Source organism: Taudactylus pleione, unplaced genomic scaffold (genome assembly GCF_031769625.1).
Source record: "Taudactylus pleione unplaced genomic scaffold, aTauple2 ptg000018l, whole genome shotgun sequence".
Taxonomy (NCBI): domain Eukaryota; kingdom Metazoa; phylum Chordata; class Amphibia; order Anura; family Myobatrachidae; genus Taudactylus; species Taudactylus pleione.
The window spans coordinates 20,714,395-20,786,483 of record NW_028284420.1 but is presented as its reverse complement, the minus strand read 5'-3'; the positions used below and the strand labels follow the sequence as shown (position 1 = coordinate 20,786,483).

Genomic DNA, 72,089 nt, shown 5'->3' with positions numbered 1-72,089 from the left:
ATGACCCTTTTTATCTACTTACAGTATTTATTGCTTCCATGCTCCATAGTGTGTTCTTGAGGAGATGGGGACGGGACTATTTATATAATCCTACAAGAGGCTGAGGCCTGGCCAAATTAAGATTAATATTTTAAAACCTAATATTTTGCTCTAAGGTCTTTTGATATTTTACTTTTGTTTATTATTATTTATCCAGTTGTTTGAATTACTTAATTACTCTGCTAATTTGGTTTTCATATATAGAAGTATAATGCTACGCATTTTATATGGAGGAAACGCCATTCCTTTAAAATGTGGGATAGCTGGGCAGAACCTAGTTTAGAGTCATCAGCTTATTGCTCTCATCAGATACATGGGTTTCTGTTATCCTGAATTTCTGGATGGAGGGGGCGGGGTTAGGTAGTTAGTGTATGGTAGTTAGGGTAGCTTAGTGTGTTTGGGGGGTATTTAGGGATCCAAGTATGCCTGAGTTGGGGTTAGGTTATACAGGGTGGGGGGTACAGGGAAGGGGTTGTTTTAATAATTATTTTTATTTTTTAGGGATATAGGTTTTATTTTGATATTTGGGTAAATGTGGGTGTTTTATTATTTTGACTTACTCTGTACTTTGATATGCAATTTTATGTTTAAGCTAGTTGCGGCAGGTTGTATGTATCACTTTATTTTGAATACTGTATTCCTCTTATCTCTGGATTTATGTGCTCGAATGGCGCCTTCGAGTCCCTTTTGTTCTAAATATATATGATAAGGAGTATTCCATATATCCTGTTATTCTATACAATAATATACTATTATGTGCAATATTACACACTTGCTTATTGTATGCTATATTTATTTTCCATATTTAATCCTGCTTAATTGCTGTATATTCTGTTTTTGTTTTGTATGTATGTTAAAAAATTTCAATAAAAAATTATTGAATTAAAAAAATATATATATAAAGAAGAAGGGTCTTGACCAGCAACAACTATTATTCATTACCCAGTTCAGCAATCAACACAAGGATTTAAAATGAATAGTACGTAAAAACTGGCACATCTTATTAAAAGAGGATGTCCTGAAAAGATTACTTAAAAACAGGCCCACATTTGTGTATAGAAGAGCACCTAGTATTAAACAAAAGCTTGTGAAAAGCCATTTATCACCAAAAAAAGAATCCCAAATAACCAGCCAAAATTGGTTAAACAACAAAAAAATGGGTTTCGTTTTCTGTAACCATTGCAGAGCATACAAGACCACCAGCAAGAAATCCACCACCCCCATTCAGAACTTCATAACTCACACTACCCAAAAGGAATACAAGATAAAAGAAAAACTCAGTTGTGAATCCAAGGGAGTAATTTATCTGCTATCATGTCCATGCGGACTCCAATATGTTGGACGCATCAACTCAATACATGACTTGGAGAACACATGAGAAATATTAAAAATGGACTTAGAACACATAGCATCTATGAACATTTCAGCTCACACCACAATAAAGACTCTGCTTTACTCTCGTTTCAAGTTTTTCTCTTTTCCGGCATAAAGGAATACATTAATCAAACTACACATCTCATAAGCTAACATATACAACTCTTTCCTATCCAGACCTGTGTTCTAAGAATAGAACACTAGTGGTTAATGGGAGGAACATTCCATAACAAGGCTCAATTGAGACATCCATTAAGGCAACCCCACGTCACAAGCAGCACAACAATTGTCCCTGATGAAGCCCGACCGAGAAAAACACGTAGGGAACACCCACCAAACTCATCCACTCATTGCCGAATCCGGAAGAAGCTCCAGACACCGCAACAGCAAGGAGGGTCAGCTCTGTGGTTACAAGCTCTGCCTGACAAATCCGACCATGCTATGTGCGCTGCCCGGACCTCCGGCAGACACCATTGCCCTTGCGAGCAACAGACACGGAGCGCTGACTAGTGCATCCACAACGGGAGGACGTCCTCGTAGCCGAGATCACCACCTGCCTGGAACTAACCCAAAACACTTGCCTGCACTCACGAGCAGGACAAGGTAGGAGGTGTGCGCATTACAAACAGAACTATGTTACCTTAGGTCACATTTTTTCTCTTTGTGCACTAAGCAGACACTTGTTTTTAGATTTGACAAGAACAATTTAAACAGACTGATTGCTACTACAGACACATGGCTGTATTTCTGTGTCCAAAGGAACATTCTGCTACAAATGTATCAATCAGCACAGGATGTGCAGCCAATCCTTTCTATCTCACTGATTGATTACAGGACATCTGATTCATCTATACCTCTTATTGTATATCTTGTATTCTTGTATTCCTACATATCAATTATTTTACATGTTATCAGCTCTCAGCTGTATATCAACTTCTTTTAAATGTATCTAAATCTTATGTAATTGTTCTTTTATTGTAATATAACAAACTGCTTCTTTAATTTTTATTTTTTTATTATTATTATTTTTTATTTATTCCATAGTTATACTTATCATCTCTAAATTATATATCCATTGCTATTGTTCTTCACCACACAGAGATACATTAAACTATTTTCTACATATTAAATATACATGCTTTTTTACTTTAAATTACATTTAACTCATATGTATGATATTTTAAAGTACATCAACCATCTGACTCATACCACCCACATAGTATTCCACACACCCTTATTGACCCATAAGACCTATCTAGATAAATTCTATTTTTACCTGCCATCCACTACATATTCCAGCTCAATTTTTCTGTTCTGCCTTGGACCTCTGATCTAGTTCTTGATTAATGAAAACATTCTTTCTATGGGGTCATACAGTTTATGAAACTGCCATCCTGTCGCAATGTTTCATGGATGTGCTATATTATTTTAAACTGCCATATGTTTGTTCCGCTGCTCTGTTGCTTAGTTTAGCCAGCCAAATTGTATGATTTTAGCTATATTTATCAATTTTAAAAAAATCCAGATCAATAACCAAAACCAAAATATTTGAGGGAGGTTTTGGCAAAACCAAAACACGATGATGAATTAGAACCTAAACCAAAACACGGGGTTCATAGACATCTCTAGTAGATATTAAAATCAAGATCTGGAACACTCAGAAAAATATGATAGAACTGCTGGTACCCTGGTCAGTTGGGCAAAGTAGAACCGGCATATCATTGTTAAGGACCTGCAGAAAGGTTTACCTGACAAGAGAGCCATAGTACAGCATTGATTACAAAATAATATTCCTATATAAAAGTAGTCAGATGGAATTATTTCCTATGACCTCATCAAATATTTTAGCATGCAATTTATCCAAACTTATACTTATACAAGACAGAATTTCTATGGAATAAAGGGGGAGATGTACTATCATTTCCCTTATCTCTGAACTTAGAGACATCCTGTATCACCGCTTATTCGAGCGATGCAAAGATGTTTTAACACTGAAATGTAATTAAAAGTCACTGGATAGGTAAGTCATTTCTCTGACGATCTCTGTCCTATATGTATTGCATCAGCCTAGTCTGGGGACTGCATAGCTCATGCATGAGATCTCATCAAACCACAAGATCTGAGAGTGGATGGTGCATGCACAAGGATGTCTGGCAGCGGTGGACATGTATGTAACCATAGTGCCATCTATAAAAATGTAAACTTTTAGACACTTGGTAAGTGCCCACAGGGGTGGCTCAAGGCATAAGCTGACAGAACCGTCACCTGATGCACCATAGCCTGGAAAAGCGCAGTCCTGCACCCCCAGTCACCAGCTGAACATCTGGCCCAGACCATGCTGGCAGTGGACATGTTCCTTCTCCCCCAACTGGTAATTTTTAGGAAGATTATTGCCCCCTGCCCCCTCATCTCTTTATTATGATTGTCAGATCACTTGTGGCTAAAATTTCTGAGGAAGATATGGATTGAGGGGTCTTGGGATGATGAGACAGCTATGGAGGGGGGAGGCAGAGATATAGAGTTGAGGCAGTGAGTGAGCTAAGGAGGGTGTAAGTAGCGAAAAGTGGAGGGACAGTAAGATATATGGAGGAGGTATTAAGAGATATGGAGGGTGGGGGCTATCAGAGAACCTTTGCATGCTAGTGCTTTATTTTGTTGGCAGATGAAAATTAAGATTAAGAGGACCAATTTTTCCCTCAACTGCCTCCGTGTTGTCGAGGTTCCTCGGCAGGGCCGGATTTACCATTATGCATCCTAGGCATCTGCCTAGGGCCCGAAGAGTCCCAAGGGCCCCACGACCGGGCCCCCGATCCGGCCCTGGAGAGGACCTGCTGCACTGGTTGAACTGCTGCTAGACACACAGGCAGCAGCACAGCTCCATTTTATGCTCCTCACGTCAATCAGCTCCGCCCCCATGATGTGTGCACTGCAGTGCTGCAGTCACTGCGAATACACCCAGGCTCCTCCGTTCCCCTTCCCCTGCAATGTAGCCAGCCCCCTACCCGCAGCATGTGCTGCTCATCTAACAAACGCTGCTGTAGCCAGCCAAACCCCCCCTCCAAGTCACAACGATAGTTGCAGCAGCTGCCGCCCCCCGCAGTGCAGCCTCCTACAGTGTAGCAAGCTCCGTCCCCAGCAGCATGCGCATCTACGCAGCCCCGTCCAACCAACCTCCCCCGCAGCTATAGCCAGTGCCCTCCTCCCCTGTAGTCACATTGATAGCAGCCGAAGTTCCACCCTGACAAGACCCCCCCTCTGCAGCGTAGCCAGCAGCATGCGCAGATCTAGGCAGCCCCCCCGCAGTCACAGTGAGTGCAGCCCTCTCCCCCCCCTAGTCACAGTGCAGCTCCCCTCTCCGCAGTGTGCATTGCTGCCAGCCTCTACTGGGAACCGCCGGAAACTTTCACTCCCCTGACTGACATGGGGTGATTGCACTGGACACTGGTGTTCAGCCTATGAATACAGCATGCCACTCTAGACTGGGTTAGTTTAACCTAATTTTTTTATAGAGTTAAATAACACACCTGTTCTTTACTGTATGTGTGTAAAACTATTATATATATATATATGTCACTAGCTATTGTGTGTTTATTTTCTTGTCTGTTCCTCCACCTTCTCTTGTCTCCTACTTTCCTTCTGTCTTACAATATTCTTCCCCTTTTCCTGCCATCCCCTCTGTTCCTCCCCATTTCCTCCCGTCCCCTCTGTTCCTCCCAATTTTTTACCGTTCCCTCTGTCCGTCCCCATTTCTTCCCATCTCGCTCTGTCCGTCCCCCTTTCTTCCCTTCTTGCCCTATATTTCCCCCTTTCCTCCTGTCTCCGTTTGTCCCCCTAATACATTACAATATATAATGCGATCTAGTAACAACTACTGTAATAACTGTGCATATATTACAGTAGGTGTCGCTGGAGCAAGATACACAAATATATATATTAAGATGTGTGTATATAATATAATGTGTGTATCTTCCTCCAGCAAAACCTATTGTAATATATGCACAGGATTGTTTAAGGGAGGGGGGCCCAAACCGGTGTCTTGCCTAGGGCCCCGTGAGGTCTAAATCCGGCTCTGTTCCTCAGCCACTGGGTCCTTCCCCCATATCTGATAGACTTGTCCTATTCTACAAACATTTTGGACAGAGGTTTGTTCCCTCCTGGACACTAATTTACCTTTACTTCCCAAGCATTTTTTACTCCTACTGACCTGATTTGTCGCACCATTAAATCAAGCTTGCCAGACACATCCTCATGGTGGCTATCTGGCTCATCACTGCTAACTGGAAATCTCTGAACCCCCTCCATGGCTTTCTCATTCAGAAGGTATGGTTCATGTATGAGATGGAGAAGATGACCAGCTTTCTGAAGGGCTCATTTGGCCAGTTCCTCAAAACTTGGGAGCTTCAACATAACCATGTCCTGGCTCTCCCCTTGTAGTGTGTCTCCGCCCTCTCTCAAGGTTGAAGGTTATTTCCTGTCCTCATTTTTTCCTCCACTATGTAGAGATATCTGAGGTTTCCCTCTCCATTTACAAGATATTGAAAAACCTGGCATCTGCTGCATTGTGAAAACAAACCAATGACCCGGCGCTAATAAACCATAAATAAATAAAAATCAATTGTGTATTTAATTCATCATCCTGCCACTTTTTTGATTGTGGAAACAAAGTGACTGGTAGCTGCATGTCTAAAATCTAGGGATTGTGATTACCTGGTACAAAGCAAAATACGAAAAACCAGAAAAGACTGCGCTAATTTGAAAATAAACTACTGGACTGTGAGATGGAAGAAAGACAACAACAGTCAGGCCTTCTTGTTTATCAAAAAATCATTTTATATTAAACACATTCAATAAAGTTGACCATATATCACATTTAAGAAGTAACAAAATCAATAACAGTAACCGCGGTTATATAAATAACTCAATACTAAAAACTTAATCTAGATACTTTGTAAAAGCCTTCTTGGAACAGAGGGCCTGATTCAGACCTGCTCACGAGCACTGAGCGCTCGCAAGTGGGTCGATGTTGCCCAAGTGCTCATGTGCACGACGGAGGCGGCTCCATCGTGCGCATGCGCGAGACCCGAATAACGATGGCCAAGCCGTCGTTATGGGTCTCGCACCAAAGGGGGCGTGCTGTCGATGGTGATTGACAGCACGCCCCCTTTGGTGAGTGTGCCGGGGGCATGGCTGCCCAGACGGAGGCGTTCCCATGGGAACACCTACTGTCTGGGGCCGGCCCCACTGACATCACTAGTGATGTCAGTAGGAGTGCTTTTGGCTCTGATAGAGCAAAAAGCACTCCAGGGCTTGCGGCAGCGAGACCCTACCGCAGGGTCTCGTCGCAAGCACGATGGTCGCGATGGTCTTGACCATCGCGACCATCATTTTGGCCGCTCGCTATAGCTGTGGGTGGTCACCCACAGCTATGCGAGCGGCCAGGAGGCCGCTCCAAAAAGGAGCAGGGATGGCCCTGATTCAGAGCGAGCGCTCTGGGGGTAGGGGGGGTAAGGTGCGCTCTTCCTGCTAGTACTGGTGATGACTTGTGTGTGTTTGTGAGTGGTGTTAATTAGAATGTTTCTTCTGGTGGTGGTGATGTTTTGGGAGTGAGGAGGGTGTGATTGAGTATGGAGTGTAGTTTGGAGTAATGTGAAAAGGGGAATGGAATAGGATCAAAATGAGGCCAGCGAGACACAGTAATTTTGGGCAAATCTTTTATTGAATAGTCACAATGCTGCTCTGTTAAGATCCCGGGCAGGTGGGTGGGGTTCAGTGATGAGTGGTGATGAGACTGGGGAGGTAGGTGGACCCTTTTAGGGGGCTCCTTCCCGTGCGGTTCAGTGACCTTGCACGTCACCCCTGCTGGACCTATGGTCAACAGTCTAGGAAGTCTCGGGGGGTGGGGGATTTGCAGAGTGGGTTGGAACACTTGTGCGGTGTCCTGCGTGTTGGTGTGAGTCTTGGCAGTACTTACCTACCGGTAGGTTTTTTGTTGTGGTGATGTAGGTCGACGTTGCGGCCGTTGCAGATTGGTTGGAAGCTGCAGGTTTGTTGGTGAGCTGGATCAGCGTGTTGCTGGTGTGCTGCAAGTGCACGGCTGTTCTGATTGGTCTGCGGAGGTCAGCGACCGTAGTATGCAGCTGAAATTGGCTCTTGGTCGTGCCGCTGGTGGTGCGGAGCCAGAGGTGTGGATGGGTGAGCTGCTGGGAGGCTGGGTTGCAGCGTGTGTGCTGGGACCACCCCTGGGGGGTGGTCTGCCCGGGATACTGATTCCAAAAAAGCCAGGGAGGAGGGGGGATGTGGAAAGTGTGACCGGGATGGAACTGGTCACTGGCGATGTTGGCTGGGCGGACTTGCGGCCGGATGTGCGGGATGCTCTTATCACTGACGGTCCCTCATGGAAATGGGGATCGACGGTGGAGACACCCCTGGCCAAGAGTGAGTTGCTGAGCACGCCTGGGAGCAGGGGGGGAGAGGGGCTGGTCCAGGGTGGAGCCGGTCACTGGAGGTGTGAGCGGTGTGGACCAGCAGGCGGGTGGGCTGAGAGCTTTCTGCACTGGTGGTCCCTGGTGGGGATGGGGATCTTTAGTGGAGGTCAGCCTGGATCGGTGTCGGGTTTGATGTGAGGGTCTCCAACGCGTTTCGGCACAGGTACCTTCTTCAAGGAGGTGAGCGTCCGGCTCTGAATCAGGGCCAGAAATCGGTATATTTCCAATAGACTGGTATGAAATCCATAGGAATGTGTCCAGATGTAAGAAGGACAGAAAATCTGTGTGAAATGGAATGCCAAAAATTTCACATATTGGCCCTGATTCAGAGCCGTTCGTTAAAGGCAGTACGCTCGTTGCGTTCCGATGTTGAGTAACCGCGCATGCGCCGGTGTTACACTGCGCATGTGCGTACGGCAGATTGCGAGTTTTTTTTTGTCTCGTTCGTCAAATAGCGTACAGGAAGTGACATGTCAAATGTGATTGACAGAACAGGCCGTTTTTGGGCGTTGACGGGGGTGGAGATGGAAAAACGCAGGCGTGGCGAGGCGTTTTTTGGGCGTACATACATTAACAAATGCGAACGTCAAATGTGTTCGTACCAACTCATACGTCACTGGATGATCCTCTTTCCCTTCAAAATGCTCGCATAGCTTAGGGGCTGGACAACTCGACCACAGTGGCGATGGCCTTCTCCTCCGTCCCGGCACTCCACGATGTTGTATCGATTAATCACGGCTTGTCAGAAACTCAATTAGTGTTGGATTGAAAAACGGCTTGGTATGTGTTTTGAAAGCAGTTTTTTTGGATAGCACAAAACCGAACGCAGGTGGAAATCATAGCTGCTAATGTCTGGATTACACAATCAATTAGCGTACATTTGTGGGGGTGTATTTTGGCAGCAATGTGTTCGTTTTTGGACTATTGTAACAATAATGTCATCATGTTTAGGTTTGGTCCCTCATTTTGTGTTTGCAAGGTGTTTATTCCTCCTTAGGTAATGTTTTAAACGTTCCTTAACGAGCACTTTTTTTTCAATGTGTCATTTTTAATTTTGAACGTTGTTGGCTTGTGGGCCCGGATTAAAAGTAACCCATTTTTTCAATAATGTTAGAATACAAAGTCGTACATGTGTGGTAAATTTATTGGTATCCACCCAAAAAAAAATACACATATTGAGCTCAAACAATAATTTTTGGGTAAACGTAAATGCAAAAATTAAAAACAATTCACAAGAAAGGAGAGGGAAGTTTTGGCCAGAAAGGAATATGAGGCAAGCACAGAAGGAGTGTGGGAAAAGTAGCCAATGGTGTCACCGTTTCTTCGCCCGTTTGGCTGGGGGAGGGAGGGCGCCAGACCGGGTCCGGGATGTCATCGGGCTGGCCTGTCCAGAGGCAGATGTTGTGGCCTCTGGACTAGGCACAGGGCTAGGCACATTTGGAGGATTGGCTGATGTTGTGCCAGAGGTGGAGGATCCTGATGTTCCGGCAGGAAGGGAGGTCGGCTCCACCATGTGTTGGCGAACGAGCTGCTCCAGGGCAGTGGCGATGCGGATGTTGGCCCTGGTATTTTCCGCCAGGGCCTGACCAATGGTCACGTTGGCCGCAGCATTTTGCTCCAGGGCCTCAGCCACCCGTACCAGACTGGCGTCCATCCTCTGCAGAATCTCCGTATGGAAATCCGATTTAAAATTGAGTTCTGTGAGGAGGGACACTGCCTGCGAGGGGGATTGCCCTGGACTGGCTTCTGCAGGGTCCTCAGCCGGATGTACTGGTTCCTCCCCTGCAGAGCCAGCAGAAATTCTGTGGCCAAGGCTCCCCTCTGGAGCAGACTCATCCGCCTGTGTCTCTGTTGGAAAAATGAGAAAAGACTCACATTAGAATCTACATATTGGCACAATAACATTTCACAGTTGGTGACATCACAACATTTACCTGGGACAACATGAGGAGCCGCAAAGTCTGGCATGTCCGTATCCATGTTGGACACGCCAAACACCTCAACAGGCTGCACACACCCCTGTGCCAGCTCTTCTAAATCATTAAACTCCAATGACACAGGGGTGGGACCTCCACCTGTCCCCCTTGCATGTCTAGCCCTGTCGGCCATTTTTTGTTTCAGGCGATATTTGAAGTCTTGCCATCTGTGGGTTAAATTGGAAACATTACTTTTAATTTGTTTTGGTTTTTGGTTTTATAGTGGTCAAGTGTTTACTTACCGCCGTTTGACATCCCGGGCTAGACGGACATAATCACCCCCCCTATTTACATCCACGGCTACCTCTTCCCACATTCTCCACTTCTGGCTTGCACTCATATTCCTGTCTGCCTGTGGCAGGATGTCCACACATTTCGGAATCAAAACCTCCATCTCCTTTCTTGTGAATTGTGGCTGCCTTTTCTTTTTGGCAGGTTTGCCCGGAATACTGGGCCCAGCAGCCTCTTCCATGTCATCCTCCTCACCTATTTGGGTAAATTTGCAGAATTCTCAACTTCACAATGTGCACAATATTATGTTTATAATAAATCATTGAGTCAAAATGCATGAAATACTTACCGCCTAACTGTTGTCCATTGTTTCCCTGGTCTGTAGCCATGTGTGATGTTCAAACTAGAAATACACCAGAATTGTGTTTTTGTCTCGTGACGTATTTATACATGCGTCCTTATTTTGCGGCCGCATCATTGATTGTGCGTTCCTCTGATCCTTCCTTATTTTGTGCGGGAAACGAAACACTATTTATGGCTTGGGGCGTCTCGACTCGAGGTGGCGTTTATTGAATGTTGGAGGTTACGTTGGTTGGAGTTGATTGTTGGCTGGTGTCGGAGATTGCGTTTCTTGTGGGTTTTTTTTGTTTTTGTTTTTTTCTTTGTTTTCCGTTCGTTTTTGGTCCATTTTGAATTGCTTGGTCGTTTCCAGTTTTGGTAAGTTTGTGGAAGTCTAACTTTGGGTCAATTTGTCTCTCATTCTGGTGTCGATTTTTCTAATACGTTTTTCCCGTCATTTCATCTCTCTTAGGTTTTATTTTGGCTCTGCCCCAGACATTTTGGTCCGGTTTCTTATATATTATCTCTTGGTAAGTTCATTTGTTAAACTGTTTAGGAAATGTTCTTGTTTGTCTGTACGCAACTTTGGTTGGCCTTCCACATGTTACGTTGTTTTTAGCAAATTAGAACTCTGTTTTTTTTACATTATTTATGCGGCGTTATTGTGCCATGTATTTGCGAACTAATTAGCGCATTTTTACTACTTCCTATTGTGCCTTGTATTTGAGAACTAATTAGCGCATTTTTACTACTTCCTATTGTGCCGTGTATTTGCGAACTAATTAGCGCATTTTGACTACTTCCTATTGTGCCTTGTATTTGCGAACTAATTAGTGCATTTTTACTACTTCCTATTGTGCCTTGTATTTGCGAACTAATTAGCGCATTTTTACTACTTCCTATTGTGCCTTGTATTTGCGAACTAATTAGCGCATTTTTACTACTTCCTATTGTGCCTTGTATTTGCGAACTAATTAGCGCATTTTTACTACTTCCTATTGTGCCTTGTATTTGCGAACTAATTAGCGCATTTTTACTACTTCCTATTGTGCCTTGTATTTGCGAAATAATTAGCGCTTTGTGAAATGTGTATTCATCCTTTAAAAATGTTTTTTTTTTGGTGGAGCATTGGTTGCTGACATTTGGCCTCAATTTGACGTAGTGTGCGCAACGTCGTTTTGCTCTTTGCCCAAATGTGTGTGTGTCCCCTTTTATGTTTTGTCTTGCTTAAATTTGTGATAATGACATGGCCAGCATAAAATGATGTATATTTTTGATGTTATTATTTGCAGTTACAACATATCATGACAATACATGTAAGCATCAATGGATGGTATTTTCAAGCAAAGTTACATGTATTTTTAATGGGTGGGGTAAAAAGGCTGACATTCCAATGTTGTCATTTCAGGTTGATATGGGTCGGATTGTTCTGGCCCTGCTCCCGGAAGCCGACCAACCTCAATCTCGTCCCAGGCGTAGGCATCGTAGGCGTGCAAGGCCCCAGATATTTCGAACACGTGTCACCCTTTTTGGATGCCAGATGATGAGGTTTTAAGATGATACCGTCTTCCTCCAAAAATCATCATAGACACTCTCTCATTAATAGAGAGTGATCTTGAGCGGCAAATTGACAGTCCTACAGCAATTCCACCACTTACGCAATTTATGGCGGTGTTACATTTCTGTGCCTCAGGATCGTTCCAAACAACGGTGGGAATAGTGGCGGGCATCTCACAATCCTCCTTTTCCCGGATCCTGAGGGCAGTGATGGAGGCACTTTTCAAGCACCTCCATCATTTTATTCAAATGCCTTTGGATATGGGTGCCCTTAGTGTGGCCAAGGCCAATTTTTACCAAATAGCTGGCTTCCCACACATCATAGGGGTTGTGGATGGTACTCACATACCACTTCAGCCTCCAGCATGGCTGGAGGCAATATTTAGAAACCGTAAACACTATCACTCCCTCAATGTAATGGTGGTATGTGATGCCTCCCTCCAGATCCTGTCCCTGAATGCAAAATTACCAGGAAGTGCACATGACTCCTTCGTCATCCGGCAATCAGGGATATGGCACAAATTAAACAACCTACAAGCTGGTGATGCGTGGCTTCTGGGTAAGTGGAGACCTTTAGTACATAACAATGTTAAACTTCATACAGAGTGAGCCTGATGTTGACTTTTCGTTTTCACAGGAGACAGTGGCTACCCTTGCACGCCCTGGCTGCTCACTCCTTATTTGGCTCCCACACCAGGGCCACAAAGTGAGTATAATTCCACACTTACAGCCACCAGGCAAGTGGTGGAGCGCTGTATCGGCCTTTTAAAAGGCCGATTCAGATGCCTCCACCGCTCTGGTGGCGAACTCATGTATTTGCCGGATATGGTTTCGAAAATTGTGGTCCTGTGTGGGATATTTCACAACATCGCCATAACGAGTGGGGTCCCAATGCAGCCAGAGGATGCCTTACCTGAGGATGGCCCCCCCGAGGTTGGTCGGAGGTCAGTATGTGGGGGGGCCATACGCGATGATGTGGTGGCCAGATTTTTTAGGTAATTATTTGTAAAAAAACAGTGTTGATACCTAATGTGGTTGGGTTTGTTTGAGAACATCTAATTTTTGGCTAATTTTTTGCTCCATCTTCTGTTTTTTTACATAATCTTTGGCACTCCAACGATGACTACTTCCTGCTACCCTTACAAAACCTGTATGTGGATATTTTGGGGATATATTCTGGAACCCTTATTGCAACGCCATATATGTGGAATCATGTTGGCATGGTCCTTCGTTAACCAGTTCTTGATTTTTTGGATGTGATGTGGTTTTTTTGTTATGTGTTGTATTTGAGATTATCACTGTGTGTTTTGTTTGTGAGTGACCACTTTGATTTTTCAGTTATGTTGATAATAAATGTTTTGAGAGTGAAATGTTGTCCCTTTTTGGGAACGTTACCACCAAGTGTAACCAGGTTCACACACGTCACATTTGACTAAGGGGTAATCCAGTACTGACGCCATTTGAGAAAATATGTTTTCTTTATTCAGGGTCCAAACCAACACCAAAAGGAAGCCTGTACAATCCTTTTGCTTCGTAATATTGCCCTAAGCTGCTTGCACACCAACTAGGAACCTGTAAAATGTAGAAATATCTAATTGTGACTACACCAAAAAAGGGAAATCAGATTGGTACTGTTAGGTGTTTCTTGTGGCTGTTGGACATAAAAATACAACACACACTCTTATTGTCCAAAATTTGAAATCATTGCAGGAACACTCTACTTATGTCAGGGTAAACAATATGTGGTTTTGAAAAAACGAATGAGCCAGAACGTAACTTCAAACAAAACAATTTATTTACAGAATGGGCCAAAAATCAAAAACTACTCCCTAAGGAGGACCGACATACGGTCAAGGACCACCAGCACCCCGATGATATTGGAGTGCATCTGGGCCACACAGGCGGATAAATTGGCCCGAAGCCTCTGTTCCTCTGTGGGTGAGAAAAGTGTGGGGATTAATACAACAATAGTGAAACCACATTACAAAATATTTAAAAAAAAAACTCCACAAAAATCAATTTTCAATAACTGCATTAAAACTCATCAAACTAAAATGGTGTAGGGCAAAAATACAAGGCCTATGTCCAAATTCCGACAGGTGTGCTATGTGTATGTTGAAAACAGCAGTAACAGGTTACGGCAATCGCCCAAAACCCAAAAATTTTGGAAAAAAAACACAAAAAAACCCCATGATTACATACAGTTTGTGATGATAAATAAACACAAAAAAAAACATACCGGAAGACCCAACGCCAGCTACAGAAGGCCCTCCATCGTCCTCCTCGGAGGTGGGTCCATTCCCCAAAGATCGGGGCGGGGTAATGACCGACTCTGGGGAGGGGGTCATTCTAAGAGGGGTGGTTGGAGGAGAGGGGGAATTGGGACGGAGGGGAAGGAGGCCAGAAAAATCTGGCTGAGGGTGTAGGAAGGCTGGGGAGGAGTGGGGAATAGGGGAAGGAGTGGAGTTGGAGTGTTGGCTGGGGGTTGGGGAGAGTGGCCGGGATCGTCGTCGGGCCGGACGCTGACGGCGTAGTCTTCGCTGGGCCCCTTAAAGATGGGAAACAAATTGGGGTTAGTTCCCACAAAAACAATTTCAAATGCACCCCCAAAAACCAAAAATAAAAAAATATGAGGAGAATGAATACATATGAAATACAGGGAAAACATGGCCATGCAGATATGAGGAGAATGAATACATATGAATTACAGGGAAAACATGACCATGCAGATATGAGAATGAATACATATGAATTACAGGGAAAACATGGCCATGCAGATATGAGGAGAATGAATACATATGAATTACAGGGAAAACATGGCCATGCAGATATGAGGAGAATTAATAAATATGAAATACAGGGAAAACATGGCCATGCAGATATGAGGAGAATGAATACATATGAATTACAGGGAAAACATGGCCATGCAGATATGAGGAGAATTAATACATATGAATTACAGGGAAAACATGGCCATGCAGATATGAGGAGAATGAATACATATGAATTACAGGGAAAACATGGCCATGCAGATATGAGGAGAATTAATAAATATGAAATACAGGGAAAACATGGCCATGCAGATATGAGAATGAATAAATATGAAATACAGGGAAAACATGGCCATGCAGTTAGGGCCACAAAGACAAACATGAAAACCACAATCCATAAAACTTACTTTCTGCGATCTGCATGCGAAAGCATGCCAGCAAGCGGGGCGTCCGCCGTTGCAGGTCCGACCACCTGCGCTCCAGCTGCCAGATATGGCGGCGTGAGCCGAAGGAGCGCAGGCGGGCCCGAACCTCCGCTTCTCGCGGTTGGTGATGGGTGGAGGCTGGCTGGTGATCCGCCTATCCATCACCTCCGTAAGTACCAGCAGCTCGCTCCTGGTGAATGCGGAGGCTCTCATGATGGCAATGGAGTTTTTCCTAAAAATAATTTTTGATAAAGTGCTCCCAAATTTTATGATTGGCTAATGTATTTAGGAAATTAACAGGAGCAATTCTATTGGTTAGTGTACGAGTCATGTGTTAGACAGGGCCAGAAATCTGTGGAGACTTTTGATAGGCTTGATGCAGTGACATTCGTAAGCAAATTTACATAAAGAAATGAACTCCAGGAAATATGCGGGTATAAAAACAAATAGAACAATTATTTAATAGGGGCTAACATGAATTTTGACAATTAGAAGCGAATGTTTAAGCCGTACGTATTCTGCGGGTAAACACAAACACGGACATAAATAAAGTTTATTGCATTGTGTTAAAAAAACAAACAAACAATTAAGCTAATTGATATATTGATTGGCATGTTACGATTGAGGGAGGTAGGCAGAATAAACGAGCAGTTAATCGAAATGTGACAGTCGAACTTCCGGGTAGTACTAGTGCGTGCGTTCCCTTCAAACCACTTCGGGGATGTACGCTCGCTATTTGGCACGCTCGTTAGTTAGAGGAGGGGTCGCCTGAGTTTGGGGAGGATGTTTTGATGCGAACGAAAATACGAGCGTGTGCCTGAATTTAAATATTTTTTTACGTTCGCCCAACGTACGAACGGCCACTTGCGTCCGGGTCTGAATGAGGGCCATAGTTCCTATGTAGCAGTATTAGCGAGCTGGCAGGGATTCTTATCCCAAGTCTTGCATAGTTACCACACTAGGTCCGTCTGTATTATCCGGAAAAGTATAAGCGGTGTCCTTAGCCGGGGTACGCTGCACCAGCAGTTTCTCCATCTCCCGTTCCTGGACATGTGGTTTTATCAGCTGTCCAGAAACGGGAGATGGAGAGACTGTTGATGCAGCGTACCCCGGCTAAGGAAACTGCTTATACTTTTCCGGATAATACAGATGGACCTAGTGTGGTAATTATGCAAGAGTTGGGATAAGAATCCCTGCCAGCGTATTTTTAAATTCTTCAGTGGTATAAATACTGATTGTTAGATAATCATTTACTGGTAAACACATGTGTGCTCAGTGCTTGCATAAGGAAAAGATGCATATTAAAAGACCAGTGGTGGTTGCAAGGTGGGGGCTGCAGCCCTTACCAAAACTGCCAGAGGGGGTGCCATTTAAACAATAAAAATAAAATTAAGTCTGCTCCAAACGCGGCTGCTGGGTATCATCAGAGCCGGCCCTAGGCATAGACAAACTAAGCAAATGCCTAGGGACACCCAAGCCCGCCTAGGGCTGGCAGAGGTTTGGGGCTGGCACGGCCGGGGCACCTGCTGCTGGCTGGGCAGAGACTATGGCAACTGCTATTGTCATTGTGCAGCATCCATGATCGGAGCTCAGCTGATAGCTCTGATTGGGCCTGGCAGCAGCAAACAGTGAGCGGGCAGCGGCTGTTTGCGGGGACGGGGCACCTGAACGACGGCTAGTGGTTATCGCGGGTGCTGTGCTGGGATAAGGGTGATGAGTGCTGTGCTGGGAGAGGGGTGCATGCTGGGACAGAGGTGCTGGGTGAGGGATACTGTACTGGTAGAAGGGTGCTGTGCTGGGTTATGTGTGCTGTGATCTGTGCTGGGTGATATGTGCTGGGAGCGCAGCACAATGGGGAAGAGGCCACACCACAGTGAGACCACGCTCCGTCTGTGAGGCTACACACTTTTTCAGGATCCTATGGGGGGGGAAATTCTTGCCAAGGGCACTAGTTTGGCTAGGGCCGGCTCTGGGTATCGATCATTAAACTCACCAGGGAAGGATCAACTGGGTCTCTATGTAATTGACTGGTGCCACAAAATAGGAGAAAAAGAAAGACTCTTTGTTAGGGTACTCTTCAATTGTTAGACATAAGCAGAAATAAAAATGTGTCAGCTTGATCCCATTGCCTAGTTTTGACCAATGATAGCTAGCTGACACAGGAGTCTGGGGGTGGGCTAATCTTGCATTCCTAGCAATCACACATAGACCCAGATGATCACCGGTGAGGTTAACAATTCCCAGCAGCAGCGTTCGAAGCCAATTTTATTGATTAAACAGCACCCCCTCTGGCAGTTTGGACTGTGATGCAGCCCCCACCTTGCAAACGCCACTGAAAAAGTTAACATTAAAACAATGTTGACATCATAACTGTTGACATTGTAGTGTTGACAATGTAAATGTTGACAATCCATGTTAGTGGTAGGTTTAGAGATAGGTTACGTCTAGGATTAGACTGCGATTAGGTTTGAAATAAGATAAAAACGCCATGTCAACATGCCGACATTCACCATGTTAACATTCTGCCAATGTGAACATTATGTCCATGTTAACAATCTGAATGTTAACAGTTCATACCACACCCAATTCTCCTCATTCTACCTTGCCTGTATGTTGAGGACCTGTGAAGCAGCAGCCGTGCCTCTTCATTTGTCGATACACAGCAGTCAGAGGATGTCACAGATGGGCGGAAAGTAGGAATCTTACTTAATTTGTAATTCATATATTGTCAGGATGTAGCCTGGGACTGGGCGCTACTCACCTCCGCACCGTTGTCCTTGAGCATAGGTGTTCAGTCGCGGAGGTGGAGGTGAGTGGTGGCTGAGTATTCTCCCAGGGGACTGCTAGGGCTTCCGTGCGTACATTCTGGTTCCCGTGGTGGCGGGCATGGGCGCAGCCATGTTGGTCCATACAATCTTACTAGTCTCTCCCAATGGTAGTCCTGTGGTCACTCAGCTGATCTTCTAATCCAATGACCAACTACCTAAGGGTATTTACTGTAGTCTGAATCCAGGAACAGGTAGTTGCTGTTCAACTTCGCTTTCCCAGTGACTATGATGCCAGTATTTGTTCCAGGCTCTAGGTTACTTTCATAGTGTATCCCACAACTAGTCTGCATCTGGCTCTTTAGTACTATTGGAGCCAGCTCGTGTCTCCATCACCTTTGCCATCCTGAGCATATCCACGTCTGGATTCCTAGTGTCATACTTTTTTTTAACCTTTTGCTTCCGTTAATCCTCTCATGTTTACCCAGCTCTGTCTCATCTCCTGTACCATTTCCAAGCACTAGTTTCAGTAGCTTTCCCTGCGTCTGAATTCATGAAGCACCTTCCATTATCCACATGACTTTATCTACAGTGTATCAAGTTCACATCTGAGTTCCTTGCACAGTTACTTGTATTACATAACTGGATCTACAGTGTATCAAGTTCATTGACCTACGTCTGAGTTCCCTGATCAGTCACTTGTATTCCGTGACTGGATCTACAGTGTATCAAGTTCACTAACCTGCATCTGTGATGCATGCAGTTACTTGTATTCCGTGACTGGATCTACAGTGTATCAAGTTCACTAACCTGCGTCTGAGTTCCCTGCACAGTTGCTTGTATTCCGTGACTGGATCTAGTGTATCAAGTTCACTAACCTGCGTCTGAGTTCCCTGAACGGTACTTGTATTCCGTGACTGGAACTACAGTGTATCAAGTTCACAAACTTGCATCTGTGATGCATGCACAGTTACTTGTATTCCGTGACTGGATCTAGTGTATCAAGTTCACTAACCTGCGTCTGAGTTCCCTGCACATTTACTTGTATTCTGTGACTAGATCTACAGTGTATCAAGTTCAGTAACCTGCATCTTAGTTACCTGCACAGTTATCTCCATTCCGCGACTGGATCTACAGAGTGTCTTTACACTACCCTGCCCTGGTTCACTGGACAACCAGTGTCTCTCTGTGTATGGATTACTGAGCTTCCTTTAAACTACCCTGCATCCTGATCTTCTGAGTTGCCCAAAGCATCCAGTATCTGACCTTCCATTTTTCCTCGTCACTTTCAAATAGTCTGTGCCTGGATCTCCTGTGTCACTTGCTGGTGTATCCTGCCTCTGAATCCTGCACCATTTCATAGAGCATACCAGTGCATCATTCCATTCATTGTATTAGTGTCATTTCCTAGTCTCCTCGTCACTCTCAGGTACCTAACCATGGGGCCGCGACCTGCTCTCTCGGTGTGTCGAAACTCAAATCCCAATAGGAGGGGTCACTGGTAAGTGGGTTAGACTCCGCGCCTCTGATTAGGTCTAGGCAACACCTAGGTTTGACCTTTATTGAGGACACTAGTACTGTCACTCCTCTAGCTGTCTCCTATCCATCCTAACCCCCGGCTCCCTGTACACCACAGATGAATTCCTTGTACCGGATCGTGACATATATTTTCACTAATAGGTTTTCTTCAAGATTTTTATTTGCTCCCTAATGTGTATAGCTGACTAGAATAATTTATATTATTAGGCCTCTTCTGTTTCTATCATGCCTGCCATAATATTATTTTACTTCTGGGCTAGGTAGGCTCACTCCAACTTTTAGACTGTAAGCCCTGACGAGCCTGGCCCTGCACTATCTTGGTTCCCACTGTATGTTCCCACTCACAGTCAGCTATTCTGCTCCTTTCTGTTCGACCATACCAGGCACTGAGTCACTGAGTACTAATGTAATGTAACCGTGTCTCATATTTTGTATCATTATCATTATTAGGATTTTTGCCCCTGTACTGTCTGTTTGAACCTTTTTAAAAATGTATGATTTGTTCTATTGCAATTGTCTATGTACAGCGCTATGGACACTTGGTGGCACCATATAATTCAAATATTATAGTAATCTGTTATTGTGTATCCCTGGGGCATAGCTGAATGGCACGGCGTGGTATAATAAGTCGACATTCAGAATGTCAACAGTCAGATTCTGCTGTAAACATTTTGAAATTTCACATGGGACCCAGATGGCACATGAACGCCCCTCTGCTGATAGCTACCCACAAGCCACACCTAGATCTCCCTAAATCTCCTACTCTGTCTCTAGAGGCTAGCGGGTACAGAGGTGTAAGGGTCAGAAAACACCAGCAGCAGCACTAATTCAAGTGAAGTGTGCGGCAGTGCCTGTCGGTGCACAATAAAAGGTACAGCCTGCAGTGGGGAGGAGAGAGAGAAGGAATGAGGAAGACAGAATAGGGGAAGACGTGGGAAAGAGAAGAGGAATAGGGGGTGAGCAAGAGAATAAGGGGGGATGTAAGAGAAACAAAATGAATAGGGGAGAGATAAAAAGAATAGTGGGAGGGGGAGAGAGATAAAGAAAACCTGCAATGGTGGGCACAATAGCTGGGACCAAGAGAATGACTGGTCCAAAGTACTAGTGATGATAATGATAATAATGGGATCATCTTTCTATCTTTATGTCACTGTTAATCTAATGTGCATGCAGAGCAGATAATGACATTAATAAAGTATATTTCGTTTGTATCACCATATTTGGGGAAGTGTGCATTATTAAAGGGCTTCTCATTTTTTCCTGAAATGCTTCCAACAGGTCACAACAAGAGGATTTCCTTGTGAGAAATGGATGAGAAACATTGACTTTGCAAATTCAAGACTACAGCTGCCGTACAAAAATAGTATTGTACACAGACAGTAACAAAAAGATAACTGTCCATGGTTCTGAAATAAGAACAATAGTTTTCCTGATGTGTAAATGCATAATAGTGCTTTATTAATATAATAGCAATACACACAATAACAAGGGATTATCTTGAAAATGAGTCCACTCTCATTACTACTTGTTAGCGTTACATAATTCAGCTGTTCATGAAAAAAATAGTATGTAAGCTCTTTAAGGATAAATATTGCCCACAAAGGGCCTCATTTAGGACTGCTGTGCAGTATGTCAGTGTTTTGTTGGGCATCAAAACGTGTCTATTTCTAGAATGTGCATATCTTATACCTAAGGTTCCTTATGCCTGGACAGACCTGAACGGAAGTAGGAAAATTGTAATTTAGGTACAGTAACTACATGTAGCGTGACACCAGGAGAAGTGGGTTAATCTAGGATGCACCCCAAAATATGCTTCTATGGAAACATCAGTTAGCGAAAGCCTATTGTAAAGATGCACAGATAATAATGACACTTACAGCACAATCAAGTTACTTCTGATTGGCTGTTTGCAGATGTGAGAGTTGAATTGATTATTGTTGCATCTAGATATGGCACAAGCCTATATGGATTTTTTATTTGTCATTTCTATTTGGACTATTTTCAGTAAAGACAATTCCCACTAGATTGTTTAAAGGGGTAAGCAACAGAGGTGTTGGTGTTTTTATTTAACAATGAAATTGTGACTTTTGCTTTAATTTCTAACACTGTTTAGACACTTTTATCTCTTGTGTACTATATATTACATCATGAAGATTTTGCCTTGATGTCTATCACTATATATATATATATATATATATATATATATATATATATATAGGTTGAGTCTCCCATATCCAAATATTCCGAAATACGGAATATTCCGAAATACGGAATCATTTTGGCATGACTGAGATAATGAAACCTTTGATTTTTGACGGTTCAATGTACACAAACTTTGTCTAAGGCACAAATTATTAAAAATATTGTATAAAATTACCTTCAGGCTGTGTGTGTAAGGTGTATATGAAACATAAATGAATTTCATGTATGTACACAAACTTTGCTTGAGCCACAAAATTATTGAAAATATTGTATAAAATTACCTACAGGCTGTGTGTATAAGGTGTATATAACACATACATACATTCTGTGTGTATATTTGGGTCCCATTCCCAAGATATTTCATTATGTTATGCAAATATTCCAAAATACGGAATATTCCGATATCCAAAATACCCCATGTCCCAAGCATTTTGGATATGGGAGACTCAACCTGTATATACATATATATATATATATATGTATATATATATATATATATATAAAAATAAAGTAGCGAGGTCACTCACCATAATTAAGCAAAATTAAGTCCAGTTTATTCACATACCACCAGTGTCATATAGCTGTAAAGTCCAACGTTTCGGTCCCCATATGAGACCTTTGTCAAGGTGCATCCATAACACAATGTTATTCAAGCCATAAGAAAAGTGTAACAACAATTACCACAGAAGACACCATATATAGCACACATAGGGCCTCATTCAGAGGCGGTCGCAGTATGCAAGCGGTCGCTCAGAAACTGGGCGACCGCTTGCATCCTGACCGCCCGCCTCTGTTTCGGTCGTTAGGCTGTGGGTTTACACCCACAGCTCTAACGACCGCTAGGGTAATGGTCGTGATGGTCAGAGACCATCGCGACCATCGGGGCTTACGACGAGACCCTAGGGTAGGGTCTCACTTGTCGTAAGCCCCGGAGAGCTTCCGGCTCTGTCAGAGCCGGAAGCTCTCCACTGACATCACTAGTGATGTCAGTGGGGCCTCCCCCAAATGGTAGGCGTTCCCATGGGAATGCCTCTGTTTGGGCTGCCACCCCCCCGGCCCGCCTTCCAAACGGGGCAAGCTGTCAATCAACATCGTCAGCTCGCCCCCTTTGGAAAGAGACCCGCTACGACCGGTGCTGTTGTTTGTAGCGGGTCTCACGCATGCGCACGAAGGAGCCGGATCCCTCGTGCACATGCGCACTTGACAAACATCGAGGCGGGCGTGCGGTTGAAGACCGTACGGCCGCCTCTGAATGAAGGCCATAATGCTTACCAGGTGGAAGGCCAATCGATCACTGTGAGACTGCACATGCTGTGCTGACACGCACACCCACGTGGCCACGCCCCCTAGCACAAACCTGTTCCAAGCCTCATGTTGGAGAACCAATCATATGGCAGCAAACCTCTGTGACATCATACTACAAAGTCACATGGAAAAGGGCTGTGCTAAACAGCACCTGGATATGAACATCACTGCAAGCTAAACCACAACAGTAACTTGCTAGGCAACATAGCGCGATGCGCAGTGTGGGGCATCGGTTCCCTGTCATCAAATAAAATTAGCCATAATAATGCCCCTCTGTTAGTTCATTTAATAAAGACTCACATAATCGATATGGCACTCCCTGTAGATAAGCAAAATATAAAAACACATACATAGTCACATACAAACAAATATTAAAAACATTTTTTGTTATATATCAGCAATCCCTAAAAAATGTATAGAAATACATTAAATAAGATTTGTTCGTTCAGGCCACGAGGTGTTACTGTGTCAAGTTCATATATCCATTTCGCTTCACTCCGCTTAAGTGCCAGTTCCCTGTCACCGCCTCTTGTTAGTGGAGGCTGCCAGTGAATGACCATACACCGTAAACTGGCCAGTGTATGTCCTTGTGCCAAGAAATGTTTTGCCACCAGTTTGTTGGTGGTTCCCATAGTTAATGCTTGTCGCACTGAGCTTCTATGGTTAGCCATCCGTTCACGGAAGGATCTTGTTGTAAGACCAATATAGACCAGGGAACAAGGACACATAAGCATATAAATCACAAACTCACTGGTACATGTGAGTCTGTGCTTAATTTTTATCGTCCTGCCAGTATGTGGATGCTTGAATGAATTTCCAGTAATCATACTGCGACATGTGATACAATTAATGCAATGAAAACAGCCTGTGCGCATATCCTTCATGTTGGAAGGCTCATTCCATAAGGTAGGCCTCGTCAATAATTGTTCAAGACTCGCACCCTTCCTTAATGATAAAAGGGGAGTCTTATCCTTAAATGGCAACGTAGTGTCAGTTCTTATAATTGGCCAATGTTTGTGAATTGCCTTCTGTACACTGGTGGTGTGTGTCGTACAAACTAGAGAAGATGATACGATTCTTCAATTTCTCAGAATTGGTACGTTTGTTAGACAACTGTCGAAATTTTTTCTTTGCTTTAGCCAAGCAGGATTTGATAATTTTATGTAAGTACCTTCGTTGTAAGAACCATAGTTCCATTTCATGCAACTGGACTACAGCCACTTCTTCCTCACTGTTGTTCCGCAACACTCTCAAGAATTTGCTTAATTATGGTGAGTGCCCTTGCTACTTTATTTTTCTACAAATGTATGGACCCTGGATGCTCCATGTGGTTACATTGAGGTGCACCCCTTTGGGCTGACATTGGCTGCAGTGAGTGCGGGCTATACTGGACTTATATTTAAGAATTGCTCAGTGTTTGGACATTTCTTTGGCCCTTGCACCCTATTTTTGGAGAAACAGCTGTTGTATCAACATTGATACCAACGAAAAAGCTATTTTTTTATATGATTGATATTTGGATCCATCTGTTGCTTTTCAGCCTGGTTTATATATCAGCAATCCAGTATATGTTTTTCTAATTTTGTATGTGTTACTTGTGGGAGGATTTTGTGTCTGTTCAGTGTGTTGTCTGTGTTAGTGGATGTTTTTGAGCATATTTGCTATATATCATGTCCCAAACTTCCTCCAGGGTATTTGATGAGGAGATCCTGAATGAGGCTGAAAATCGCTTCATCAGTTTAACTGATGATGATGCTGAGAGGGGCCTATATATAAAAAACATTAAATTAATCAGAAATACACTGAATACATTGTTAATGTGGTAAATGACTATACTAGCTGCAAACGTCTGTTTTTTAAAGGAATAGGTGGGAAGTGTTGTTGGGCCAGTTGATCGTCTGCCTATTATAGAGGTGCCGATAGTGGGAGAGCACCTGGAACAGGCTCAACAGGCACAGCAGAGGGTATACAACCGCAATGCTCGGTTACGCAGCTTTGCTCCGGGGGACAGAGTGTTAGCGTTGGTTCCCACTGTGGAAAATAAACTTTTGGCTAAATGGCAAGGGCCCTTTGAAATCTTAGAAAGAGTGGGACAGGTCAATTACAAAGTTTACCAGCCGGGGGAAAGAAAGCCGGAACCGAAATACCATATAAATCTGTTAAAGCCCTGGAAAGATAGAACGGTACTGTCGGCCGTCCGAGCCCCTCCAGTAAATCCAGGGCCCTTAGTTCCCGAAGTGACAGTGGCAAAAACCCTGTCGGCAATTCAACAACGAGAGGTCAAGGAGTTTCTGGTCAGAAATAGGGTGCTGTTCTCTGACGTACCTGGGAAAACCTCGGTCGTTAAACATGACATCATCACTGACCCAGGGGTTAAAGTTAATCTAAAACCCTATAGGTTACCAGAAGCACCAAGAGAATCGGTGTCGAAAGAAATAAAAAATATGCTAGAGTTAGGGGTTATTGAAGTATCACATAGTGAATGGTCAAGTCCCATTGTGTTGATTCCAAAGCCCGACGGGAGTGTGCATTTCTGCAATGACTTCCGAAAGTTGAACAGTGTTTCAAAATTCGATGCCTACCCGATGCCACAGTGGAGAAGGAGGCGTTGGCCATAAAGTGGGCGTTAGAGGCTCTCAGGTACTACTTGGTTGGAAGAAAGTTCAAATTGATCACTGACCATGCCCCTTTGAAGTGGATGTCCGAAAATAAGGGCAGTAGTGCGAGAATTACGAGATGGTTCTTGGCGTTACAAACTTTTAAATTTTCAGTGGAACACAGGCCAGGGGGCCTGTTGTTTAATGCAGACGCGTTGTCACGCGTTCATTGTTTGGGGGCTTCAGTTGTTCCGCCCCATAGGTCGAAACAAAGGGGGGGGATATGTGATAGGATCACTGGTAAAGTGGTCTGGTCTGTGGCAGGTACATTTGTCCCAGATTCCTGTCATTATGTGTTTTAAATCCCCAGGAGAAAGTCTGCAGTGTAGCAGGCTTGAGTCTCGGCTTTTTGAAAAGCCGGTTTGGGACCTGGGGGTTGTGGGTGAGAGGAGAGGGAGGGCTCCACCCACGGCCACTCCAGGTTTTGGTTCTCGCAGCCTGGTAACAGGCTTGTTAGGGTTTCCACCTGAGAGTGGCCAATATAAGCCTAGTGTGTTTAGGGCTGAGTGTCTCACCTGGGAGAGCAGGCAGGGAGTTTGCTCAGAGACACATGAAAACCTATTTGTAAGTGCTGTGCTGTGCCTTTGTTGCTGGCGAGGGCATTAGGCCCTGCCAGGTTCTTGTAGTGAGGGAAGTCACTCGTGAAGTTAGTGCCCCGACAGGGCTAGGATTTATGTTTGTTTTCTTTATGTTATTTCTGACATTGTACAATAAAGACTGGCGCCGACCAGCTTGTACTCAAATCCAGTCTGGCGTACTGTTTCCCAGCTGCTGTGTGTGTAAGGAAGGAGTTCTCTACCCAGGAGAGGGACCCCCTAACCTGACTGTGTCACAATATATATATATAATAATATATATATATATATATATATATATATATATGCATGACACAGCAAAACTGTTTTTTTTTGGGTGTATATGTTGAAAAACGTTACTCAACAGACAGACGTATGTAAGCTTTTTTGTGTGACAGGAACCTAACGTGTATGTTTGAAGAGGAATATGCACATGTAAGTAAGGCCCAAAGAGTAGAGGCCGCCATTTTGGTTATTCATGAGAATGCAGCCTATTGATGCTCAGAGAACTACTGACATTAACAAGTCATGAGGACCAAAGTATAAAATATTTTGTGAATGCAATCACTTGCCATTTTACATTGTGCTAGCTGTAGTACATGGCATTGCTCAGGAAAGTCCATGACAAATGTCGTCAGAATGAAATTGATAGGGGATTTTGTATGCGGACAGCTGAGCGATGTTTAAAGTAATATTATGAAGAACAAAGACAATAGTAGTGAAGTTCACTGCTGGCCAGTTTTGGAGACATTTAATGTTTTTCTTTCTAGTGTTAATATAAACAGATTGCCACCGCTTGAAACTTGTGTGCAAGAAACACAAAGCTGTCCATGAGAAAAGCAAGATGTCTCCAAGTGTATACCTGCCACACTCAGAATTTGGCCCTTTGATATGTTGATGGACATGGCAATCGCTAGCTTCAGGGGGAATTGAAGACGCCTAAATTGAAATGGCGGATCCGTAGGTATTATGGGAATCCTGGGTTTGAGTACATTTTCTCCTTTGCCAATCCTGTCAAAATGGTAGCTCTGATATTTTTTGCGAGACTTGTAATACGTATTCTCATACCATTACATAGTTTGCACTCCTCCATCTTCCCGACTGTTATAAGAGGATGAGTGCTGTATTCAATGAAAGGATCATAGTGAAATGCTACCTTTAGCATAGAAACCCAATTAGCCCTCTTAAAATTAGCATATGTTACATGTTGCTGTTGAAGCCTTGCATCATTCTGTTTCGGATGCTTGAAATGAGTTTTGATAGTCAGCAGCAGCCTGTCGTCACATAATAGTCTGCTCTTGGGTCTCAGATGCTCGAAGCTTAATTTGTCGCTGAGCTTGCCTGTGCACTCTCATTTGTGTTTGCACAGAAATGTCTCCACTGCAAGCACTTTTTGCTGCACTAGCCTTAAATGATATTTTTTACATATTGCTCTTATGCTTGACCGGCATTATTATTGTGAGTTTGTGTGAAAATTATTGAAACAACAATGGAAGCAAACTATACTGGAACATGCACAACACCCTCTGCTGGGCAAAGATAGTAATGCTATATTCTTGTAAATCTACCGTATATTCTTTTTTTTCCAGTGCTTTTCAGTGGGAGTTATAGGAAAACATTTAGCCTATGTTCTAATCCAGCCTCTAAACTATTCTGCTGCCAATTTTCAATTCAATTGATTGAAAGGTTTGGTAGTAATTGAGCAACAAACATATACAGATCATTTATATATATTAGGCCGGAGCTTAACTAGGTATTTGAAGGCACCATAGCAAAAGTTTTTAAGGCCCCATATGTACCACCCAATGGTAAAACAATGTATATAACACATGTAACTTTGACAAAAAAGATGGACCCCTCTCAGCTCTGGGCCCCATAGCAGCTGCACCCCTTGCACCTACGGGTAGTTACACCCATGTTAGTAGGAATTTCTGATTGAGGGGCACTTTAAATAAGTCTATTCTCCTTAATGGGGGTGGCTTATTTACACTGATCTAACATTGCAAAATTATACAGCTATGATGTCACAAAAGGTGTGGTCATTTTGAATGGATTATGTGGAAAATTATCACTGTATTTCACCCACTTCAGATACCAGTATCTTATTTACCTTAGAGTATCAAGATACCCTCTTTAGCAGTGCACAGTTTACATTTTAGACCAATAATATACATAAAATGTGCTTCCTATTGTAAATGATATGTATATGAGAAGTTGCCTGTGACAAGAGAATGAGGCTCTAAGTCATATGCTTTCATATAGGTCAGAGAAATCCAAAGTAACTTCTAATATCTGTAATAATTCACTGTAGGTGAGGGGGGGGCACTTTAATTCTTATAATACACAAGTTTTCCTAATGAACACTTAAGTGATGACATCAGAATTTAGATATTGTATGCAGCAATGAGAACTCAATGGGGGCGATTTGAATAGTGACGGGAAGGAGTTCCCAGAGCTATTCGATGACTACATTGTGCCCTGCACTTAATCGGGAGAAGCCGATTACCGCGCCTTAAGCCGGGTGTTTAGTCTCGGTAACCTGCATTCTCCAACTTAAGTGCTGGCTGCGATGCTGTTAGCACACACGCCCTAGTTTAGACTGATTTCTGCTAGCACCTCAAGAGGGTGCAAGCAGAAATCCACTAGTCGGAGTTTACAGCTCGGTCAATTGAATAGCTTGGGGGATCCCTTCCTGGAGCTATTCAATATCGCACTGAATTGAATTACCCCAAATGTTTATACAGAAATTATTTTATGTTCATAAATAACTTGCAATTCAAATGCAATTATAGCACATGGGTAAGCAGTATAATATAAAATGTAACTTCGCAAAAGGGGTGGTAGGGAGCTAGGATATTATGACATCACACTTTAGCACAATGTGCCTCTTCAGATTTCTCCGAGGGAGAACCATTGCAAAACCAAATCAATTTGTTGTGCAGATCCTGTGTGCTTTATCAAAGTGTATTTGAGGTATAATCCCCGAAAATACCTCAAATACTAAGTATCCCCCCTGTATGTATTAAGGAGGGACCGCAGCTGTGATCCCTCCATTGCCGCTGGCAGACACATCCCCCATAGGTTTCTATGGGGGATGCGATGCTGCCAAATTTACCAATATCTGGAATGCGATGCATTCCAGATATTGGCCCCCGCAGCTAACGCCATCTGAAGATGGCGTTAGCTGCTGTAGCCTATGGGCTACATCGTGCACTATTAGCCACCGGAGCGGTCCTCCAGAACCCTCTCCGGCTATGGCAGATGTGCATGTGCAGTCCACGGGATTGAGCATGTGCAGCACCCCCTGCACTCGTCGGCAGCTCTCCGGAGACGTCGCAGGGACGGGCTCCTTTCGGAGCCCATGTCCCTGCATTTCCAGGCTGATACATCCGGCCAAAAAGATCACTTTTTGCAATGCGATCATGGGCGTTACTGGCATGCCCTGTTCGTTTTGCAAAAGCAATCCTTGATAAATGGCTGCCTACTAATATATAAATGAGGGCCAGTCTACCAAACCTGTCCCGCCGCCCAAGTTTAGGACATCACTGTGTCCCTTGGCAGACTACACTCTATATACTTTGTTACAAGATCCCAGTTCTATGACGTCAACGTGTCCCCGCCTGATTTCACTTTATATTCTTCGTTACAAGAGCATTCTCAATATCCTCTTGCGAATAACAAGACACGCCTGCAGGTGTAAGATGGCACAAGCTGAGCCTGAGTGCTGTTTAGTGACGTCAGCGGCATATTTATAGCAGGTTCCATTACATGCAATGATTACATGACAGGGACATAGGAGGGTTTAATACTTGCTATTAAAAAAAAGCTTAAATACTAAAATAAATACTGACGCATTGCTGCAAATAGAGCTACTAACACAAACGCATACGCTCAATAGGGCAGATAACCGTAGAGTATCTAATAATCTAGCAGCCACTGCTGCAGCAGTGTCTCCGAACTGTCTCCAGCCTGTATGTCTCTCTGTGATCCCTTCCGTTCCCTAACATGATGCTGCTGTGTAGCCCCCACCTTCTCCTCCCCAAATTATGTCATACATCGCTCTCTCCCTCATTTATACCATCTTCCTCTCTCTCCCTCCTCTCCTGAGCACCACTCGCTCCTTCCTCCTCTCACTGCCCCCCTAACTCTCTCTCTCACTCCTCCTCTCTCTCCCTCCCTCCCAGCTCCGGTACCGCATTGCTGTGCTGCAGGGGTGACTGCATTGCGCTGGGGCCGTCAATAGGTGGACCACCTCCCGGAGAAATAAAACTGGCTGATCGGGAGCCGGCAGCCCCTGCTGTCTGAGAGCTCAGCCACAGGTAAGAGCTTCCCTCCCTTTGCCCCCCAGAACTATCACCTCCCTCTCCCCTTGGGTTCTGCCATGTTGCCCACTCCTATTACCCTGCACCTCAGCCTTTGCATGTCCCCGAATATTAGCAAGCCCCCCTCTCTCTGCTAGTCCATGATAAGTTTCTGAAGCCCCCTCTATTGCCCAGCCTCTGCCTCACACCTTGCTGGCAGCTCACTTTGCACCCTCTTGCCAGTCACAGTCCTGCATCACCCTCCTGGCTGCTACTCAGCAGTCCCCACTGGACTGGTCTTCTCTCTATGCGTCCCCTAAACCTGGGAGGGGGCGGTGGGAGACAGGATGGATGGAGAGGTGGCCCGGAATAGCTGTTTACCTGCACCGGGGACGTGGGACAGCTCCTTTCTGCGAGGAAAGGAAAATTGTATCTGTGGCGTAGTGTAAAATCCATCAAAGGCTGGAGAGGAGGAGAAGATGAGAGGGCGGGCAGCAGCAGCAGCACACATAGCAATCTACTGTATGTGCAGGACAGGCTGATGATCTATACTTACTATATATTATATGTGTGGCATGGAGATTATATATATATATATATATATATATATATATATACACATATATCTCGACATACAAACCATGGGCAGGGTAATGTTTAATCTTTGTACTGGAGAACCGAATATAACTGTTCTGGGTGCGCCAGGACGTATTGTGATACATACTATTGGACAGTGATAGATATGTCATAAATGAAGACAGCTGTTAGGTGCCTATAAACTGGCTAACCATACACAGAATCAGGACTCTGATAACTCAGGACAAAAGGGAGACAACGCTGAATATATTATTATACAGTTATATAATATTTAATGAATGAATGCATGACCAGACATAGCAGTGCATGTACTTTTTCAGACTAGTACATCTGGTTAAAGTGATTTATGCAGAAAAGTGACATACAAACCACTGGATATTCATTACAGTGTGTTATTAGCTAAAAAGCCAACAGGAGACAGACTATTGCTAGACATAACTGATATGGCTGGTGCCATACAGAAATGCTGATGGGCAGAATGTCTGAAACATATAGATCAATCTGACTGTGTTTGCATGCTGCTCTTCAGGCACTTATATGAACAACATATGCTTGTTTATGTAAGAAAATATATTGGTTAGTCTGTCTTTCAGAATAGTGATAATTACAAGATCAGTACACATAGGAATGCAGATTTTAATACAAATTTGAACACCCTCTTGTTAAGTCCACATATCTCGGTTTATTGTCCCTGATGATCCAATCTGCTACCATATACAATACGTCTGTCTGCCATACCCTCCTATCTACCACCCATCTGCTGTTAAGCTGCCCTTGTGTACTATTTGGGTGAGGGGCATTGATGTGTAATATTAAAGTTTGAGATCTGGATCATTGGGGATTGAGTGATGCCTCGCTATGCCAGTTGGGGCAATGGCTGCATAGAAGATAGTCTGATACATAAGTATTAGTTGTAGATTGTAAAATGTTTACATGAGACCAGACGTGTGGTTATGTCTCATGGGTGCAATAAGACTTGCCCTGATATAGTCCCATGGCTTACATTCCCTCAAGTGAATCAGTGTGCAGAATTAACATAAACAGGTTCTAGGATGGGAGCAAATTGATCTCCATAACCTCACATGTTTTAGTTGTTACCGTGATATAACTTACCAAAATACAATTACATTGTAATATTATGCCACAAATTAGAACACTCTCCACTAAGCCAAATAATAGATTCACCCTTTCCTTTTGCCAGTGTTGCCCATTTTCATTGGATTAAGGTGTAATATGAGGTCATTATGACATTTTGGTGTATTTTACTGTTGCTGGCTCAGTTATTGCTTTTCCTTATGTAACATATTTTCATAATGAATGTGATCCAAATAGGTGTAGCCTTTTTATAGGGGACACACAGACAAATAGATCTTATGAGACCGCTGTTTGGTTCATGACCCAAACAAGAAGTAAAATAATTAACAAAGTACACTTTTCTGTTGCCATCATAGGGCCAAAAACATTTGATTCAATCAGTGACATTTTTGTTATCTATATGGACATCACACTTATATGAGTTGTTGGTCTTTCTGGAATTTTATTTAGTTCATATTGGGCTACTGAAGTATTGGGATTCCAGCTGCCAACGAATTAAATTTGTTTCACAAATAATTAACATTTTATAATTAAATACAATGGTATTTGCATAAGAAAGCAGGATATTGTAGAACTTATTACTTTAGGTTATTTAGCTGCTATCTTTTTCAACTGTTTCACTTGTCTACACACTGGTGGCTGCCATTTTGTTGGCTAAAACAATATGCATGGAAATATAAATTGTCCATTTACTTGGCACAAGGAATGTTACTGAGAGATTAAGCACATATTTAGGCATTAGACACTAGAGGAATGATGTGCTAGGTCCTACTAATAACAGGCTGCATTTACCTAAATACTGGTTCAGCCCATAAAATGGCAGCCTCCCCTGTATGTACTGTATGTCAGGTTTAATAAACACCAATTTTCTGTTCATTTTATTTAACACATGGCATGACTGCAGGTGCAAGTCCAGGTGTTTTAACTGTTTGTTTTTCCACAGAAATTCTCACCTGCTGCTAAGCATCACCCCAGGAGGATGGGGAAGGAGAAGATCCACATCAATATTGTGGTCATTGGCCATGTGGATTCTGGCAAATCCACCACCACTGGCCACCTTATTTACAAGTGTGGAGGTATCGACAAGAGAACAATAGAGAAGTTTGAAAAGGAAGCAGCTGAGGTGAGAATGCATGAACAATATGCTGTGATTTTATATCCCAGAGTTGGTGTCTTATCGTCCGACTGCTGTAAATTTCACCAGGCTGCTCTATATCTAGATTATAGCTATAATTAATCATAACATTGTCCTGCTAGTGAGTATCCCAGTTCCCAACAGTCAAGCACATTAACCGTAGAGGCCATGGAAAACCATTCAGATATTACACTAGAACCTTTAAATACCAAACCACAATTGTACAATCTCTCATCATAAAGTTATTATCATGCATCAATCTGGATAGTTAGATAATACTACTTACAAAGATTTAATAAGCCTTGGAGAAAGATAAAGTAGAAAGAGATAAAGTACCAACCAGTCAGCTTCTAACTGTTATTTTTCAAACACAGGGCCCCATTTAATAACAAAGCTAAACGCCAGCAGCATTTTACGTTTAGTATCACTGTGATACAAATGAAAATGCCACTGGTATTTATCAATTCTTACCCCTGCGGCGAGGTCCAGTGAAGTCCTCCTCGTCTGCGAGGTCCTCTGCATTAGGCTGACAGCTATGGGCTCCTGTGTAATGCGCATGCGTGATGGTCTGTCTGCACATGTGTATGACACATTCACTCGGCGGGGACCCGGCAGTGCCTGGAAGGCTTTGCTGAAGCTGGAAGGGCAGCGCCGGGTCACCTTTGCCATCAGATGGCTAAAACTATGCTGTGCAAAACAGTGGTAATTGTAGATTACCGTCGTCTGTTGAATACAGAAAGGATGACATAACCCCTTTAGCGAACGTTATAAAGGGGTTATGCATCGTTAATAAATGGGGCCCACAGCCTGTAAAGTGACAGCTAGGAGCTGATTGGTTGGTACTTCATCTCACTCCTCTTTATCTCTCTCCAAGGCTTAGTACATGTCCCCCATAGAATCCTATCAGAGTCATCACCATGTCTCTAGAACCTTCTATATCTCTAAAGCTTACACATATTACGAAAGTTTATAAATAAATTAGAATGCTTAATAACTACAACACAGTCCCAGTATATTGCCACATGTTTAGAGCCTTTATCCAAAAATCTAATTAAGAAATCTAAGGGCCTGATTCAGACCCACTCGCGAGCGGCTGTCCGCTCGCAAGTGGGTCGATGTTATGGACTGAGCATGCACACGACGGAGGGAGCTCCGTCGTGCGCATGCGCCAGACGCGACGAGCAAAGGAAAGTCCTTCACTCGTTGTGTCCGATCAAAGGGGGCGTGCTGTCAATGTTGATTGACAGCACGCCCCCTTTGGTAGGCGTTCCGGGGGCGTGCCTCCCTGACGGGGGCGTTCCCACGGGAACGCCTCCCGTCAAAAGCCGGCCCACTGACATCACTAGTGATGTCAGTGGGAGTGATTTTGGCTCTGATAGAGCCAAAATCACTCCGGAGCTTGCGGTTGAAAACCTCAACCGCAGGCTCCGGCTCGCAATTTCGATGGTCGCGATGGTCACGACCATCGCGGCCATCAAAATGCACGCTCGTATAGCCTGTGGGTGGTGACCCACAGCTATACGAGCGTCCAGGAGGACGCTCCATTTTCATGGAGCCCGGCCCTCATTCAGAGCGTGCGCTCTGCTCAGAGCATACGGCTCTGAATGAGGGCCTAAATTCCTTGTGGAGCCATCACCATACATTTAGAATGTTTATGACAGTTAAAAATCTGTAAAATCTTCGTATACATAGACACATACATTGCATAACTTTAGAAAGATAAAATAGCAATCAATAAATCTAAACTATTCTAAACTATTATACTATACTTTCATTTATTACATCCTTCTTATGACTTATTCCAGTCTGTGATACTCCAGATGATAATACTTATAGCTTTAAAGTGATTAGCATTGCTGACTCACTGTGCTGAGGCCCTGGGTTTTATATTTGTCATATAACCAGGAGACTATTGGTGTGTAGTTTGTATGTTCTCACAGTGTTTCAGTGGTATCCTACAGGTGCTCCAGCTTTCTCTAGCAGTCTAAAAACATACTGGTTAATGGTAGAGTATGTGTTTAGTGAGGTAGAGAATTTGGATTGTAACAATTCTTATATAAAGTAATGTGACAGGTACTTAGGTGAATTATTAGGAAAGTAACATGTAAAGTGCTACATATTAGGTTGTTGCAATATAAAGATTTATTATAATATAGGCCCTCATTCAGAGCCGTTCGCTATTTGCGGTCGTTCGTTCAAAAACAAGGGGTGGCTATTCAAATGATCCGTTCGCACATTGCGGTCTGTTCACACCTCTAAGTCTGAACGAGCGAGCAAAACATACGCTCGTTTATTTGATAAAAACGCCCCCTGGCCGCTCGCACCATACGTCATGTCCGCTATTTATTAGATTAATCGAGTACATCGTACAGCGTATGAACTGCTCGCTATTCTTGTGGTTGGTTTTTTCAACCGCTATTTTGCGAGCAGTTCTGAGTTAAAAAAAACCAAGTGACGTGGTCAATGACGCTGCTGTATTAATTATGCACTCCCTTAAAACGCCCGTTTTGACCTTTAAGCACGCCTGCGTTCGAATTCCACTCCCCCGTTTTCAAGCACCTTCCCCTGTTACCACCCACATACGCCTCATTCTGTCACTCAAAATAGCAGGCACTCGCTATATAGCGTACAAACGATTTTCGGCCGCACTGACTGGTTCGCGCATGCGTACTAAAAACCATACGCATGCGCAGATGTGCGAACATCGCTCGGAACGAGCGTACTGCCGCTAGCGAGCGGCTCTGAATGAGGGCCATAGTTAGCAGACAGATACATACCTACTTACTATCTTCAAACATAAGGCGCATATCCACTACACGATTCGCTCCATGAGCGATATTGTGTAGTGTGTCCCCGCCAGTGATGTGCCCAGTGTCCTTAACGACACTGAGCACACACACTGAACGATATATCGTTCAGTGCCGGCACCCTCCCTTATCTCCAAACCTGCACAACCTGACGATATCGTCAGGTTGGACAGCAGGTTCAGGCGATGAGCAACGTAGTCAACGACCAGCGGGAGCGCGCATTGCTGGTCGTTGACGGCATATACACTGGACGATATAATGAACGATAACGATATCGTAATCGTTCATTATATTGTCTAGTGGATACGCGGCAATACTGATCTGTCCAATCTACCCCTCATTTGGTGATGTGCTTAAATATACAAACTCCGCCCCTTTTAGACTAAGGTAATGGGGACAGTCTAACAATATATATATATATATATATATATATATATATATATATAACTGAAAAAGTACTGACATATTATAATATGGCTCTACCAGTGGAGTATCTATAATGGATGCAGGACGTGTGGTTCACACAGCACCATAGAACCAAGGGGCACCGTGCCGCACATCCTGTGCCCACTGTATTCCAGGCAACGGATCCCCCCCTATATATTTTGCCAGTGGCACCATGTTTCGGGTAATATTTTCTGAAAGATTGTGCTGACGCAGGTGAGAGCAAAAAATTGCACTTTGACAGAGCCTTTGCTATCTTCTGTGCGTGCTCCATCTTTTTGAAAATGTTGGCAGTAGAGGGTCTGTGGTGGGGGGGTGACTGATGCATGGATGTGGTCCCCCAGGTATTAATACGCCTCTGGGCTGTACTGTGTACTCGTAAATGTTCTAATAATATGTTTTTATATTGTGCACATTTAAACGGTTTCCTCCCTACTTTTCCTTATATAAAGAATGATGGAAATTATGAAACTGTGCCACTGTCTGTAAAAAATGCAAGCCTGCAGCATAGCAATCTTTCAGTATTATAATTCTGATAAAGCAGCTAGCTGGAGAATGGTGCATTGAGCTGACTCTGCTACCTGATAAAGTCAGGCATTGTTTGATTTATTTTGTGTATGACTCAGCACCGGCCCTCGAGAGTCTCCATTAAAACCCAGATGGCGACGTCTCATTGGGAGCATTATGTTCTAGATATCTAGCCCTGTGATGATGATCAGGAGCAGCTGAGAGTAGAGGCCGCAAAGAACGCTGCCATTGCCAGGGTTTAATTATAGCTGAACTGAGCTGGCAGGCTCCATTTTCTGTGTGCATGCAGAGGGCACGCTGTCCTATCAGCAGCACAGCTGGGAAATGGAGACTTATCAGTGCAGACATTTTGCATGGCTATTAGTGACCTTAACCTATTGTCGGCTGAAGATGTGCTGCTCACTAATCAGACCTCACTAGAGAAGAAAGAATACAATCATATCCAGTAAACCGGTTATGTCAGGAATGAAAAGCACAAAATATTATTATTATTGAATAATTGTTTAGTGGCAGTAGTCTGGTGCTTTAATATACTAGATGGGTCATATTCACACAAACCCGCACTAGTGACTTGGAAGAGCTTTTCAAATCAAAATGTAAAAGATTTAGGATTTTTGATTCCCAGAATTGTATATTATATGTTCTGAGATAGTACTGGGGGGGGGAGATGTATGAAGGGGCTATAGGTGGCAAAATGGTAATTGCACACGTTATGTAGTAATGCAGGGAAGCGAGCAGTATGACGGGTGCTATGCGTCCTTCTCATATATTATGTGCAGGCAGATGTATGAACGGTCAGTGGCACTTCGATAGCTACAGCTGCCATTGCCTGATGCACAGCACTGCCCCTGGCTGTCGGTTCTGACAGTCAGGGATTGTGAATTAAAAAAACAACAAAGTTTTTTTTTCAATGAGTGCCGCTAGGGGCATGCGCAGAGCACCGATCACAAGCCGAAAGAGGGAGGGTGCGATTCACCGGAGAGGTGAGTTAACACTCTCCCTCTTCGGCAAAAGATTTGTTGATGCATGTGGCCATTATCAGGACCCGCTTCACCGCGATCCGGAGGTGAAGTGGGTCCACACAAATAACAGCCATTAGCGTCCAGCAATACATCTCCCCCTGGGTTTGATTCCCACCAGAATACTATCTGTTCTAGTGTCAGCCTACAATCCAACAACATACTGGTAGGTTAATCAATTGAAAGCGCCGCTAGGTAATATGTTGGCACTTTATAAATAATAGAAATGCACATTATGGATCTCATCTAAAGTTTTTAACCCACAACAACTGGGGAACTTTATTACTACATATTCTGCCTATTTTAAATCTGTCCACCCTGCAGCACAACATGATTTTAACCAGTTTGTCTGAACGATCCTTTTTGTCCAATTTCCAGTGTTCGGGAGCAAATACCGATTGTTGTTTGCTCCCAGACATTACCAGATTTTTGTTCCAACCAGCCATATCTCCTTGCTGGTGCATAGGTGTATTCATTACTGACTGACATATTTTAAAAGATTCACAGGTGATTCTAATTATTTCACTTGTGATTCTGTGAGGAGACCTGGAAAACATGCACTGTTAGTGTGTCCCGATGACTGGAATTCAGAAGCACTGCTCTAGATGGTGGGACTGTAATAGAGAAGATAATGTAAGTAGAGACTCTTATGTCATTTCCATTCTTTATTTGTGCAGCACAAACATTTTCCAGAACACTGTACAAGTAATCAAGCACATGTTCCAGACCCTGTGAAGTTTATAATGTAATTTCCCTTCCACAGGTACAGGAACATATCATTTTAACAAAAATCCAGTTAACCTACCAGTATGTCTTTACACTGTGGTGCCTATTTATCAGTAGGTTCCTGTGCTTGGCTGTAAGGCTGATTTAAAATAACTGTTGTAGGTACAAGACCTTTGTATTGTTATTGTTATTGTATTTTAACATTTATTACTCCTGGCAGATGGGGAAAGGCTCCTTTAAGTATGCCTGGGTTCTAGACAAGCTGAAGGCAGAAAGGGAGCGAGGAATCACAATCGATATCTCTCTTTGGAAGTTTGAAACCACCAAATATTACATCACTATCATCGATGCCCCTGGACATCGTGACTTTATCAAGAACATGATCACCGGAACATCTCAGGTTAGTGGAGACCAGGAATTTTTTGGGACAAGACAGAAACCAGAAGCCAGTTATAAACAGAGCATTAAGATCTTGATGTTACCTAGCTATTGATAATTACCATATAATTCCTGATCTCTTAAATAAGTAATCCTCTACCCAACCTCGGTCCTCAAGGCACACTAACAGTCCAGATTTTAGTGATATCCATGCTTGAGCACAGATTATTAAATCAAAATAACTGCGGTACTAATTAATACACCTGTACTCAAGTATGGCTATCCTGGACTGTTAGAGTGCCTTGAGGACCGTGGTTGGAAACCCCTGCTCTATCTGCATAGAATCCCTCACAATAATTAGTTCCACCCTAAATTGCAGTCAAGAAGGCGTATCATTGGCACTCCCAGGTCTTCCTTAAACAAGATCCCTTGAAAGGTGCATTGATGTAAATTTTTCAAATATGGAAGGTATTGTCCATTAGAATCTGGATTTCAGCCACAGTTGTCCATCAAGGAATAGTAGATATTTCAATTTTTTTAGTATATGGAATGACTTATGTGTTTGTGGTCACCAACTCATCCTCCAAGGAATATGTGCATATTCTTTTAACGCCTAGGTCCCTCAAGCTCCAGCTAACTATTATATGGTTGCACTAATTACTGAGGGGTCCTCTGAAGGGACTGCTCCAGTTGGACCATAATTTTTTTGACTTACTTTCAAATTTCTATATTAATACTTTTGTATTCCTATTGTATTTTAAGTTCCTCATGCATTGGAGTATTGTTAAATTTTGGTAAGAAACAAGTCAGTGTGGTTGATTTAATAACATTGCATATAACATTTATAGCAGGTGCAAAGTTTGTACTCTGTCATAGGAACCAGTCAGAAAGTTCTCTGAAAGCTAAGGATTTAGGGGGAGATGTATCAAATCTTGGAGATAAAGTGGAGAGAGATAAAGCACCAACCAATTAGCGTCTAACTGTAATTTTTTTAAACACTGTATGTAAAATGGCAGTTAGAAACTGATTGCTTGGTACTTTACCTCTCTCCAAGGTTTGATACATCTCCCCCTTTAATGCTGTAGTCACAGTTTGCACCTAAGTGCAAGGTTAGTAGTGTTTCCAAAATAATGAGTCCATACTATGCCTTTTCCTTCCAGGCAGACTGTGCGGTGTTAATAGTGGCGGCAGGGGTTGGTGAGTTTGAAGCTGGAATCTCCAAAAATGGGCAGACCCGTGAGCATGCCCTGCTGGCTTATACCCTTGGAGTTAAACAACTTATCGTGGGCATCAATAAAATGGACTCCACTGAGCCACCATACAGCGAAAAGCGCTATGATGAAATTGTAAAAGAGGTCAGCGCCTACATCAAGAAGATTGGTTACAATCCAGCCACTGTTCCTTTCGTACCTATCTCTGGCTGGCATGGAGACAATATGTTGGAGCCATCTCCTAACGTAAGTGACATATAGGTTGTAGTTTTCTAGTCATATGCTGAAGAGTTACGTATACTGTACAATCGTCATTTGTGATACTGAAGTCTGCTTAGAAGTGTTTCAGGTTTTTTGTTTTTAGATTATATCGTATTGGTGTGTATCCCTGCTGGTTAAATAAGTTAGTGAAATTTGTTTGACTCTACAATAAGCGGAAATGGGGGATGGTGGGTTATTATGGCAATGGACCGGTATGGTATGCCATTATTTTTGGAGATAAAGGGTTGCAATGGCAAAAGATAACAGCAGAAATTATAGCATTATATAGTGTGATAAATTGGTTCTAGTAGTGCAGTGGTTCTCAAACTCTGGCCCTGATTCAGAGCCGGACGCTCTGACAGAGCGCTCGCTCTGAATCAGGGCCGGGCTTTTTTTTTAGAACGGCCTCCTGGCCGCTCGCATAGTTGTGGGTAACCAGCCACAGCTATAGCGAGCGGCCAGGAAGATGGTCGCGCTGGTCAAAACCAGCGCGACCATCGGGCTTGCGACGAGACCCTTGTGGTAGGGTCTCGTTGCCGCAAGCCCCAGAGAGATTTCGGCTCTAACAGCCGAAATCTCTCCCACTGACATCACTTGTGATGTCAGTGGGGCCGCCCCCAAACGGAGGTGTTCACATGGGAACACCTCCGTTTGGGCAGCCACTCCCCCAGCCCGCCCACCAAAGGGGGCGTGCTGTCACTCATCATCGACAACACGCCCCCTTTGGTACGAGACCCGAAGCAACGGTTTGCCCGTCGCTATCCGGGTCTCGTGCATGCGCACGACGGAGCCGACTCCGTCATGCGCATGCGCACTGGGCCACCATCGACCTGCTTGCGAGCGCATTGCGCTCTCGAGCGGGTCTGAATCAGGCCCACTGTCCTCAGAACCCCACACAGATCGCATTTTCCAGGTCACCCAGCAGGTGCACAGGTGTATTCATTATTCACTGACACATTTTAAAAGATCCACAGGTGGAGCTACTTATTTCACTTGTGATTCTGTAAGGAGACCTGGAAAACGTGCACTGTTTGGGGTCCTGAGGACCGAGTTTGAGAACCTGTGTAGTAGTGTAATGGTGGGTACACACTATACAGATATATCTGCAGATGATGGTTGTTCGTACACACTGAACAACCATCATCTGTGTCTTTCCGCAGGTCCCAGCGACCAGGGGGTGTGTCTCAGTGGGCGGGGGCATGTCCCGCCCCCCTCCTCGCAGCTGCCTCCTGTACACACCTGCTAATAGACAGATATGTCTGCAGACATAGTTGTCCATCAGCTGTGCAGCGCAGCCAGTGCGATATGTCAGTGAACGCCGACGTTCACCAATATATCGCGGGTACACACTGCCCGACGGGCAGCAGATACATTGGGCGATCAATTGATCGGCCAATGCATCTGTCAGTGTATACCCAGTTTTACTCATGTTTTTATCAGTAGGGGCATTCTAAAAGATAAAAATACTATGGTTAAGAAGTACCATGTTATCTCACGATTTCAGTATATTGTGCATGCACCAAAGAAAAAGGAGATTACTAGTGCATATGGCAGGGACGTTTTAAGAGAGGAGGGGGCACATGTGCAGACTCAGATCGGGCCCCCTCATCTCTTTAGCAGTGCCACTGCTTTGGCGGCCAGGATGCAGCAGTAGATTCTGCTTAGTGCCAGAATCTACTGAGCATGCGTGGGTCTCCAGGAAAATGCAACCTGCACAGTTTTCCTGGGGACAGCAGTACTGCACATGCGCGAGTCACCGGAAAAATGGCCACCGGGAGTATCATGAGTGTCGTGGGCGTGTAAGCTGACTTCCTCGCTCGATCGTAGTGCACGGACGGAGATGGGACGTTTCAGCCAGATCTTTGCACACAGCATGGGGCTGGTGTAAGCCCCAATATTAAGGATGATGGCTGCAGCTGTGAACGTAAAAACAGTAAGTGGGATAGGAGGTGGATTCTCACGTTGGCATAAACTAGTAAGCAGGCTGCCACGGGCATATGTAAAAGCAGATGCGTCTGACTCAGAAACAGGCCCAAAGTGAATTGGACATAGTAGCTATATAAGATTTAAAAAAAAAAAAATAGTTTTATGATCCATGGCGGAAATTTGGACTGAACTGTGGTTAGGTGAGAAATTGCTGATGTCGTTATTATTGATCATGTGACATTGCTGCCTGCATTATTACTGAATAGGAAATATGTTATATGCATTAAACCCTCAGAAGGTCATTCAGACAGTCGCTTACAAGTGACATGTTTCCATTTTCCATCGCAGTAGCACACAACCATCCATTTCAAGTGCAGGATAGTAACAGGATAGTATATAATGGAAAGTAAGTTTACCTCCCCCACACACACACTATCTCCATTTAAAAGTACATATTCCTGACTCATCACTATGACGCTGGCAGGCCCATAACATTCCTCAGTTATCAGACCTATAAACCCAGTTATAAAAAGAAAGGGCTCTGTGCCAGGAGTGATGACTCTGTAAAGCAGAACTTGTACCACCCAAACAAGGCCGAGGTTCAGTCTCCAATGAAAAGACTTTAATAGATTTATTCCTGTCTTACTAAATTAGGGTGGCTAAAGTTATTTCACAATTTAAGGACGCCAGATTCATGAAACAAATGATTCAAAGGATATCTATTGCTATATTGTGCTTAAGAAATAAATATAATTTTTTAAGGACCAATTTTAACTTTATTTACACAGCACCCATGGGATCAATAACAAAATAGTTACAGACTTGCCAAATATGCATTTGCACTGGGAATTGCATACTTGCCTATTTTCCTGGAATGTCCAAGAGACTCCCAAATTTTGAGTTCAACCCTGAACCGCAGGAGAACAGGGAATCTTCCTGGATTCCTAGTGAAGTGGGCAGGGCTTAATGTTGTGTGAATCATGTCATACGCTAGAAGAGGGAGGGGCCATAATGGCAAGAACCACATAACCATGCCCCCTGTACTTGCCAATTCCCAATAGTCCATGTACAGGGAAGGCTATTTTAACAAGCTTTAGGGTTATATTGTAATGCTGTAACACCTGCTTTGTCATCGCTATGCTGAGTTCATAGTCTTTAAAAGATTGCTTCAGCCTTAAATAAAGCATTACATTTTTTACATGTTGATTGGTTGCTGTGGCTTACACGATTCACATTTATAGAAATATGTTTTGCCTGGTGCTTTTATTGACTTCTTCAAAGCTAATGCAATTTGTGTCCTACCTGTTACTACTCCTATTGTGATATTAATTACCACAGGAGAAGTTATAGGGCAGTGTGTTTTCTGTTGTCTGTATCTGGTTAATCTTGCATTGATTTTTATTTTGTATTTCATAAAAACCCTGTTCTATCACATGGTATTCAAAACTGCCCCTTTCTACTTCAGGGTCCATAGGGTATCCACAGGATACCTTGGGGTATAGGCGATGGCGGCAAACATCGGGCACCTCATAGTTAATTTTCCCTATACCCCGCCCCCGAGCCAAGGCATCTCAGTTTCGTAGGTGCCCGGCTCGAAATCGGATCACCATTTTTCAGAGGTGGGATGTGGACAGCCCCTGAAGTTATTTCAAGGCAGCTTTGCTGCACAGGATGAGCTGGCCAGCATAGACCGTCATCAAGACGTCTATGCTGCCGCTCCTTCACCCCGCCGGACCAGAACGCCGGTACTGAACTGGGGATGCTGATGGGTGTCTGGGGTCCCAGCTAGCGGTGACCCCGGACTATCCTTGACTGTGGCCGGATTCACAGGGGTTCAGGTAAACGGCGGGGTCCCGCTGTGGGCACCCGCCGAATCAGTCATTATTGTCTCAGGCAGGGGCTCCCTGAGGCAGGCTGCGCGTGGAGCCAGGTACTGATCCTGCGCTTTCCACTAGAACACCAGGGACAGCGGGCTGCTGCAGTATGGATCTGTTCCAGCGTCCCAGGGGTTAATAGCATGCCAGGGGAGCGCGCCTTCCCTGTCTAACAGCCGGCGCCTCCCCCGCTACACAGTGCCTTTCCACAGCGGTCTGGCTGACTGTGTCAGCGCTCCTCCCCCGGGCCCGCCTCCTCTCAGCTCCTCGGTGCCCATTTTCTATAGGGAAGTGTGCGAACGCTGCTGGTTGGTGATACAGGTGGCATCGTGGTCCGGGTCCCCCTGCATACCTCTCCTCCGATAAGGTCAGAGTGTGCTGCACTGTTTCCTACCATGCTCTGGTCTGCGTAGTTGATCATAGTGCTTTTAGTGCAGGGATTTATTTCTGCATCATATGTGACTAATGCTAGCGCTGCTGCCTGTACTTTCACTTCTGACTGTCAGCCATTTTTACTATCCCTGTTCTTTTTGTGCTAAAGCCCTTGCGGTGCGGTATTGCAGGGTGTTCTTTGCCTCACAGTAAAAGTCTTTTTCTGTGTGGGGAGTCACATGCGATCCGTTTACACTCATCATGTCTGGGAGTGAACGTGAATATCCTCTTCAGCTAAAATGTACCACATGCAATGTACAGTTAGCGGAGGGTGACGGGAACGCTGAGGGATTATGTAGGGCATGTTATCTCATATAATGCCCGATTTCTGTCACTGCGCCTGTACAGGAACCACCCTGGGCTTGTTTTGCTAAGGCACTTACAACCCTTGTGGGCCAGTTGGCGATGCCCCCTGCGCTCCCCCAGTTGGGGTTCTCGCAGCAGGCGGTAGTCTCACCACCCATGCAGGGGTTCCCCAGGCAGTTGATGATACCTCAAGGTCTCCCGGTTTCACCACCACAGGTCTCACAGGAGCCTGTGTGGGTGAATTCATTACCAATACGGTACAGCACCTGACGGACGTTTTGCAAGGGGAGTCACCATTGTGACCTTCTAAGCGGCCTTTAGTGTCTCAGATGGCTCAGTATGATGATGATGACATGACGTCTGATGGTGGTGAGATTGTTGACTTTTCAGACCAAGAGCCCCTTCGTGCTAAGGAGGCGGAGTTTAAGTCTAAATTCTATATACCAGGCCGGGCAGTCTGTGCGGCCTTGGTTATTGAAGATAAGGATCCCCCTGTGGCCAAATCCAAATACGCCTTCTTTAAGGATGTTAAGGGAGATGCCATTGTATTTCCCCTATCTGGTCAGTTAGTGGATCATTTAGAGGAGGCGTGGAAAAATCCGGGTAAGCGGTTCCAGCCTCAAAAGCTTGGCCTTTGCTTACCCATTTGCAGATAATTATTTTTCCAAATGGGAAACCCCTCCACAGGTGGATTCTCATTTCACATGCCTAGTGAGGAGAGCAACATTGCCCATGCCCTCCATGTCCTCCTTGAAGGATCCTACGGATCGCAAGGTGGAAATATGCCTTAAATCCATTTATTCCCTTGCTGGATGGGCTTCCAGACCGCTATGGCCGTGTGCTGGGTGGCCAGAGCCATGGAGCGCTTGTCAGATAACTTGGAGGCGTCTCTGGACACTGACTCTTCTGCTGAGCATGTGGAGTTAGTGGGCAATCTCAGAGATTCAGCCACGTACATTAATGAGGCAACCTTAGATATAAGTCTCCTCACATCCAGAATCTCGGCAGCTGTAATGGCTCGCCGCTCCCTGTGTTTGCACTCTTGGAAAGCGGATGCAGATTCCAAGAACTGATTGGAATGCTTGTCCTTTAATGGACAGGTCCTGTTTGGTCCTGATCTACAGTAGACAAAATTGTGGCCACGCTGGCAGCAGCTAAATCTGCGTGTTTGCCATCGGCTACGGTCCCAACAGGGTCTGGTATTTTGTCCTTTCGGTCCTATAGGGCCCAGGGTAAGTCCAAAGTACAGTCCTTTCCGAGGCAATCAGGAACCAGGAAATCTGCCAAGCCAAAGAAGCAGGCTTGGAGCACAAGACGTCCTACTCCCAAGTCTGACAATAAACCATCAGCCTGATGGGACTGGCCTCCCCTTGGGGGACCCCAGAGTGGTAGGCCGACTTCTTCAGTTCACCCAGTGCTGGTGTCTGACTACCACGGACACTTGGGTAAGAGAAGTTGTCTCTCGCGGGTATGCCCTCTCCTTCCGGCGAAGGCCTCCCAGACGGTTTTTCACTACAGGCCTTCAGTCAACTCCGGCTAAGGCCCGGGAACTCCAGAAAGTGTTGCACTCTATGCTCCAGGCTGGAGTTATAGTGGCTGTTCCGTTACCCCAGAGGGGCAAGGGATAGTATTCCAATCTCTTTCTGGTACAGAAGCCCAATGGGTCTTACTGGCCCATCCTCAACCTCAAGTCCCTAAACAAGTCCTTGAGGGTTCCTCGGTTCATGATGGAGACCCTACGTTCCATTATATTGGCAATGGAACCTGGAGATTTCATGGTGTCGTTGGACATTCAGGATGCCTACCTGCATGTACCTATTATCTTGGCACAGCAATTCCTCAGGTTTGCAGTACTCGACCACCATTTCCAGTTCCAGGCACTGCCCTTTGGTCTAGCCACAGCGCCTCGAGTATTTACCAAAGTCATGGCAGCCCACCTGCAGATGGCCCTATCTGGATGACCTTCTGGTGTTAGCCGGGTCTCCAGAGATACTTCAGCACCATCTGCATCTGATTATATCTGTCCTGCCTGGTTACCTCACAGAGTTTGCTCCATCTCGAAGCCCTGTTGGACTCCCAACAACAGGATCTTTGTGACGGAGGAAAAGATTTTTGCATTACAGGCAAAGGTACGCTGTTGCCTTCGGAGCCGCCGAGTGTCTATTCACTCAGCGATGAGGTTACTGGGCTCCATGGTGTCAATGTTCGACATGGTGGAATATGCCCAGTTTCACTCAAGACCTTTTCAGAAGTTGATCCTCTCCAGATGGAATGGCTTGCCCCATCAGATAAAGACACAGACCATGGTGCTTTCTCCGGAGGTACATCTGTCTCTGGCCTGATGGCTACAGACGGCTCACCTAAACAGGGGACGCCCCTTTTGGGTGGCGAACTGGGCCCTTTTGACAATGGATGCCAGTCTCCGAGGCTGGGGAGCAGTGATGGGTCCACACTTGTTCCAGGGCAGGTGGACTCCTGCAGAATCTGTGCTTCCAATAAACATCTTGGAACTTCGGGCAGTATTCACAGAAAGCCAGTGCAGTCGGACAAGGCCACCACGTTGGCTTACATCAACTGCCAAGGAGGGAGAAGAAGTCAGGTAGCACTGACAGAAGTGTACCATATTCTGGACTGGGCGGAGGGCAGTCTCCCTGCCATCTTGGCAGTGTTTATACCAGGAGTCCTCAACTGGAAAGCAGACTTTCTCAGCCGTCAAGACGTGCATCCAGGAGAATGGTCTCTTCACCAGGAGTTTTTCAACTCCTGGTGAACAGGTGGGGTCTTCCAGAGATAGACCTCATGGCCTCCCGGCACAACAACAAACTGCCTGTGTACGGGTCAAGAACAAGAGAATGGAGGCTCTTTTGGTAGACGCTCTGTCGGTCCGGTGGACCTTCAGGTTTGCGTACCTTCTCCCTTCTTCCTTGAGTAATTACAAAATTCAAGCAAGAAGGAGGCACGCTCCTGTTGATAGCTCCAGTGTGGCCCAGATGTCACTGGTACTCAGATCTTTGGAGTCTCTCCATAGACACTCCGATGCTGTTGCCTCAACATCCGGACCTGTTGTCTCAGGGTCCATGCCTTTACCCGGACCTGAGTCATCTATCTTTGATGGCGTGGCTGTTGAGACAGCCCTCTTAAGGTCCAGAGGTTTTTCCAGCTCTGTAGTTAACACCATGCTTAGAGCTTGGAAGCCTGCGTCTGCAAGAATTTACCACCGAGTGTGGCATACTTTCTCGCCCAAGAGGCTATGATCCTCAGGTGTTCAGGATATCCAGGGTTTTGGCTTTCCTACAGGCGGGCTTAGATCACGGTCTTCGCCTTGCTTCCCTGAAGGTGCAAGTTTCTGCCTTGTCAGTGTGGTTTCAGCGTTGGATTGCTACTCTTCCTGATGTCCGCACCTTTCTGCAAGGTGTCCTTCTTATGCTGCCTCCCTTTGTTCCACCAGTGGCTGCTTGGGATTTGGCTGTGGTCCTGAGGGCTCTCCAAGGACCACCATTTGAACTACTGGGCTCAGTGGATTTAAAATGGCTTACAGCTAAGACTGTGTTTCTTCTGGCCATTGCTTCGGCCAGAAGTGTCAGAATTGGGGGCTCTCTCATGTCACCCTCCCTTTCTGATTTTTCATAGGGATAGGGCGGTGCTTTGCACCCGACCTGGTTCCTACCTAAGGTGGTATCTAGTTTCCACATTAATAAGGAAATTATAGTACCGGCCATTAATTCCCCAGACCTCTCGGCTGGTGAGGCCTCCTTGGATGTGGTACGGGCTCTAAGGATTTATGTTGACCATACCAATTCATTTAGGAAGTTGCAGCCACATGGTCTTCTGTCCATAGCTTTTGTGAGGTATTATGCATTTGACACCTTCGCCTCTCAGGATGCTTCCTTCGGGCAGCGGATTCTCCTTTCAGCAGAGGAGTGTCCCCATCCTTAAATGATACTGCTTTGGGACATCCCCAAGGTATCCTGTGGTACCCTGAAGTAGAAAATATGAGATATGGTAAGAACTTACCCTTGTTAGCTCTAATTCTACGAAGTCCATAAGGTTCCACAGGTCTCCCGCCCTGTCGCACCTGTACTACAGATGGGTTTTGATCTGTTCACTGGTTTTTCCGTCTCCTTCTGGGGAGAATGTGATTCTTGGGTGTTCCAGACTTTCTTCTCTCTTGCTTCTCCTCCTATGGCTTGTTACGTAACTGAGATGCCTTGGCTCGGGGGCGGGGTATAGGAGAGGGACTCCAGTGCATCCTGGGAGGCTGAAATTTAACTCTGAGTGCCCGATGTCTGCCGCCATCGCCTATACCACAAGGTATCCTGTGGAACCTTATGGACTTCATAGAAATAGAGATAACAAGGGTAAGTTCTTATCATGGCTCATATTTTCTCCATGCTTTTGCAGTGCTTTGATCATGTTGACATTTAAACTTTTAAAAAAAAATAATTTTATTGAGGTTATATACAGAAATATAACAATATGCAAGTGACTTTAAATAAAACACAATGTTGAAATCTGCATACAAATGTAACTAGATACAGCGAAAAGGCAAACTAGAAGATATCAGAAAATGTGAGCAGGCAAAGAGGGGGAGAGAAAGGTGGGATAGAGGGCATAAAGAGGAAGGGGAGACAGGAAAGCTGGGAAGTGTTAGTAAGAGAAAGAAGGGGAGGAGGCAGGGGGGCTGTTGGCAAACATAGCTCATGATGAGAAGCTATGGAATATCAAGTATGAGCCTTATGATTAGAAATCCAGAGAGACCAAATTTCAGTGAATTGGCGTGGCACTCATGCAAGCGGCTGGTGAAATGTTGTACTTGGTAAGTGTGCCAAATTGAGTTGTGTAGAACAGTAGAGGGGGGGTCTACCTTTTTCCAGTGAGCCGCAACAGCGAAGCTAGGTACATTAAGAATGTACCGAATAAGTGTTTGAGTATGTCTGTCACCATCAGGGTAAGGTGCTGCGGTAGGAGACAATAGGAGAAGCAATGCGAGAGTGAGATGTTTGTGAGGAAGAGAATCAGTTGATGTACCATGTCCCAAAAGCAGTTAATTTTAGGACAGTGCAACCAGATATGTGCAAAGGTGCCCTCTTCTCCACAGCCCCTCCAGCATCTATCCGACGACTGGGGAAATATAGCTCGAATGTGGGTAGGTACTAGATACCATTTATATAATCATTTCTAAGGTTTTTTTTCCTGATTCTGATGCAAATAGAGGATTTAGCAGGCAGCTCTCGAATTTTAGCCCACTCTTCTGGCTCCAGAGTCTCTCCTATGTCTCTCTCCCAGGCCAGATCATGAGGTTCCCTGAGAGGTTAGTTGTGGGTAGAGACCCTTTGATTCAGATCTGAGGAGACCAAATGTTTCTAAGGGGGTGTAGGTCGGCCGGAACTGGGATCCAATTAGCGATGTATAGAAGTGGCGGATTTGGAGATATTGGTGGTTCAGTATTCCAAACCTATCTTGAAGAGCAGAGAACTCAGGGAAGACTAACTAAGGGGCGATGTCTCAGAGAAATTTTATTTTTTGATTCGTCCATGGAGCAAAAGGTTTAGGATCAAGGGCAGGTAGAAACTCTTTGTTGTTCCATAAATGGGGCATAGAAAGGCGGTAGGGAACAAAAGGTTTAGTATCAAGGCCAGGTAGGAACTCTGTTGTTCTAACGAGGGGTCAGACATTAATCTTAGACATCTTGCTTTGTTATTACTGTATCATTTTTACTGTTACCTCTTCAATTGCTGAGTGTAATGTACTGTCGTCTATATGGAATTGTCTTGAGAAACAAAATAATAGTTCTGATTGTGAGGATACATGAATATTGTGATACGATGAGCTTGATATGTATGGGTGAGGAATCCCACTGTATTGGTAACAGACCATGGATGGAATGCATTGATGTGAGAAATGCAGTCAAACCCCCGATAATGCTGTTTTTGGGGTTTGGCCGCATTTCTCATATGCACCAAGCCGTGGAATGCAGTACATTCTGGGGCTTGGATGTGGTGGGCAACACCATCTTTAGATGGTGTTGCCCAATAGAAGCCGGTGGGCTTCTATTTGTGGCTTCCCCCTTGGAGGAATCTAATCAGATCCCTTCCAGCACCCCCCACAGCGTGCATGCCTCTGCTCACTCGCAAAGTACAGCTCTTACAGAGAGAGCTGTCCTTTGCATTTCTTTTTATGTATAGCGGCGTAATTAACGGTGGCATGCATTGGAAAAGTTGCTGGATGCATTGCATGCAAATTGCGATGTGTCATGCATCCCGCCCCAGAAGTTCTTTTTATTTGTTATTGGGATGTGTTTTATAAAATATTACATAATGACTTGAACACAGTGTAGAAAGCCATTTTGAGGGCTGGGTGAGTATTTGTGAATGTAGCGTTATCACTGAGGCACTGGAGGAGTCAGCCATTTTGTGGGTTAAATCATCGTTCACAAAATTGCAGTTTGTCAATTCTTGCTAAAGAGCTTTGTGCCACTCTGACATGTTCCTGCATTTCCAGACACAAAGGGCCTGATCCTGACTTGGATTAGAACTGGGCTTCTACATGGTGTGAGTGGAAACAAATGTGTATATAGTATTTGTTAGTATACAGAGTTTGCTACTAGTCAGTCATCATCATCAATGATGTGTATGCTAGGTGCACAATATATGTGTATACAGGCAAATTCATAGTTATATCCCACTCATCATACACACATATATGTATATGTTTCATAATTGTCTTTGATGCAAAACGTCAGACGCATTCATGCTGTGACAGTGTGGTGTTTCTTACCTGTACAAGTCCCTTGAATGCCACGCATTTATAAAGCCCCTCTTAAAAGTCCTGTGTTTACCCCTGGTCGTGAGATGCCGTGAGGGAGGGAGGGCAAAGGGAGGTTTGGGTGCTACAGGGGGGCAACAAAGGAAGGAGCGTTTTGTTCGAAGGTGAGAGAGAAAAAAATGACGAAGTGGGGTGAGAGGGGAGGAACATATGAAGTGGGAGCTGAGAAGGGCTCGTGGCTGGTTCCACAGCAGGGACTAGCCCACACTTAATAGCTGCAAACTTTAGGGGTTGGAGCTAGGTGGAGGGAGGAGGCCGTCAAAGAAGTGTTGTGGGGTGGGAGGAGGTGGAGCAGCCCGAAAGGAGTTCATCCTGCGACCCGGTATGCTGACAGGCTCCTCTCAAATGTTTGGGGAGCGAGTTGCCCCCTTCCCTCCTAAACTCCCCCCATTCCGGCACCTATGCTTATAAGAAAACATCCTATTACAACTCTTCCATCTTAAGTGGAAATGCAGTTATTATAAGTCATACAAGTCTTCATCACCTATGTTTGAGTATGTTTAGTTCTGGAGCATGCTTCACCAAGAGGCATGCGTTGAACTCAGCACCACTCCAGTGTCCACACCCTGATCAGAGTATATTATCCCCTCATTTGGTAATGCAGTACCCTAAAAATGTATTCTCCTCCACTTTTGAATGCAGATAATTGGGTCTGACTTGTGAATATCACAGGCGTTTCTTTATTGATGGGAAGGACTTAAAAATCGGTTAAATAGTTTCCCTTCACATCTAAAACATTTCATCTTTAGCACCTAGAGCAGTGGTTCTGAAACTTTTTTCTGCTATGCCACACTGAAGAGTGACATCCACATATAACATGACACAACATTTTAAATAAAAAAAAAAAATAATAATAATAATCAAAAAAATAAAAATAAATATATATGCAAAATATATATGAACCTTATTGTACCCAAAATGCACACTCTCAGTGGTTCTTTACATGGCAATATTCCGCCCCCTGTATTTAACCATTGTGGTTTACTTACTCTTTTGCTCTTCATTCCCTTTCCAGCTGGGTACACACTGATATTTCGTGCAATCTTGGTACTTTCAACCATTCTGCACAACCATCGTAGAGTGTGTGTGTGTGGGTGTATCCCCAATCCATTGTTTTCACCCGTTGTTCATTACCTTGTCCCATTGGATGTTCTGCACGTCAACATAGGCTTTCTTTATTATTCTGTAACCCTCGCTTTAAATCTCACACTATTGTGATGCCATGGGGTGGTTCTGCTAGGTTGGCCTGGGGTCCCGTTCCCTGTATTTGTTCCATAGGAGTGTTAGGGACCTGCCTGATAGAGGTCACCTGGATGCCGTGGGCTGGCCCATAATTATTGCCATTATTATGCCAAGAACCTCTTATGCAATTTAGCAGTATTATTATTAGGTTCAGGATGGTAGAGTGCACTTGCATTTGTCTGTTTCTGCTTGCAGCACTACAAGTCTCAGCAGGTAGCACCTCACATTGTGCTTAGGGTGTGCATTCTAGGGCCCCTCCCCCTTTGCATGGGATGTGGCCATGTCATAGAATTCCCAGCTGGTTACAGACTCATCCCATGCGACTGTGCCAGTTAACAGGTTAAAAGAAACATCTCACTGGCCAGGTAAGTATCACTTCTTATTTGTATGCAGTGAGGTCAAATGAATTAACAAGCACCATTCTCTGAATGCTATATCTTTAATCTTTGAAGGTTACAAATGCATAGTCATCTATTTTGTCTTCTCTCTTTTGTCATGTTCTCTTGCTGGCTGTCCTGTAGATGCCTTGGTTCAAAGGATGGAAGGTGGAGAGGAAGGAAGGAAATGCAAGCGGCGTTTCCCTCCTAGAAGCTTTGGACACAATCCTTCCCCCAACTCGTCCAACAGATAAACCTCTGCGACTCCCACTCCAAGATGTCTATAAGATTGGAGGTAATGCTATGATGCTTTTACGCACTAATATAAATTTACTACATAACAAACAAAGAGCCACGCAAAACAAACCACCTGTAATGATTAATAAAAGTGAGCTGAATGAGCTGCATTAAAAAGTAGTAGCCCAAAGACTACACTGCAACAGTAAACATGGAGTAACATATAGATAATTGGCAAAGTAGAAAGGTGCTGATGAGCAATCACATGGAGAATTAGATTGATCACTCCTAACATAGGGACTGATTCATCAAGGATCGCAGTTGCTAATATGCACGCAATTGCGTACTGCGCATTTGTATGCATCGCAGTGCGTGAACCGAGCACACTGATCGCAGCAGCTACGCAGATCCGTCGCAAAGTGATTGACAGAAAGTGCCGTTTGTGGGTGGTGACTGGGGTGGTCTGGCGAACGCAGGTGTGCTAGTGCGTTTCAAAGGCGTTCCCTGGGGCGTGCATAAATTATAAACTGTGATACCATACGCAGCCTTATAGCTTGCACTGAAGTTAGCAATTCCTGAGTGAGGTCTGACCTGCCTTAACTGTGCGTATGGGCCTGATGTTATTCGATGTTACTGATTATTTTGCTATATTGCTAAGGTATACTGACATGAGTAAGGGGAAGTGGGCGTCCGTATGTTAGGCTGCAATCGCAATGCGAATGCAACTATTTGCATAACACCGCTTACATTAGCAACTGCGTTGCGTGCGTATTAGCAGAATACCATTCCTTGCTGAATCAGGCCCATAATGGGGAGCACAGAACCACGTAATAGTTTGAATAGAAATCAGATCTGTACCAGAGATCAGCAATCCATAACCACCTTGCTGCAGGTGATTAAACATTGCGCTGCAATGGAATATAATACTGAAGGTATGACAAAGTTGTTAATCAGTAGAAATAAATACCAATACCGGATTCTGGAGGATTATCCCTCCTTGCAAAGATAGTGTATCCAGCCCTTAGTAAGGGATCCGTTAGCAGTGAGTAAGGCACTCATGCTGTCCCAGGCTGGTTGCAGCATGCACGTGACTCCAAGGTCCTGTTCACTTGCAGTGTGCTAAAAACCTTTCAGCAATAGATTACCCCTTAGTAACCGGTACCTCTTAAGATGCCACTGGCACTAGACAAATTAAGGATATTCAGATCGTCCAGCGGATCAGAAGGACGTAGAAAGTCTATGCTGGCTAGCAAGATCTCGGGATACTCACATGAACAATTTGACATAATTTTATTTGCGGCCAGATAATGTAAAGACATTGGTGGAAAATGCACAAGTACAAATAATTATATATAAGAACTTCCATCAACTGTTACTGTGCTTTTCACCCGTTAACTAATGTCTAAAAAGTGCATTAAAAATTGTCCAAATGGCATTTCATGGACTATTTCCCACCATTGCATTTAAAAATGTTAATATAGCATTTAAAACTTTAAGAACATGGCACAACCTATCATGTGTCAACATACATTATAGGAGCACAATGCATGGAACGCACACTAAAAACACATCATCAAGCAGTGCCTAAAGCATTATTATCCATTCACAGAATTGCATATGTAACTGAACCCTTTGAGAAACACAAGAAATGGGGGTGCACAGTCATGAAGTATATTGCATAAAAAGCTTAATTCAGCACAGGACGGAATTGCAAAGCAGCAGACAAGCAGTTTTGCATTTCCGTTCTTGCTATTTTGTAAATGAAGCAGGAGGCGTTATGATTAGTGCTACGTTCATAGACACCGCATATGCGTGATCCTCAGCCAGTTGAGTGACCATGGGGTCACACAGGCCAGCCATAGCTGGTCAGGAAAAGAGGCTCAGCAGCTGATGGAATTTTTCTGTGAGCGCATATATAGCCTTGAAAAAGCCTATGGTGAAACGGCCGTCAGCGTCTTTAGACGGCTGCTATATAATGTGTACTGCATAATACTGCACCTAAATATTCAAATGTGTAGTGTCCGACTGAAACTAATAATACATTGTGAATGACAAGAGTTTAAACTGGGGACAACCGCGGAGCAGCGCTAACACTCTGCTTTAATTAAAGGCTGCAAGCGGGACACTTACTCTGTTTCCCAGTCATAAGTCACAATTTGTGCTGATCGTGATGAACAATAGCTAAAACGGGAGACCAACCGCTAAGCAGCGATGATGTATGTTATTTAAATAGAAGCTGTATGCGGAACATCAAGCCTGCTTTTCTATCATATGTTATAACCCAGCATTTACTTACTCTTATATTTAGCAGACAGAATAGGAAATAGCAGCAGAGCAGCGGCATTACGTATCATTTAATAAGCAGCTGCAAGCGGGATTTTGTTTTCCTGAATATGCATCCAATACTCATAAATGTTGTGCTTCACCACTAATAACGGTTAAGGTGTTCACTGCTGTGACGGGCAGTGACTGAAGCGGGGGAATAACTGCCGATTAGCTGTCCCGTATGATATGAGCAGAAATATATAAACGGTATACTCAATTTATCACCCTGGACCCAATTTGGGTAGAAACCAGGAGTGCTGTGTTCCATTATACCTATTTAAGTAAAGGAACAACTGGAGATAAACTACTCATTACAATATAAGATAATCTTAAGTGGAACATATGAATCATTTCCCATACAGGGACATAAGGAGAAACTGAGATGAAGATTATACTACGTCTTACATATATTGTTTAAGCTCAAAATAGTGGACCTTAGAGGTGATGAAACACATAAGAGGATTTTTTTGGCTGTGACTTATAAATGGAATCACGGTTCATAGGATATCAGCTGATAATAAGTGGCTTTATACATTAATGAATATCAGCATTTAATTATGACATATGCAATGTCTATGTCACTAGATATTGCTGAATATAAATTGGAGGACACAACACATGAGTATTAATATATGTACTACATAGTTTCAGTGTAGACCTATGAATAAGGATACAATAAAGTGTAGCAAGCACTGTATCAGTTTATTTTGAAACACATTGTTATTATAAATACAGGATCTCACTGTTAATACTGTAGACCTATCATTTCTAATATTGGTGCAAGTAATAGAGCAATTTAGCCTAGGAATTAAAGGACAAGCAGATATACATTTTCACATAGCAGTCGCTTTATTTTAAACACTTTATTTTTCTTTCTTTACACTAAACTTTATTTTAATATTTCACCGATCTTTCTATTTTATTACATACCAATAAAAGTATATGTTTTAGAATTAGTTGGTTCAGAGTGCACCATATAGGATGCTTTCTTTTTTCTTTTTCTTATTGATATATATCTATATATATCTATATATATATATATATATATATATATATATGTGTGTGTGTGTGTGTATATATATATATATATATATATATATATAAATATAATCTCACACTGTGTGTGTGTGTATATATATATATATATATATATATATATATATATATATATATATATATTAGGGATGTGCAGGCTCGGATAGGTTCGAGTTTGCACGTGGAGTTCGGATTTTTCCCTCCAAAAAAACGGAACTCAGAACGAGGCAAAACGTCATCTTACATGGACGAACATCATCATTCCTGGTCTTTTGTCCAGGAATGATGATGTTCGTCCATGTAAGATGACGTTTTGCCTCGTTCTGAGTTCCGTTTTTTTGGAGGGAAAAATCCGAACTCCACGTGCAAACTCGAACCTATCCGAGCCTGCACATCCCTAATATATATATATATTTAGTGTATGTAGGGGTGCACTCACCAGTCTTCCAAAACACATCACAATCTTTATTCTGTCATAGTAAAAAACTTCTGACGTTTCTGTCCTCTTTGGACCTTTAGCAAGGCAAAGAGGACCGAAACGTCTGAAGTTTTTTACTATGACTGAATAAAGATTGTGATTTTTTTTTTAAAGAATTTTGGAAGACTGGTGAGTGCACCCCTACATTATACTATATTTTTGGTTTATGGATTGTCTCCATATCGAATATTGATGTAGCAACCCAGCATATTGGCTATATTCAAATGAGTGCGGACGCTCTGACTGTGTGTGTGTGTGTGATATATATATATTTATATTCCACAATATATACCTTTTAGCCTGCAACTATAGGTCCAAGCTGCTCCTCTCTGAGACCCCTGTTAGTGAGGACCTACCAAAATAACATTCACAAACAAACCACTAGAGGGCATATCAATAGAACAGTTTTTTCCTGTTTCCTAGCTGATTATTTTAAGATTTTGTGATGACTGACAAGGATTAAATTGTTCTAGGGGGCATCTATTGTTTACAAGTCACAAGCCTGCTACCAATGGTGCAATACCCAAAATACAGTAGATAATACCATAGGGCTATTATACCAATAATACAATTTGAAATATCATTATTATAATTTTTTTTTTAATTCATTTGTATAAAACACACTTTTCACATTACAAAGTACATCACAGTTAGTTGCAGACACTCCACTCAAGGTATAAGATTTTTCTACCCTTATTCTAGGGTTCAGAGTTTCATTGTGTATCCTTATAATGGATCTTAGAGCCTCCTTAACCTACGCGTTTCATCTCCTTATGAGACTTCATTATGGGTTGTCTCAATGATCAGTCCATTATTGGAATACTTTTGGTTCTTGAAATATATAAAGGCTAGCTGAGTGAGCCTTCTAGTCCTTTCTCTCAAGCCAGCCCAGAAGTTAAAGCAATATATCCATATTACATAATTAGGCCTCCCTACCTGCAACCAGGCCTTACATTAAATTAATAACATTCATGCTTAATAAACATATATCAGCCCAAAATTAAATTAATAGTATTCAAATCTAATAATCCTATTTAACCCGCCAAACATTATAATAAAATAACAATCCAATCCCATTTAATAAATATTCCTCCTTATCCCCACTGTCAGCACCACATTCAAATAATAGCCCCAAAGCACACCAACTGTAAATGAGTATACTCATCACCCAATTCTAAATTAATTAACACCACCATGATCCCACTATTAAAAGTTCTCCACCATCAATATCATTGCCTCTTCACCACACCAGTTACTGAATATCTACTAAATGATTGGCAACCCATCCTTGTAATTGAATTTATAACCCAAGTCCCTATCCCCACTTACCTTCTATCCAATGCAGTACATTTCAGAGGCAGACTCTTCTGTCATCCTCTATTGCTGTCTGCAGAATGGGACAATGAGCTTATCTAGTCCCTTGCTATTGGTTCACTAGACACAGCCAGCAACTGAATTGACTTCTCCATGTGGCTTCATCAGAATGACATCAGCAAGCCAATCATAGTGGATTTTTTCAGTCATTTGCTACAGACCTATATGTAGAATATGAGTAATATTATTAAATGATACCAGTATTCTTTTGACTCTTGCAGTTAGTCCAGTCTTAAGCTGCATACACACGGTACAATCTCTACCACTGACTAGATATCTTTCAGTGAAGTGATCCTGCCAGATCTCTGAACAGGCAAAGTTGTCGACATCGTGCAAGTTGGCTTGCATGTATGGATGATCATAGATATCATTATCGTTCATGCAGGAACGCGCATCGTTGGTCGTTCACTTCATAAAAATGAACGCTATATCATTGAACGTTATCGTTCATATCATTCATAGATATCGTACCGTGTGTACGCACCTATATTCACGATATTCATTAAGGGCTCTGTTGTTATGAGCCACTGCGCCGGCTCACTTCTGCTGCTCATGACTGGGACGCCGCATTATGCCAGCCGCCAATTTTTCTGGTCCCAGCAGTTGCTAGGCAACCGGGGACTCCGGGCGGCCGTGCGGCTTCATAGTGGTTGCAAGCCAACCATGGACTCTGGGCAGCCTCACTGCTTCATGGTCCTGGCCGCTGCCTAGCAGCTGGGACGCTTCTATACGTGCAGCACTCCAGCTGCATGTAACATTCTATTATGGGGGCAGGTCTCCTTTGGGCTCTTCCCATTGACCCTCTCACCTGTTAAAAGGTTGTCAGCCCTGCACTTCATTGCTGGTGATAGTCTCACACTGCAGTCTCTGCTTAATAGTTCCTCTTGGTCCCTCTGGGTACTGGTAGTTCTAGTCCCTTGCTTCTGTTGGAGTCCAGTCTGCATTCAGTGCCTCTCTACACCTGCTTCCTCGGTTGCACTCTTGCTCTGCCCTTGGAACTTTGGTTACCCCTAATCGCCACTGCGATTTGTATTATCCTTGTGCTTACCTGGAAATAGGAACTCCATCATATTCCATCAGAGACCTCTGGGTTCTACCTTAGTGACCTCAGTCTATCATTTAGTATTATGGTGTCAAATCTATCTCCATCTGCACCAGCTATTTCCTAGCAGTCACTCTGCAATTAGTATAAACCACTACTGTTCTGGGTTATAAGGTCAGGCAGCATCCTAAGTACCGGTGAGTGTGTCATAGAGTCTAAGGGAACAGCGGATGACTGTCATAGGCAGAAGACCTCTCTAGAGTAACTCTTGGGGGTAAATTTACTAAGATTCGAGATTGTCCCTATTTACAATGAGATTAATCTCGCTGTACCTCACCAGAACTCGGGTGATTTTTTTTTTCACTTTTTAACTCTCAAATTTACCAACAGGCGAGTTGTGCCAAATCGAGTTGGCTGATGGTGAAGCAGAATGAGATATCTCCCCTGAGCAGCACGTTTTGCAGGAGATTACTCACCCGAGATTGCAGAGTTTTCTTTCTGCCTAACTCTCCCGAGCAAGCAGCCTGCACATATCAGTGAGATACTGTATATGAAGGCTTCTTGTGTGTTGGACCTGTAAAAGAAGGGTTCATTTTTATAAAAAATTACGTAGGGTCCCCCCCAAAAGCATCACCAGTGCCGGACTGGTCAGGCAGTCCTGGTTCCAAAAACTATGGGGAACAAAATTAGTAGGGTTTCACCATATTTTAGGAACCAGCACTTGGCTGCAGGGCCTGTGGTGGTTTTAAATATAGGGTGAAAAAAATTGCATAGAGGTCCCCCCTATATTTTTAAACTGGACCCAAAACGACCGGGGTGTAATGCCACAGCCAGGAGACCCTATCACCAGGGTTCCATGGCCAAAGCATTCGCACCCCAAGCTGGTCAGGCCAAGCCAGAGATCTCAGGGAAGGTGGGGACCCTCCCAAAAAGGGGTCCCCCCTCTCCCGAGACCCCCAGGCTTGGTTTGAAGCCTGGGGCTCTTCCCTGCACTCCTGGGCTGTGGGTACAGGGGTAATAAAGTGTTAAAAAATAGTAAAATATTGTATTTTTCAGTGGAACTACAGGTGCTAGCATGCTTGCCCTTTAGCACTTGTGGAACTACAAGTGCCAGCAGGCGGCCGACACCCGTACCCCCGCTGTAAAATAAATGGTTAAATAAAGACAGTACACACACACCGTATACAGCACAACTTTATTACATACACCTATCCCATTCACACATACTTACCTGCTGCCAGGTGATCTGTCCACTTCTCCCATGTAGAAATCCGTATGGATGTACCTGCAACAAAGATCCTATACTCACCTCCTTCCTCGCACTGGTCTCCGTAGGATCCAGGGGGATCTTTTCAAATCAATTAGCGGTCGCTCATTGGCTGGGGGTACACGTGAGTCCCAGCCAATGAGCGGCCACTATATGTGAAACTGCCTCTGATTGGCTGGCGGAATGTGGGAATTCCCGTGACGTCCCGTCAGCTGGCATTCGTGAAGTATCGGTATGTGGGACAACACACATACCAATACTTGTCCGTCTGGCTTCGCGTAATTCGTTTTCTTGTTTTGAAAAGACCCCCCTGGATCCTACAGAGATCAGCGTGAGGAAGGGGGAGAGTATAGGATCTTTGTTGCAGGTACAGCAGGTAAGTGTGTGTGAATGGGATAGGTGTATGTAATAAACTTGTACTGTATACGGTGTGTGTGTGTGTGTGTACTGTCTTTATTTAACTATTTATTTTATAACGGGGGTATGGGTGCCGGCCGCCTGCTAGCACTTGTAGTACCACAAGTGCCAAAGGGCAGGCATGCTGCCACCTGTAGTTCCACTGTAAAATACAATAGTTTACTATTTAACACTTTATTACCCCCGTACCCACTGGCTTCAGACCAAACCTGGGGTTTCGGCAGATGGGGGACCCCTTCTTGGGGGACTCCCCACCTCCCCTGAGATCCCAGGCTTGGCCTGACCGGCTTGGGGTGCGAATGCTTTTGCCATGGAGCCCTTGTGATAGGGTCTCCTGGCTGTGGCATTACACCCTGGTTGGTTTGGGTCCGGTGCTGGTTTTAATTATAGGGGGTCCCCAACGCATTTTTTCCCCCCTATATTTAAAACCAGGACTGGCCCTGCAGCCTGGTGCTGGTTCCTAAATTACGGTGGAACCCTACTCGCTTTGTTCCCTGTAATTTTTGGAACCATGACTGGCTGACCAGTCCGGGGCTGGTTATGCTTTTGAGAGGGGACCCTTCGTCATTTTTTTTTTATAAAAATGAACCCTATTTTTAATATTTACAGGCAGAAACGTACACAAATCATACTGATCTGTGTATGTTTCTGCCGAACTCGCAGATCAGGAGATGGAGAGTTTGAAACTTCAATTTTAGCAGAGAGTTTGCTGTCATCGCACCCGAAATTGTAAATTTGAGAGCTGTATATTTTAGGTGAAAAGTACTTCCGAGTTGTCCCAATGGTGAGTTGATTCGAGTTTGCCATCTCACCTGAGTTTTTTGAGTGAGAACAGAGAAATCTCTCTCAAACTCACCCAACTTTACTTTTAAGTAAATTTGCGATTGAAAAACATGCCTAAAGTCAACTGAGATTCTCATCTCGACCAATCTCAAATCTTAGTAAGTTTACCCCTAGGGGGTCTTATATAATTGTCTGGGTTTATCTTAACATCTATAGATGTACTGAACTTCTACAAAGGAAATATGGAGGTGTTGCCCATAGCAACCAGTTAGATTGTAGCTATCATTTTCTATAATGGGCAACACTTCCACTTTTCCTGTCAAAGAAGTTGTAGTAAATACTCCCCTTTTGTGTTGGTTGCTTTCTGAGCAGAATGGGTACCAAACATTTCTGAGTACATAATTCCTTTTGTGGTCTGAAAAGTAACTTGTTAACTTACTAACAATGGAGCCATAAAATTGCTGCCGTGTAGATAACAGGTACACTTTATCACCATTATATTTGTAAGTTTAAACATGTAATTTCTGAGTGGATATTCTCCTTTTACTTGCAGGAATCGGAACAGTTCCAGTCGGTCGGGTAGAAACTGGCATCTTAAAACCTGGAATGGTTGTGACCTTCGCCCCCGTCAATATCACCACTGAAGTGAAGTCTGTAGAGATGCACCATGAGGCGCTGAGTGAAGCTTTGCCTGGAGACAACGTTGGCTTTAATGTCAAGAATGTGTCCGTTAAAGACATCCGCCGTGGTAATGTGTGTGGTGACAGCAAGGCTGACCCTCCCCAGGAAGCAGCGCAGTTCACCTCTCAGGTTTGCAAGATCTAATAAAGACATGTATTATTCTAATGCTATTTTACTGTCTTTTTTGAAAATTGATTTATTCTTCACATGTGTACTCATGTGCTATAACCTATTGTAACCAATCAGATCCTGGGATTTTTCTAATGCAGTTTAGAAACTAAACCCAAATGTTTGATTGCATGCTATGGGTTACAGTAAATTTGTGTACCTTGAATATTGGGCCTATTTCAGAGATGTACAGTTATTCAATGTTTAGGAATGTCTGTGATATTTGCAGGTCTGCGTATGCGCAGATCAGTTTCCTCAATGTCACTCGTAGCGCCTCAAAAGCGGTAGCATGATTGACATGCTGCTGGCGTTTGGAGCGGTGGCAAGTAGCAGGTAGCATTACAGAAAACAGGAGCACAGCATCACTGGCCCCGGCAGGGTGATTTCACCGGACATTCTGAGTAACCTGAGGGTCACTCAGTTGTCCTATGTTCACACAGTTGATCCGACGCTGCATCTTCAGAGGCTGCAGTGGATCACAGAAACCTGCAGCTGGCATCTTTTTACTAAAGATGCCTCCTATGGCTTTAGGATCATTTTGCACAGACGTTGCTTACAAAGATGCAGCAGCTGTGCCTTTAACGTCCATTTCTGAATCAGCGCCATTGTTATGTAATAAGCCCTGTGGTCTTTATAGTGTGTATCACTCAGTATGATGCTGCAAATCTCTTTCAAACAAGACCTTTTAAGTTGCTCCCCTCCTATTACAATAACAGCGTTATCTGGTTAAGGTTGATTTCCATGTTGTTGTAGGATTAGTACATTACCCAAGAAGTGCCTCTCACAAGAGCAGCACAATGGGAGGGAGCAGGGGAAAGTGCAGTAAGATGGTGGTGGTTATTCATTAAACTTGTATGTTTTTGTTGTCAATAACCTGCAAGTGTATATTGATACATTTCATAAAAACTCACCAGGTGAGGTTCACTTTTATTTTAACATTTATTATTTGACTTTTTTAAATTTAATATGTTATTCTCAAAAGCATTAAAATTAGCAATTACAAAATTTCACAAAACATTACATTTTTGAAAGTGTTCATTATTTAATTAAATACAATCAGACTTTTTTTCCCCTTTCAACACTAGTAGAAATAATCATGCATCTGTTTCTCCTTGCTAGGTGATTATATTAAACCATCCAGGCCAGATCAGTGCCGGCTACTCACCTGTCATTGACTGTCACACTGCACACATCGCCTGCAAGTTTGCAGAACTGAAGGAAAAGATCGATCGGCGTTCCGGAAAGAAGCTGGAGGATAATCCTAAATCACTGAAATCTGGAGATGCTGCCATTGTAGAGATGATTCCTGGAAAGCCCATGTGCGTGGAGAGCTTCTCCCAGTACCCACCTCTTGGTAAGAAGTCCTCAGTAGACTAGCTGCAATTGATGGAGAGGGCTCTTTATTGTACAGGAACTTAGTGAGAGACACATTCATGTTTTATGATAAGTCCAAACATCCTGTAGTAGATTCTATAAGAGCTATAGGCAGCCCTTCAGTGTATCTGTTTTAGCTACAGCATTATTGGAAAAACGAGCTTAAGTTTGAATTGTCACGTTGTGCTGATCCCTCTATTTGCATATTTCATTAACGGTAACTACAATAAAGTAGTTGCTGTTGAAGAGCATTGTGAACAAACCTTTATAAACAATGACTCCTGAAATAAATGTAGTGTGTAAGAAATTTTTTTTATTTTGTGGACTATAAAAAAGAAAACCTAGCGGGAATTCTTCGAAATGTAGGTGTCTTTATAACAGTTGAGGTAAGGCACTCCAGGACCAATATCTTTGCTGATTTTTCATGGCACCCCTTACACCCCAAGTACGCAGCAATATGAGCGAAGACTGCTAACTGTTGTAAGAGGTTATGTGCGCAGCCATGCTGCTACCCCTATGCGTAGTTTTGTGTTCACTTCTAACTAACTGACTTGCTTTTGTTTAACTTACAAGAGGTCATAAATTAATTACTAGAGTGAGGGGATATCAGGGGGTATATTTATTAAAGTGAGAAAGCTTTTAGAAGTGGAGCTGTTGCCCATAGCAACCAGTCAGATTCTAGCTATTATCTTCTAGAAGGTGCTAGATAAATGTTAAGTAGAATCTGATTGGTTGCTATGGCCAACATCTGCACTTCTAAGATCTCTAACTTTTGTAAATCTACCCCCAGGACTTTATTACATGTGTCACATGTATAATTGAATGAGGTTTTTACATTGGTTATAACACGCCTAGAAATGAACTTTGTCATAGAGTTGCATCTCATTGATGCAAAATGTGTCCTATTAATAGTTGAGAACAAAAACTGATCTCAGCCACCTCTGATATGGTGGAGAATTCTGATCTTTTTGCAGGAAGAAAATGGCAGTATATCTTCAACAAAGAAGGGTACTGCTCTTATACTGTATGTGCCAAAAATCTTCTTTCTGCATGTGGATACAAAGTAGGCACACTCTTTTACATAATCTGTACTCTGAAAGGAACCTCCTATACTGACCTCTTCCAATAAGACACTGCGACTTTTGTACCCCTTCCTGTTTGGCAAATCCATTTTCTGACCTGAAGAATTGGTGGATTGGCATAAAAGAAGGCACCGCAGATGTGCAGTGCTTTTGCTCTATTGTATTGGCCAACATACCTGGCTGAAGATCGTGCTGCAGATGATGTTTGTAAAGGCCATGCAGGATGTTGGACCAACTTTTTTCTATAGAGGAGGTTATCTAAGAACCTTTAGGAATAAACCATTTCTTGAATGCGAAATTTGGAGACAATTACATTTTATGACATTAAACACCATCTCTAAATCTCCTAATAGTCAAATTCTGTACTATACTTCCTTACTTGGTTTTCTGCCTTTCTCTGTTACAGGGCGTTTTGCCGTACGGGACATGAGGCAGACTGTGGCTGTGGGGGTGATCAAAAACGTAGAGAAGAAGAGCGGAGGAGCTGGCAAGGTCACCAAGTCGGCACAAAAAGCCCAGAAGGCTAGCAAATGAATTGTAGGCTCCCTCCGTCCAGCATACAAGCCCTGCTCCTCCGAGAGGGTCCGCCCCCTTCCCTTTGAGGTGCACGTCAGCCCATCTGCTTGTAAAAGCCTCTATGTTAACGACTGGATGCTTACAATTAAAGTCCAGTGGAAGTTCTTTAAGAGGAAAAGCATGCCCCCACAGTGTGACCCTTAGTGTCCATTTTACCAATTAAACTGGTTCAACATTATTAAACGAGGCTGTGTGCATTTCATTGGCTAGTTGTATAGCGAATAAATGGTAGGATCTATAAATTGAAAAGATATTTTACCATAATACCAGTAGTCAGAGCGTATTAGCCCTTCCATGGCCCAGCACCTTAGATTTTTTGCTGTAAAATAAGGCAGTTAAAAGGAAATTATTATTTTTTTTATAATATCCTAAAAGTAATCATGCAGAATTTTACATTTTATTGTTAATTTTATGCACTGTAAGCATATAGATAAGTTATGCTGAACCTATTTGCTTGTGAACTGAACATTTTGGCTGATGTGTATTTAATTTGAAGACAGTAAGCCAGGGTTGAACGACCATTTTTCTATTTTTCGGTTTAAGGGTTTGAGCTCAGCGATGAATAACTAGTTTTACTCTGCAGTGATGGGGACTGGGGGAGTCCACACCTTCACTCGCGCCAGGCATGTCGCACTGTGTGACGTATCGAGGATAGATATAGGAGGACACATCTGTAGAAGTACTAAAGATGCTACTGTAATGTTGCTGGGCACCCCCCATATTTGTTATGCTTCCTACAGGCCTCAGAATATTGCCTGCAGGCCTTAAGCAGCCAGCAGTTTTGTATCTGGGCTTTTAAATCTCTCCCCCCCCCCCCCTTCTTTTCGGTAAAATATAAGCTTGAGGGAGAGGTAACCATAATCATTTTTATATCACACATGTTGCTTTGCTCTACAGGGTTGGATAGGGGATCCCGACGGTCAGGATGCCGACAGTCAGAATACCGACGGCAGCATCCCGACAGTCAGATTCCTGACAGATTTTTGTAAGTATTAGAATGTGTGGTCTTCTAACATTTTCAATATGGCTTTTCAATCTTAGAACACAATGGTGGGAACAACACCTATTGACCATCATTTGTCCCATTTAATGTGCCACAGATTGCTTTTAACAAGCCGTCAATGTGATTTTCAACTATTAAGGCAGTAGAAAAATGAATAACAATGTTTTCAGATGATCTTTGTTGGAATAGAATAAAAAGTAGATCGGGGACCTAATTTAAGGAAAAGTATATTTATAATTATTGAGGGTTTCTTTTTATTCTGTAAGCCTTAAATATACACAAATTTATCTGCAGAGAACACTATGGGGCTGATTCTGAGTTGGGAGCAAAGCAAAAAAAGTACGTTTCTGGAATAAACCATGTAGCAATGCAAGGGGTGCATATATATATATATATATATATAAAATGGATATAAAACAAGAGATAAATGACGGCACTCGGAGACCTCTTCATATACAAAAAAAGTGTATTAGGAGCAACGTTTCGGGGTATAACTCTTTCTCAAGCCCACACCACTTAACTGTGACAAATGGACATAGAACTCTTACCCCAATAAATACCCACAGAGGTACATGTGTTGACCGTGCCAACATCACTGCTCACACACCCTCTGGGTCCTGAGTTCCAATGTTGCCTAGCAACCCAGGACTTCAGTTCCAGGGTCGCCGGTACACTGCTTCCCCTGGCCTGCCGAACTGCTAAGCACATGGACTCCTCAAGGCTCTGGTGCTGTCAGACAGGATCTATTGCGACAGGGTACAGGGGGGGGGGGGCTTGGCACATTGTGCATAAAATACATCAGAAATGACATTAAAAGAAATCACCTCCCAAAAAACTTTATAATAAATACAAAACATTACAAAAACAATTAATATCTAAAACACCAAACTACAGTCCTCTGACCTATAAAATATAAAGAAAATTAAACTGAAATCCATGGAAACCACCATAAGCTACAGTATGTCCACTGTAAAGCACCTAAGCTATCACTAATATGAAGCCAGCACAAAAAGGGCCAATAAAAAAAATATTCACCATAGTGGCACTATTAACCCAACCATTCTGAAAACACTGTACTAAGTAAACGTCATACGCTGTTCCAATCTATGTTATTATATTGTTAATTTATTGCATCAATGCTTCAAACAGATCTATTCTGTCCATCCATAGCATAAAAATGTCATCTATATAGCGGGTACAAATCAAGATGTGTTTTTTTATTTCCATTTTGTCAAAAAACATTTCTTTCTCGCTTGAACATATAGATGTTTGCGTAAGACGGTACGATGGCAGATACCATCACACAACCACAATTTTGTAGATATAACTCTCCATCAAATAAGAAAAAATTATTGTAAAAGGTAAGTTCCAGTGACACAAGGAACAAATCCAGATCAAACGTAACTGATGGTAAAATTCTGATCGAAAAATTAGCATAGCTCTGAGCCCATCCATGTGTGGTATTGATGTGTATAAGCTGCACACATCCAGACAACACAAGAGCGTCTGCGGGGGGATCTTTTTCAGGTCCCTTAATAAATTAAGAAAATTGGTAGTGTCTTTGAGGAAGGATTCTTTCAAAGGCAATAGTGGTTGTAAAATACAATAAAAAAATTGGGCCACAGGCTGATATAACGAATATTGCGCCAAAATAATCATCCTGCCTGGTGGTCTAGAGGCATCTTTGTATAGTTTTGGTAGTGTATATAACACTAGTACTTTTTGGATGCTCAGAGTATAATGCTTTAGCTAAACTGCCAGATATCTTGCCTTCCTCTTCTGCTTTAATCAGGATCTCTGGAGAGGAGAAGGAATATACTGTATCTGCACACTACAAATGATTGCATATTTTAATCACACAGTAGACCCCATATTAATTTTTGATCTGTAGTACTTGGTTGAATCAGGGTTGCACCCCCATAACTGAGTTGAACTGTAATGTATAGGAGAGAGCTAGGGGTTGTTTTTAATGGACGAGCACACAAGGAAAAATGTTATAATAAAACTTTACTTTTATTCTTATTGATATAAAATTATCCCAATCTTTGGGAAAGATACAGTGAAATATAGGGGTTAAAACTTAAGACTGACTGACATACATACAAAGTTTGTGTATAAAGATAGAAAAATGTGAAAAGATAATATTTAAAAAGCGAGGTCCACTATTCGGTCTCTTATAATATTTGATACTGCACTGTAACTAGATAAAGTGGGTCTATATGATACAAATAGGATTTGATATGTTTATCAGTATACACAGATACTCCGCAATAGAAAGGGTGGTTATAAATTAAGATATGCAATGGTATTTGCCTAGCATTGGCATATAATCCCTGTCTTTATAATATCAACAGCAAAGTATATTAATTCATATAATCCCACCAGTGCTTATGTGTAAAATTATTTGTTGATTCTATTATAACAAGTAATTAGGAAATCAATCACATGTTGTTAATTTCATTAAGAGGTAGTATCACCTTAAAGAGTAATTAGAATTAGTGACAACCCCTATTGCAATAAATGTTGGTGGAGAGTTGGATATATGGACTATAGAAGATGCAACTATCTTGAAGTATGTATTTTACACAAGAGTAATATCAAATTCTCATGTGCAGCAGTGTCAGATTCACTGAATATGTTGTTTATTGATGAATCAATACAATAATGTCCCTCATTAATGTGTGGTATTAATACTTGCTCTGTCACATTTCTTTTGTGATATTTAAAGAATTAAAGTTGCTACAACAATCACACTGTGTGGTATAGTGTATCATTATTATTACTGCACTATATTCATAAACATTCACAGAATGTAACAGTTTAGGAATAGCTATTTGCAGGTGGCAGTGGTATGTTCTGCCTAGTTTGATATTAGAGACAGCTCACATCAACTTCATAGATTTAATCTTAAATAAAGACTTAGGCCCATATTCAATATTGGAGCGAAAAGTCCGTGCCGGAATTTTCGCTCCACATCGGAGCTTTTCTGGGGATAAAGTATCAGGCGCGTGCCTGCTTTAGCCCCGTATTCAATTTGGAGCCGACGAAAACAGGAGCCTGCGGAAAGGTATCGGGAAAAAGAGAGGAATATTCGGGAATTCATCCTGGGACCCTCCTAATGATATCCAGACACGGGAGATCACTGTGGGTACCCCCGTTTAGCCCTGCAGAATGTGTTCTGCATTTTTAAATAGCCGCGGCAGGTGTTTTTTTCCCAACATTGAAGAAGTGATGCAGAAGAACACTTAGGTTATTATTTTTTAAAAGTGTTCCCATCAAATTTGGGGTACATGAACATGGGTACTAGCATATTTTTAAATCCCTAAACTAATTTTTAAAAAATTCTGAAAAAACGCACCTGCTGCTAATAGCCTATTCTAGAAAACACCTGCCGCATACTTACAGAATACCCCTGAACCTATTTTGCTATTTTTAAACACTGTTCCCCATTTATTAATTTTTTGTGTCCCTATAGGTGTCCCTATTTTGTGTTAAACTTTTATTTTTACATAGTTCATTTTTAGGGGCTATTCCCAGGGGTGCAGGCTATTTTTTTTAAGCCTGCGCCCCTAAACCCCAATTCTGCACTTTTTTTTCGCCATGTAAAACATGGTGAAAAACTTATCCCTGTTTTTTTACAAAGACTTTTCGCATCAGAAATTGAATACGGGGATAATTGAAACATGTGAAAATTACGTCATCGGCGATAATTTATCACTGATTCCAACTTTTCGCATCCAAATTGAATAACCCCCATAGATTTAATTTGTATAGTCAAGAACATATATTTTTTGAATTGCACCAGTGTATTTAGGTGAAATATATAGATTTAGATGTATATTGCAACCATCCATAGATATATTTATTATTATTAACACTGCAATGTTTATTCAGGATTTAAATATCCACATGTACAGTGCAAGTGTACTGTTTCACCCAGAGATGATTATATTCATTTAGGGATTATTCATTGTATGGTACTTTCATACAGAAAACAACATGAATCCATATGCTTGCAGAGAGTGGTATTGCCGTTCAATATTAATAACACTTGGTTTGCTAATTTAATATACAGCTCAAACCACTTCACAAAATGCTACCAGAAATGAGTGCTGCTCAGTGTCAGTATCATTCGGTTTGCTATATTGCTTGCAGCTCCAACCACCTCGCTATATATTTAGTAGTCTCAATATTGAACTAGTACAGGCAATTATATACCTATTTTATGAGATCATTCAGTGGACCCGCCGAAACACCAATGCGCGCATTTCACTGTCTAGACAGCTTTTTCAGTGAATCTGACACTGCTGCTTATGAGAATTTGATATTACTCTTGTGAAATACATACTTCAAGATCGTTGCATCTTCTATAGTCCATATATCCAACTCTCCACCCGCATTTATTGCAATAGGGGTTGTCACTAATTCTATTTTTGCTTTAAGGTGATACTACCTCTTAGTGAAATGAGTAACATGAAATTGATTTTCCTAATGGCTCTGTTATAATAGAATCAACAAATAAT

The 72,089-nt window shown here is 43.3% G+C and overlaps 1 protein-coding gene across 1 annotated transcript; it reads left to right on the top strand.

Moving 5' to 3' along the window:
* Nucleotides 1-30,360: 30,360 nt before the first annotated feature.
* Nucleotides 30,361-66,749, top strand: EEF1A2 (eukaryotic translation elongation factor 1 alpha 2). The gene is made up of 8 exons (XM_088442847.1): nt 30,361-30,559; nt 33,177-33,356; nt 39,113-39,292; nt 40,431-40,727; nt 53,869-54,019; nt 63,236-63,492; nt 64,651-64,885; nt 66,394-66,749. Exons 2-8 carry the CDS (start codon nt 33,213-33,215, stop codon nt 66,519-66,521), a joined length of 1,392 nt encoding a protein of 463 aa, XP_088298973.1. The 5' UTR covers nt 30,361-30,559; nt 33,177-33,212; the 3' UTR covers nt 66,522-66,749.
* The last annotated feature ends 5,340 nt before the right edge of the window (nt 66,750-72,089 follow it).

What these genes read in the sequence shown, in the direction of transcription:
- EEF1A2 (XM_088442847.1), top strand. Translation starts at nt 33,213, where the DNA reads ATGGGGAAGGAGAAGATCCACATCAATATTGTGGTCATTGGCCATGTG. An exon ending in TGTTGGAGCCATCTCCTAAC is followed by an intron (nt 40,728 to 53,868) that starts GTAAGTGACATA and finishes GCTGTCCTGTAG; the next exon opens with ATGCCTTGGTTCAAAGGATG. An exon ending in AGATGTCTATAAGATTGGAG is followed by an intron (nt 54,020 to 63,235) that starts GTAATGCTATGA and finishes TTTTACTTGCAG; the next exon opens with GAATCGGAACAGTTCCAGTC.